Genomic DNA, 53,126 nt, shown 5'->3' on the forward strand with positions numbered 1-53,126 from the left:
GAGTTTGACACCCCTGGTTTAAAGGTGAAGTAAGTAGTTTATAGTGCCATCTAGAGGAGAGGCTGAAATTTACAACAAAGAACTGCTCCTCTGCTCACCCCCTCCCTTCCCTGAGCACTACGGTGTCTGCAGCCGGTCAAATGTCGTCCTCGTCGTCTTTCACCGTGTCAGCAGATGAGGTTCGTGAGTAAAGAGACGCTTGATTTGTTCTCTCGCGTTTGTCCTTACAGGCTCCGGTAGAAACATGGCGTCTCGCTGCTAACAGTGGCTACGCAACCGCGGCCCGCGACCATGTTATTTTACATGACTTTTGGAAACACTACGAAAATGAAACAAAAACTATTATACAGCGACTAGACAATGCAGGAGCACATAATATGTATAAAAAAGTGGATTTTGGGTTATATAAACCCATAAATACTACACAGTGTCCCTTTAAATCATGTAAGCTGAGGCATTTCATGCATTTATCTTCATCCTTTAATCCCCCTTTTCTTCCTGTTTTCACCATCTCCACCACCACCACCAGAGGACTGCGCCGCCCTGCTGCTCGCCTGCCTGTATTGCCGCTTCCACGAGTTAATGATCCTGCTGCCCGACACGGCGGCGAGGGCGGTGAGCCGCTGCTTCCCCTCCTGCAAGTACATCATGGCGTCCGGCGGCATGGACGAGCAGGGACTGAACTGCTGCCATCACCAGCTGGAGCTGGACTGCAACGTGTGCGGCGACTCCTGTCAGGACGTGGGGGAACTGGTGGAGCTGGCCATGGAGATGTCCGAGATGTGCTACCGCTGAAGGGCTCACCTCTGACCCGCGGGCCACGTTTTTTTCGAAATAAGCTGAATGTACACAGTATGCAGAGTTGGCTGTTTAAATAACGATCATAATAATAATAATAAACGGTTACAGTGTGTTTTTGGCCTTTTTTTCCGGCCTATTTATTGAATAAATATGACATCGAAGCACCTTTTAGATACACGACACTAGAAAATACATGTCTGGAAATTCAAGTAAAAATCTTCTACGGCTTTATCCTCCACGTGAAGGTCACAGGGGTCAATCCCAGCTGACATGGGGCGACAGATCACAGGCCATCACAGGGTCAACCATTCACACTCACATTCACACCTACGGTCAATTTAGAGTGTCTAAAGCAGGGGTCTGCAACCTGCGGCTCCAGAGCCTCATGTGGCTCTACAGCCCCTCTGCAGTGGCTCCTTGAAGTGTCTATTTTTATTTTAAATAGACACATTATAAAATCTCTGCAGGTAGAGCCCCAGAGCAAAAAGGGCTGGAAAACTTTTTCGTTTTTATTTTATTTTTTAAATTTTTGGTCCAACATTTAACAAAAACGTCATACTATACTATGTCGACCAAAATTTAAAAAAGAATTTGACAAAAAAATTATGGTCCAAAATTTGACAAAAACATCATACTATACTATGTCTTCCAAAATTTGAAAAAAAAAATTTGACCCAAAATTAAAAAAAAAAAATGACCCAAAATTTGAACAAAAATGTTAACCAAAATTTTGAAAAGAAATTGACCCAAAATTTGAAAAAAAAAATGTAAACAAAATTTTTGGTCCAACATTTGACAAAAACGTCATTCTATACTATGTCGTCCAAAATGTGAAAAAAAAAACATTACCCAAAATTTTTGGTCCAAAATTTGAAAAAAAACATTTGGTCCAAAATTAAAAAAAACAAATTTGGTCCAAAATTTGAAAAAACAAATTTGGTCCAAAATTTGAAAAAAAAAATTTGGTCCAAAATTTGAAAAAAAAAATTTGGTCCAAAATTTGAAAAAAAAATTTTGGTCCAAAATTTGAAAAAAAAAATTTGGTCCAAAATTTCAAAAAAAAATTTTGGTCCAAAATTTGAGAAAAAGTCGTCCAAAATTTACATTTTTGACAAATTGAGTATAACATGTCATAGCAACCTAAGGAAGTGATTTCAATGAAAACAAAGTGAGGACCGGCCAAAATGTCCTCACTCATTTTCCGACGTAACTGGCAACCCGTGGTTGCTCATCAGTTGAGACTCTACTGACTGTAACGATTGGTAGACGGCGGTAGGTGGCGCCACATGACGCCAAAACATGATTTCCAAACATAAACATGATTTGCGGTCCGCAAAATATTTTTTTCTATGTGAACATTTTGGCCGTACTGTTGTTGTTGTTGGTGAGTTCAGTTTGTTATATGAACATTATTCGCACTCACACAGCAGCTTTCCAGGCGAATTGAGATTGTTAAGATTGTTCCAAATGTCCCTCCTGCTGCCATTCACAGCAAAAACATGTTAAACCCGGTCCAAGTGAAGGGGAAACGGGTCAGAAAGAAGATGTGTTGTCAATGTGAAGTGATTCGTGTCGTGTATATTTGATTAAAATCTTCATTTAAGGCTGCAGTACGTCGAATGGTAAATGGACGCACACAAACATATTTAAAGTAATAATAATAATACTAATGTATTCACATTCATTTTTTTTTTTTTTTGCCAGGACGGCCTTATTGAGACCTCTTCCTCTTCCTGGCCAAGATAGCATGATAGGAAGTAGTTAAAGGAGATGCATAATAAAAGTAAAGTGCAGAAGTATGCAGGTCATATACCAACAAGATCTTTATCCAAACCCCTTAAAAAAAGGCTTTAAGGTCCCGCTTTTTTTGTTTTTCAGCTCATTCCATGTCCGTGTTAGTAGTGCAAGCAAGGTGAAAGCACTTTGATTGGATTGTGACTTCAACTCTCGGAACATTTTGGAAATACCGTTCTATTTTTAGGCCCGAGGTCACGACACGTGAGACATCACGCACCGCAGCGCCGTGACGGCAGCAGCAGCAGCAGCAGCAGCAGCAGCAGCAGCAGCAGCAGCAGCAGCAGCAGCAGCAAACTCCGCTTGTCGCACTTTCCCGATTCACTGCACAGAGGACTTCGTTCATGCGATCATGTGACATTTGTGTGCTTTTTATCTTGGCCTCTCAAAGTCCAACGACCTCAGGGGGGCCAGGGAGTTTCTAGTGTGGCCACTAGGGCGGCCGGTCAAGTCATGGAAAAGTAAATAAATCGAACTGTTTTGAGGGGCAAAAGCTACTGAATTTCAAAATAAAAGCGTCCGAGTTGTCGATATGGACACAATATAAAAGGTTGTTATGATGCAAAATTAACATGTTACTCAAAGTCAAGTCATAACTTAAATGAACCTCGGTTGTAAAAGGGCCCATTATTGTCCCATAGATGATCCCTGATGATGCACCTGAGAGCAACAACAGCGCTGAACATGAACATGAACATGAACATCGTGCTCCAGTGTCCACTCAAGTTGCCATGGAAACCATCCATGCTGCAGGAACTGGAACAAAACTATATCTATTTTTCCCAAATTATCGTATTTTTGAGGCACCAAACGTTGCTGGAAACGGACGGAAAACGGCCGTAGCATTTTATAAAATAAGGGAAATATGTAAAACTGGCAAAGTGACTCAGTAGCGCCCCCCAAAGGTGAAGCCCGGTCAGGAAACCTAACAAAAAAGTCTATTGGGACCATGGCTTCAACTCAACAGGAAGTCAGCCATTTTGAATTTGGTATCGGTCTTAGCAATTTGTAAAAAAGTTTTCGAAATGGACAAAGTTGTTTGAGCGCATTAATCGTACCAACATATATATATATATATATATTTTTTTGTCGATTTGTATTAGGCGCGTCGAAGATGAAGAGGGGGCGTGGCCACACCAACCGACGGTATTTCTGCCAAAACAGGAAGTGGCGTTTAACTTTGCCGTACATCTGATACGATCTGTTCGAAACGAGAGACTCGGCCAGGAAACATCACCACGTGAACACTGAGCCGAGAGCATAGCGCCACCTGCTGGGCAGAGCGGCAGCTGCGAGCGCAACCCGCGCAATTGCTGCTTACGGCTTTAATTTTGATTGATTTTTGTTTTCTCCGATTTGTCAGCTCTTTCCCGTGAAGAGATCACAGTCCCAATGAGACGTTATAAATAAATACGAAAAATAAGATGAAAGTAGATGAGAAAATATTTGTCCTTTTTTGGACTCGTGAGGTCGCGTCCACTGGGAATCAATGAAATATCAATAATTGTATCGTATGTGCCCGACATATAAAACATTCATGTTACATTAACAGATAAAATGTCTTTGAAAACCTATCAAACAACTACTTAACAGCTTTAAAAAACCTTTATTTCATGTTTCCATACACTGAGAAATAAAGGTGCTAAGAAGAACCATATAAGGTTCTTCAGCTTGTCCGCATAGGAGAACCCTTTTGGAGGGTTCCACCGAGAAGGGAAGGCGTTTTAAAGGGTTCTCTGGATCAAAATGGTTCTTATATGGAACCATTAGTGTTGCAAAGAACCCTTGAAAAACCCTTTCTTGGGGAAAAGGGTTTTTCAGAAGCAAATGGTTCCAGGTAGAACCTCAGCCCTTGTAGAAGGAACCCTTTTGGAAGCCTTATTTCTAAGAGTGTACTCGCTATACATACTTGATACTTGAAAATAGCATCAAGGAAGAAGGAAAAACACAATCTTCAGCGACATTGAAATAAAACCTTTTTAATATTTCTCACAACATAATTTGCACATCGAGTACCATGAGTTTGAGTGCGTACAGTAACATCTGCTACATTCGTCTCATATAAATTGAAAACATCATCATCAGGGAAACAGGGACGAGGACTGAGCCGACGTGGTTCTGCATTAGTGGTTTTTTACCCATAATGCACCAATAATATTGACAGTAAGGATATTCGTCGAGGAATCAGTCACTGCAATGACTTTTTATTAACGTAAAAGCTGGTGTTGAGTCTCTCCTGTCGCAGGTTAGACCACACATACACATACACATACACACAAACACGTCTGAATGTCAGCGTCCACTTTAGGAGGAGGAGGAGGAGGAGGAGGAGGAGGAGGAAGAGGAGGAAGAGGAGGAGGTTTTTTTTTCTCAAGGCACCGAGTTCATCATCAGACTCAGAGTGTTTTGCTCAGCGTCTGCTCCTGTTGTTTGGATGTGACACCAATCTGTCACGGCGCGACTGTGGAGCCACATTTAGGTGACGTGACGACAGGCGAGCATAAGAAACCATCTGCTGAAAAGCTCGGCAGAAAAATGAACAAGTGATTTTATGTGTGTGTGTGTTCAGTTTTTCAGAACTTTCTCAATGAATCAGTCATTTACTGTGTGACGCTGAAGGTGCCGAGAGGGATACTTTTAGATCATATAAACCTTTTGGCAGTCGTCACTATGAACTCCATTCATCACCAAATATCAAAGAAATTAATCCTGAAGATTCAGAACAACATCAGTGTTGGATTTGACCTTTGGAAGGACGTGACGCAGCGGTCTCAAACTCGCGGCCCCTCGGATTTTTGATATTTACAGATTCGTTTTGCACCATAAATTATGTTTTTACTTTGAAATGATGCCAAATATGGTCACAAATGTTGTTTGATTCGTGATATCACGTGATGGAATATTACATAGTCAATTTGAGCAAATATCTCCCTCAACAGTTGGGGCTTTTCTTCACTTGACTGCCCCCTACTGGCCAGACCTGAACCTCACGTGGCTCCCAGGTCATTTAAGTTTGAGACCCCTGATGTAAAAGGATACAAGGACAAAAAAAAAAAACAACCCAAAAACATAATGAGCACCAATGTTTTCTGTATAAATAAGGATATTTGGGATTAAATAAATAATCACATCATCACGTATGGGAGACTTTGATAAATTAGGTAATTGCAGGTTATTAAAAAAATAAATTCCCGTGAGAGATGAGACAACATTTCTTGGCAATCAAGCCAATAATTGTCACGTTAGATGTTTTAAATACGTGACAACTATGAGTCTGGGATTCAACGTGTGGGCAAAACCAACTCTGGAATAGAATTCCCTAGCAAATACGACTTCAACGGTGAATTTATAAATCTACGAAGAGTTGAATCATCATTCTTATTGTCATAACAAACGTTTTTCTTTTATTATTATTACATATCAAATAAAACAGACATTTGAAAACAAACGACAGAGCAAAAAAAAAAAAAAAGGCACTTTAAAATAAACATTTTAAACTTTACCGAAATAAAAACCAAAAATAAATAACTCTTCTGCTACGAGAATAAGAATGATTAAATAACTTATTATTATTATTATATTAATTATAGATTTCAGTCTATTTGCTTTTTTTTTAGGATTAATTAACTCAACGACGTCTTTAGTTTAATCTATTATTGCAAATCAAACACTTAGAAAAAGCTCATGTGATTCCTCTGGTGTGTGTGTGGCGTCTCTACAGTTATCTACAAATACAGTTACTACGACATCATGGTCGGGGGAAACAGAAACAACTGTAAGGCACTAGAATCAATCAATTTGAGACACAAAAAAAAAAATCACATGGAAAAAGCTTCAGCCATTGCATAGTTGAACAACATGGAGGCTGCGCTGTAACCGGGCTCTCCGTGTGATGTAATGGCGACAGTTCTTCAAAAAAATGTGCATAATGTGCTATGACTGTTTGGAAACAAACTAACTGCGACCACAAAGAAGAAGAAAAAAAACAAAAACCCTGACAATCTCGTACAATATTCGGAAAAAACGCCAAATACGACAGTTAGTTTACGTGTAGAAAACAAACAAAAACACGTGTCACTTCACAGAGGTCATTCCAGTGTTTTCTTTCTTTCTTTTTTGAACAATTAAAAATCCCAAAGCTGTCTCCTTATACTCGCAACGCTGCAGTCACAATGTTCACAGAGAAAGTAAACAAATAAACAGAGAATGGATGCGAGTGAAGGTGAAATGTCATTGTGTAAAAATATATATATATATATATATATATATATATATACATATACATATATACACATATATATACATACACACATATATATATACATACATGCATATACACATATATATACACACACATGCATGTATACACATATGCATGTATACACATATGCATGTATACACATATGCATGTATACACATATGCATGTATACACATATGCATGTATACACATATGTATGTATACACATGCATATACACATATATACACAAATGCATGTATACACATATATACATACACATATATATGTAATAAAAAAACATAATTTAGAAAATAAATGGACAATCATACAAAAACAAAGTGGTTTTTTGACACATTAATTCTGATCATACAGTGAATATAAAGTGATCGGATTCATCCTTCATACAATCAGTGACACGTCAAACATTTGCTGAATTATACAAACAACAAGCAAATGTTTCAGGGATCAAGTGTGAAATCAGAGCTACGAGTTTTGAGACCTTGTTGCATATTGATATTATTTGTTTTGTTGTTGTTGTTAAAGTGTTTCAGTGGTTTTGGCAGTGAGGAATGTACGGGCAATATAATAAATGATCTAAGGACACGCGGCGTTTCCTGTGCTGTAAGTGGATTGTTGTGCGTCGACAAAACGGACAAAAAAAAATTAGCAATAACTGATTTTGTTCATTTTAATGATCAAAAAGGAGACATCGTAGCTAAAAATTGCTTCTATTTGTTGTGCTTTTATTCATTAATCGCTGGCTCTTTTTTTTTTTCTTAAAAGCCTTGTTGTCATTATAAATAAATATTTAAGGGGAATGTGTACATAAGAGTCCTGTTTACAAAAAAAGATACATAAATAAGATTTAAAATCTACAAAGGATTAATATTTATATAAGATAGAAGAAAAGTTCAACTGGAAGACTGACGTGGACTCAGCTAACGGCCAACGACATGTGCATAGCAGTGACGACGTGGATGTGGACACATGTGAATAAGGCATTGGCACATTCAAGTTCAATCTAAGACACCAGAAGTGTAAAGCACTAGAGTAATAATAATAATAATAATAATAATAATAACAATAATAAATAGACTTTTTTCATTTTTCTGTGTTTTCATTCTTCTTCTATTATTGCTAGTGATTTAAAAAGCAGTGTTCTTCATCTCCACCACAAACACCTACACGTCTGACCATGATTTAGAACTTCCCTAGATTCTTTGGAATCAATCGAAATAAACACAATCTAGACTCTATCCAAAGATAAATACATATATTTATATATATGTTTGGTTTTTTTAAATATAAAAACTTCATTGTCATCAAAGTGTTGATTAAAGCAAACAGATGTTTTTTTTTTTTTCTTCTTTAAATCCAGTCTTTGAAATCAAGGTCAAGGGCTTAAAAAGACAAATATCTTATAAAAAACTAAACACAAACAGAGATTTGATGCATGTAAACTGGGGATAAAAAAAATAAACAACAAACAAAAAAAAAACAATTGACACAAAGAGGAGAGAGAGCTCCTTCAGCTGCAGGTGAAGGTGTCTCCCACTAGAGGGTGCTAACAGCCCTGTGACTCGTTCTCATCCATGCTCACGCTGCTCTTGCGGCTACTGTCCTTCGACGTGTCCGGGGACACGGACGAGAGCAGGGGGTCCACCCCCCTCACCGGCGATATGGTGTCTTCCATGAGGATGTCGTTGAGTTTGGAGCCCGGCTTGCCGCCGTGCACGCCGTACCCGTGGCTCTCCGGGTAGTTGGCGTGGCCGTCGCCGAGCTCCAGGGCGCCCGGTGGTTCAGGGGTGGTGCACGCCAGGTGGTGTTGTTGTTGTTGTTGTTGTTGTTGTTGTTGGTGGTGATGCTGCTGCTGCTGCTGCTGCTGCTGCTGCGGGTGGAACGCGTACAGGTCCTGATGGCAGTCCTCCAGCGCGGTCTCCTGCTTGATTCCCCGGGCTGCGAGCTCGGCGGAGCAGAGCGCCGAGGAGGTGATGGTCAGGCCGTGAGCGCGAGCCTGCATCTCTAACTCCTGAGATAGAAAGACACCAGTTAAGGTCCGAACAAGACATATACACTACCGTTCAAAGGTTTGGGGTCACCTATACACTTTTTTTTTTGGTGTTTTCCATTAAAAGTCACACTTTTATTCATCAGAAGAGTTGCAAAATGAAGAGAAAGTATAGTCAAGACATTGACAAGATTAGAAATAATGATTTTTCTTTCGTCAAAGAACCAGCAAAACTGTTTTCAGCTGTGCTAACATCATTGCACAAGGGTTTTCAAATCATCCAATAGTCTTCAAACGTGATTAGCAAACACAATGTACCATTAGAACACTGGAAATGAGCCTCTATACACCTATGTACATATTCCATTAAAAACCAGGCAATGTATAGAGTTTATTTATGATTCATTTATTGTTATATTCATGGAAAAAAAGTTATTTTCCTTAAAAAAACAAGGACATTTCTAAGTGACCCGGTAGCGTATAATGAATGACGTCGTTATTGTCTCTAGTGCTGAAATGACTAATCGATGACTAAATTACATGTCAAATATTTTGATTATTAATAATATATTTTGATAATATTTTTTCATCATTAAACAAAGTTTTCTGATTTTTTTTCTACTTCTTAAATGTGAATATTTTCTTTGTTTCTTTGCTTTTGTGGACAAAACAATAATTGATCATTTCCAGGTTTGAAAATCACTGATCAACATTTTTATGGACAAAATGATGACTTGATTAATGGAGAGAATAACTGATTATGAAAATAATCATTAATATTCTCACAGTTTGAAAACTTTTTTGTAGAGTACGTACAGGCGTTAACTCAGGGAAAAGTTCCACTGTCTGTGATAGCGATGGGACAATAACGATACGATATTATCACTTATCGGGGATTGAAAGCACTTACAGCGAGTTAATGGTGGTGAATCCCTGTTATCGTGCTCATCGTGAATGAAGAAAAACATCAATATAAATCCTCTCGAACTCACCAGCATACAGCAGTGACTTATTATTCTTCATTTGTTCATCATCTATGATCTTATTACATCATTTTTCACTGTCTATGTAAAATACCACGACAGAAGGCTGCACCACCTGATATGAAAACCACATTTTTTCTCCCCCAGTCACCGCAATAATCGCGTTGAAGCACAATTATTTTGGTCGGGATAATCGTGACGTAAACCTTTTAAATTGTCCCGTGCCTTGTGTGTAATAATTCGATTTTTACAGCTGACTTGTGATGCCATTTAGTTTTGCCCGGTTATCTTTTTAACCCCTTCATCTGACCAAATATCTCACTTTAATAAAGCACAATGAAAATTAATTCTATCACTTTAATAAAAGCAAAAAGTCATAACGGACTGAACTTTTTTTTACATTATTACATTAAAAAAAACAAACAGATTTTGACGACACGCTGCTCTAATTCATTAACTGCATAACAAACCAACAATGTGAGCCATCAATCAATGACCGCTGAGCTGATACAACACTAATCCCTGTAATGAATCGCTTACAGGATCACGGTCTGAGCCGACGTCCTGCTGAAATGCGCCGCTGTGTCAATTAGCGCCTCACGCTGCTCCCTTTTTCTCTGGAGGCTGACGAACCTCTTTATAAAGTGTAATCATTTTGGCCACATGTTCTTTTCTCTTCGTCCTTATCTCTCGTTCCATTTTAACTGGGATTTGTCACGGTCCGCCCCCCTGGACATCGTTACCATTGTTGTGTTTTTCCCTATTACGTTTTTTCGACTTCCTGTTGTGTTTGTACGCATTGTGAAGCTTGTGTTATTTCTCTCTCTCTTTCTGTTGTTGTTGTTGTTTTTATTCCTGTTTAAAGTCACTATCCTTGCATCTTTGGGTCTTTTTGCCACTTCAGCGATCGTCTGTCCCGCTCTGATGTGTTTTCACCTGCGTTCCATTATCCCCGCGTTCCCTCGTTGTCCTTTTAGTTTGGTCATTTGTTCGGCTCTGACTTTTATTTTCCTGTGCTCCAGCTTTGAATTTGGATTTTTGCTTTCCCACGTTCTGCTTTAACCCTTTAAACTCGTAAGCCTCAAAATGTCCACCTGGACTTTATGTTGTTGTTGTTGTTCTTTATTTTAACCATAAAAGACGCAGAACATTATCCTGTGGGGAAGTGCTTTTGCCAATTTTTCCAGAAAAACTTTCAATATCTGCCAGTTATTTACAATTTACTGCATGTTAAAGTAGTGTATTAATAATAGTGCTGGGCACTAGGTTAACAACGCGTGACGTCATGTTTACGTGCCGCGACACCGGAGTCCAGGCACCGTTTAGCTCCGTTAGCTGCATTAGCTCCTTTTAGCGCCTGTTAGCGCGCCTACAGGGGAACTGGAGCGGTCCGTTTATTAAACGAAAAAAGCAGTGCTTACAAATAACCAGCGTACCTGTGCACTGCGTATGTGTGCCTCTGTTTTTAAAAAGTTTAGCGTTACTTTAGAGACTAATTTTAACAACCGGGAGTCACGTAAACATGACGTCACGTGCATATTCTTCCAGTCAGATAACGCCCAGCACTAATGAATCATTTAAAACACTGTAGTTGTACGTGAACATCAGATTTTGCGTATCAAATTAGACATTTGAACGCGTATACGGGTATAAAACACATTTAAAAATAACATTTGTTTGAGTCTTGACAAAGACTCGCCTCATTCGCCGGCTTCCTGCAACGGCGTGAGTAAAGTTACCACAATAACAAAGCAAAGTGCGCTAGCGCAAACGCGTCGTCTGCGAAACGTTCGGTGTTAAAGGGTTAAGTAATGTGATAACTCAGAGTGGGAGTGAAGTATTGTTTTTCGGTGGCTCTGTGTGTGTCTGTCTGTCTGTGCTTCCGCACTAGCACTTGCCAATACGACCAACAGAGGCCGCCAGAGGCTTGTCGCGTGAACGGGGCGAAGTCTGCCATCTCCGATTGCCTTGTTCACCTACGCCAAGGAGGTATATGTTTTCGCCAGAGTTTGTTTGTTTGTTTGTTCGTTTGTCTGTCAGTTAGCGACATAACTCGAAAAGTCACGGACGGATTTGGATGAAATTTCCAGGCAAAGTCCGCAATGGGACCAGGAACAAGTGATTAAATTGTAGGCGTGATCCATAGACGCTATCACCGGTTACAACACACGATGTCTGACCCAGGCGCGCTGGCAGGGTGTATTTTGTAGGCACCGAGCCTCCTTGGGTCCTCACTGGCCGACACCATGACGGTCTCTACATTTAAAGACGCACGGTGAACTTCAGTCGTACCTGTATCCTCAACATCAGATGTCTGTTGGCGTGCTCCAGCTTCTTCTGGCGGTTCTCCAGCTCCTTTGCCCTCTGCTGCTCGCGCTGTAGCTTCCTGATATAATCCACTGACGCCTTCAGAATGGTACCTTTGTTCCAGCGCATGTCCCTGACAAGAAAAAAAAAGGAAAACACAGAGAGGGGCATTATTCTAACATCTTCATAAATGTCACCGTTTTATTGCCACGGCAGAAACGGTACAGGACGAGCTCATGCGCTACGAACGCGTCTATGTGGAACCGAGACGACCGACAACAAGGCGTCGTGTTAATGCGTCACTACGAGCACGAGCTGTAAAGAGAAATGTGCACCGCCAGCGTCGCACGAGCCAGAAGGAATCCACATGTCGGCCATGTTGCAGTGACCATGTGAGCTGTGTGGACGTATTTGCAGTCAAAGGAATGAAAAATGAGAAGAGACAGTTGTTTTGGAGGTTTAGATATTGGTATCGGAAATAAAAAAAAAAGTGGTATGGAGCCATTCCCTACTAGGATATGATTTGACCAAATATGGCTTTGGTGCAACTTAACTGCACGTAATGTGTCAGAACAGAAGACGTGGGTTTACATACAGCAAAAATGAGGCAGTATTTTGCATCTGCTGCTGATTTAAGTCAAGGTCAAACATTTCTGTCTAAATAGGACTGAAGAAACGGCTGCGTGGAGTGAAAATAAGCTGCAAGTCGTGTCAGATGACAGGGAAAGTTCCATATGTACCACACGTGCATGAACTTCAGATTATACTGGGATATAAAGTATGGGCCATGTCCCACAAACAATCAAATCACTAAGTTTGTTTTTCAAAATGCGGCCAAAAAAAAAAGGAGGTTTAACCAGAGGCCACATTAGAAATGTACACACACACACACACACACGCGCCGCAGCAGCAGCAGTCACTGAGGTCGTGAGCAGTCATAAGGATGACCCTTAGATCTCAGGAGGTTACGGATAATGCTCTGCAAAGGGGGAAAATTGATCTTTACTGGACTGAATGTGAAAAACTCTCCTCTCTGGAAACAAAGACTGGCCTGTCTCGCCGGCATCCTGCAACGGCGTGAGTAAAGTTACTGTAATAACAACACATTGACTTTGACGCAGAGTTATACCCTCTTTCCCCGGTGTCCTAATGAACATGTCTGTGACATGATGTGACGAAGCACCACAGCAGTTCAATCACTCTGCCAAAACAGCCCCGTTCAGAACGCTAGGTTTTTAAAAAAAGTTGGATTTTGTCTTTCGTTAAAAGCAGAGAACGGTTATAGCTTTTCATTCTAACAAAATATAATATAAAAAAATAAAGCAGCTTTGGAACTCGTGAAAACGCGGTTAATTACAAAAAAACATTTCCAGCGACAAACAGGAGCTAGCGGCAGTGATGCGATTCATAAAGTCATAAAGTGTGAATAGAAGCTGCTGCGTGTAAAAGCACTGGTGTTACTTTATTTATACAACGTATCTAAAAGAATCCTGCTTTCTGGACAATTATCAGCTCGACCTCAACGACGTCAACACAGTTGCATCTGCTTCTCTATCATCTGTCACCTCTTAAACTGCGTCACAAAACACGTCACGTCGTCATAAGCCCCGCCCCCATGCCTGTGCACACCTGTCACACTGTAACGCCGCATGCAAACACGTTCATAAGTAAAAAAAAAAGTGCTACATTATACAGAAAGTTGAAATCTTTACTTTCTTTCTGCTTTGTGACACTATAAAGTGGGTTAAGCTTCTTTTTTTGTCACCGTGCCTAATTATCTTAAGCAAAGAGTGATTATGAAAGGCAGTCACTGTAAGTGAGTATCAGTACGTACTGTAAAATATGCGTCATAGGGTTATAATCTCACCATAGAATGTTAATTAAGAGTAATGTGCATTTCCCTTGATTCACGTTTGAATACAAGATGTCCTCGGACAGTGATAATATGAATGCCTCAACCTCATATAATGATCATATTTTGTGGGGTCGGTGAATGTAACATAACTTATTTAAAAAGGAAAGCACTCGGAGAGCGCAGACCTCCGCCAAGGCAGTTCAGCCCCCCCACAAAATAGCGATAAAAATAGTGATAGCGTCTAAGGATCGCGCCCAAAATTTAATCACTCGTTCCTGGTCCAATTGCGGACATTTCATCCAAATCCGTACGTGACTTTTCAAGTTATGTCCCTAACAGACAAACAAACTCCGGCAAAAACATATACATGCACTCTTAGAAATAAGGGTTCTTCTACAAGGGCTGAGGTTCTACCTGGAACCATTTGCTGAAAAACCCTTTCCTGAAGAAAAGGGTTTTCAAGGGTTCTTGGTAACGCTAATGGTTCCAGTGAGAACCATTTTGATCCAGAGAACCCTTTATAAAAAGGTTTTAAAGGTTCTATGTGGAGCCAAAAAGGGTTCTCCTATGAGGACAAGCCGAAGAACCTTATATGGTTCTACTTGGCACTTTTGTTTCTAAGAGTGTATACCTTGGCAGAGGTCAATAAGAAATAAAGACAGTGGGTAACTTACGGATCGTTGGACTTTGGAATTAAAGTTCCCAATTCCTTGATCCGATCATTGATGTTAAACCGTCTTCTTCTCTCGACTGCACGGCAAAAAGACAAGTTCACGGTTAGATGATGAAACATGTTTGTGTGTTTCCATGGCAACCATAAAAAGCAATTAAAAAAGAGCAATTATTATTTTAGAAAACTCACTCAAATTGTGGTTGTCTTTCTTCTGCCTCTCCTTTGCCATTGCTCTTACCTCAGCTAGTGGGAAAAGACATTTTGATTAAGCAACGGACAGCGGAACAGCGAAAACCGTGCGAGTTCGCGCACAAAATAGTGTCAACGTTGTGTTGCGTTGAAGCAAAAATGAACCAGACGTACCCACAGGGAACCCGTCGGGCCTTTGATAGTCGTCAAATTTGCCACAGGATCCAGATTTATCCAGCATGTGCATGACAGCCGGGGACTGTGACACTGGGACATAAATCATGATGTTCTTTTAATAAAATTAAAAATGCAAATACACTGTAAAAAACAAAATAAACACACAGAAGGGTTGTAGCAATGACGCCGACTGTAGATAACGGGCTGCACAAAACTTTCCATGCTCTATTGAAGCCTTCATGTTACGATCACTGATCAAGAAGTACTTTTGTTTTTGATGACGGGATTCTTACCAGAATATTCCCTTTTGATGTTTGGCAGGTTAGCTGGGCAGGAGTTACTGATGGGTAGACATTGCTGGGACAAACCCTGATTACCATACATGTCCATGAGGTTAGGAGGCACAGGGATCTGAGGTGGGAGGGGGGGGGGTGGGGGAGAGGAACGACACAAAGCCAGGACGTCAACCACAGTGATCACACACACCCGCCCTTTTTCCTGTGTAAATGCTAATCGGCGTCACAGGACGAGCATGATGATGGGGACGAGTGGTGACCCACAACGGGGCCTTTTATCAAGCAAGAAATAATCAACACGTTTTATGATGCAAATACGTGCAATTTCACTTTTTTAAGGAACGGTAAGTAACGTTTATAAGAAGATCAATGTTGCGTTTATTTTATAAATGCCTCATACTTTAGCTTCGCTTTGCACAAATGCAGAAAAACAACTACTCGACACAATAACGCGCTTGATTCGTACCAAAAACTAAAACTTGTGGTTTTAATTAGGCTTATCTAATTTATGGCCAGCTGCAGTTATTTCAACAAGTTTCTGTTTTGTTTCGCTGAAGGGGGAAGTGTCCCATAAAAATGCTGTTTTTTTTAATCTTTGGTCACACAAACAACAAAATATAAATGTACTCCTTTTTACCCCTGAGGGAAAGTTTATGGAATCATTATTTGTGGTTTTGTGGCATGCATGAACAAATCTTATGAAATATATTAGGGGGACAACAATTATTAGATATACTGACTAATTCATCTGTCTTGAGTGTTCCTTTGCTCTATATGAGAGCAATAAGAAATCAATAAAAAACTGAATCATTTCCAGGTTCGGTAAACACTGATCAACATTTTTCAGACCAAAAAGCACTCGATTAAGAGGAAATAATCCTGAGCAGCAACCATCTGCTACATACTATTCTGTGATAACAGAACACTGGAGCTGAAGCAATCGATTCTACATCGATTACTAAATTAATCGTCCGCTATTTCGATAATCGATTAATCGGCTTGAAGCTTTTTTCATGATTAAAACAAGACTTCTTCTTAAATGTGAAGACTTTCTTCGTTTCTTTGCTCCACATAACAGAGAAATCATTCAAACTGAATGGTTTTGGTTAGTGGGCAAAACAAAGACATTCGAGGTTTCACGGACCCATCGAGAAAATAATCGACAGATTAATCGACGACGGAAATAATGGTTAGTTGCAGCGCTACACAGCACAGAGTCGTACCGTGTTAGCCATCTGAAGACCAGGGTCCATCAGATTGAGGATATCGTCGCTGTAACTGGACTCCAGGCTGATGATGTCATCGATGACATCATCCATCTGAAACAAACGGACAATCAAAACGCACAAGGTGAGATTACGACCGAAAAACGTCAGGAACCCCCCAAATCCTGGAGTGAACCGGTCACCTCTTTCTCGCAGTTGGAGTTCAGGGTCAGTAAGGCCATAGGGCTGTTGGGGGCGCTGTTGCCTGGCCCTGGCGGCATGCCCCCGTGGTCAGAGGTCTGGTTGTGACAGGGCAAGCTCAACACCTGAGAACCGAGCTTTCCCAGGTACTGCTTCACCTGCTGCTGCTGCGAGCGCTGGATGTGGTATTTGGTTGGGTTCTCCAGGTGAGTCTGCACCTGGAGGCGGGAGGAGGGAGGAGGAGGAGGAAGAGACAGGAAGAAGGCAAGAGGGTGTGTTATTAGAAACGCATCGATGGAGACGCATGGTTGGCCACGTCAATGAGATGCAAATAATGTCCACTATGTGTTTTCAGCACGTCTTTTGATACCCAGGCCAAGGAAGTAGGTCAAACTGGACTTTGTCCATCCAAATAAGTTTTGAACCTCCAATCATCCAGATGAAGGATGCACCCAAAAGGCTTGCAAAATTCCAGGAATTTTCAAAGATGGAAACTTTCCATGGGAATTAACAGGAATAAACTGAAATAAACAGGGAATTTTCAAAATTAAAAAGTTGGCTCTTCCTAGGGAACTTAAATATAGTTGGGGAAAGTTAATTTAACCATAATCTTGACTTGATATCTTCAAATACACTTCAGTATCCATGCCATTCCTCAATCACATCCACATAGCACACGGCTAGCTGCAAGGCTATTGGACCACACCCCCTACAGGCAAGCCCTGTGCGCACGTGTATGGATGATTTCTAGAAGACTCTGGACTACACTTTTGAGCCCAAAGCACAAGACTAAAGTGACATAAGTGTTGATGATATTATGGGGAAATATTAGATTAATTTCATGTTTAAATTGCAAATATCAAATACAAAAGTATTAATCTAGTACAGTGGTCCCCAAACTTTTTTGCGCCGTGGACCAGTTTCATGCAAGACATATCTTCAAGGACCAGCAAAATAAAATTATATGATTACATGATTACCCTATATTCCCAGTTAGTTCCCCTAAATTCACATTAAGTCCCATTATTCCCATGGAAAGCTTCCTATATGGAATAGGGCTGGACGATATATTGATATAAAAAATATATAGATATATATTTATGGTATATGGAATTAGACCATAATCGCATATATCGATATATAGTTCCTTACGGAGATTTAATTTCACGATTAATTGATATAAAAAATATATAGATATATATTTATGGTATATGGAATTAGACCATAATCGCATATATCGATATATAGTTCCTTACGGAGATTTAATTTCAAAAAAAGTTACTCCTGAGGATTTATTCATGAACCATTTATTCACATGATTTTCCAACTGTTCACCGAAATAGCCAGTTTCAATAAAACAACTTTTGGCTTATTTGGCTTTGACTGAACATTTCATTTCACAGCGCTCACTTTGCAGAAAAAAAATATCGGGATGTATATCCTTATATCGATATTCAGCCTAAATATATCGGGGATATGACTTTTTGTCCATATTGCTCAGCCCTAATATGGAGTATTTCCAAAATTCCCCAGCTAAACTTCCCATGGAAGTTTACTGTACATATTCCGTCCCTTTGCAAACCTAGCACCCACACATTCATATATACACATATACTGTATATCAGCAAAGCAGCACTGTGATCTATTTTCTTGCATTAAACTTTCTTAGTTTAACGCATTCATTAATGTCTGCAGCTTCCAGGTTTTTGGTTGCCACATAAGCACCAGCCCCGAAAGCTCATTCTGGCTTCTTTCCTCACATTTATTAAGCATTGTTAGACGCTGCATGTGTGAACGGCCGCTCAGGAATGTGTTGATGAATACACAGATGGGGCAAGCTTATTATAAAACGCATAAATTAATTGTGCATTTTTTGTCAAATCTGACAAACTACGTTGTACTTGTCAAGATTTTATTCGAGTTGTTTTGCATAAACAGTAAGCGCTCATAAATGCAGGCGCTTTTTTAATCCTTACAAGATTAAAAATAAAAATCTAAATATACCTCAAAGTCTTGCCTGCTCTTTTTTGTTTCTCCCCCAAAAGTACTGACTCAAAATATTAAATGAACCTGACACAGATTGAACGTGTGACGCACAACACTGTTATTCTGTCAAGTTGTGATCTCAAAAGAGTCTTGTTACATTTCCTTTTAGGCAAACGCTAACGAGAAGAGAATCCAGAGTTCGTTAAAAGTGAAAGAACGACTTAAAAAGTTACAATAAACAAGTGAAAAAGAAAAAGGGGGAAGAGAGTCGCTCAAACTCAAAGCTCTCAAACAACCGAAAAACCCTGCTTTGCTTTTCATGATTGCAAAAAAAAAAACCCCTCAGAGATGTTTCCTCTCTGCCACACAGACCCAAACTGAAAGAGGAGGAGGAATCAGGCACCTGCTTATATCAGGTAGGTTCATCAGCCTCAGCTGTGCTGCTCTCACTCAAAGCTGATCAGCCTCAGCTGTGGTCAACTGAACACAGGTGCAACCCAACAGAAAATGCCTTTGAATGCTTGTCATTTTTCGTTTTTTTCTAAAGCCATCGCAAAGTCTCACGAGCGAGAAAATAACACTCAAGAGTTCACACGGCAGAACAGAAAACCCGTGCACATTCTCCCCCGGTCGATTTCGCCGAGTTAAACAAACTCCAGACACGGTGAAACACATTTTTAACTGGAGCAGCACCTCTGAGTGTATTTTTAAACCTTCCTGTGTTTTGCCAGATTTCTCTTCTTCCTCCTTTTTTTGATGCATAAAAGACGCTCTGTGATTTGAAAACTATACGTGAATCAGCACTATTACTGACTTAGATGTGCAAATTTATAAAAAAAAAAGAACGATTATTAAACATACCTCATAATGGTGATATCCTTGAAGCATCTCAAACATCATTCGCCGTTTACTACGGTTTATAATAATGCCAAAAAAGGTTCTCACTTCCACTGTTATTCGACTGCCGTCTGAACTCTTAAGTGCTATAGCTGCTTCCCCGTCGGCCGCGTTTACAGACTAAGTTTTTGCGAGTACGAGGGCAAGACGCATGCAGCTGATCTTTTTAAAAAGGCAGGAAAAGTAATTAGTTATGCATGTCAAGGAATCACAGTCACAGTCAAGACAATGAGCCTTTTCAAAGCGTGTGTTGTTTTATGTAAAATCTGAATTTACTCCTTTATGCTGTATCACTTGACGTAAGGACATGCTTCTTACAATTAGCGCCTTTGTTCCGCACGGCCACCTCTTCCACTCAAACTTTGCTCGGGGCTGTTTCTTTAAAAAAAAAAAAAAAAAAAGAAATGCCTGAGGATTCTTACCATGTGTTCTGGCTCGACACATGCAGAACAAAGAATGAAGTCTGTCTCATTCTTGTTTGTCTGCAGCTCGCCTCCTCTCCTTGTGTCTTTAATTGACATTATTAATCAGAAACAACGGACATACTGCGCCGAAAAGCCCAATGAATAATTTGTTTTTAACTAGTGCGTCCGCTCTGGTAGCAAGAAGACCCGCGCTCTGTTCGAGAACCCGCTCGGAACTCGGGGCCTTGGAGTGCATGGAGTTAGCGTGTTCTCCGTGGGTGGGTATTCTACCGGGGTTCTCCTGTCCAGGGTGTTCCCCGCCATATCGTCCTATGTCACCCGAGCATAGCGCCCGCCGAAAACCCGCATGTGGAGGATAAAGCGGTAGAAGACGGATGATTGGATGATGTCTGTCAACCCAGTTGGTTACAAATGGGTTGACTTTGATGGTTATTGGTAACTGAGTTAACCAGAAAAAGTCAACCAAAAGCTTTGGTGGAGCACTGATAATGTGATATTTGAAACCTTTATTCAGGAAAGGGGTTTTAAAGGGTTCTCTGGATCAAAATGGTTCTTATTGGAACCATTAGTGTTACCAAGAACCCTTGAAAAACCCTTTTTTTTCCCCAGAAGCATATGGTTCCAGGTAGAACCTCAGCCCTTGTAGAAGGACCCTTTTGGGAACCCTTATTACTAAGAGTGTAGCACTTGTTTTATTCTTAAAAAAAAACTTTTAAATATTCACACGTCGGTTCAAACCATTGTCAAATGAGTTCACACAATGCTGACTATGTCTACCAGCTCCACACGACTCTCTGTGTTTCTCAGTATAGCGTAGTGTTTCGATCCTCGTGTCACCCGGACCCTGGAATTCCTACGCTGCACAAAGGACAGGTTGGAGACTGAAAACATGAAGATGCATCAACGTAAAGTTTCGGAAGTTAACTTTACTGCCAGTCATTCAGCAGTTACTGGAAATGCGATATACTTCTTGCCCGTGTTTATCCATGTGTTGCCGTTGTATACACGTGAACGCTCTGACCCTAACCCTAATTCTAACCCTAACCCTAACCCTAACTCTAACCCTAACTGCCATTAAAACAGTGTTTTTTTAATACAGACATACTAATTATGATACCCTTTTTGCAGAAGTGGGAATACTTGACGTGTTCTGTAAAATGTGAACAGGATTATGAATAATATTCTTTTAAAAATGGATTTAAACATACACTATATTGCCTGAGGAGATTTCCAGAATATCACTTTACCTGTAATGCAATCCCATACATGTTCATAACATGACATTTTCAGAGGATGTAATGATGCGATAACAATAATCCAAATACTGACCTTATTCTGAATAAGAAAATATTTCAAATATAATGTTTATGAGTTAATAATAGAATGTTACATTCATTTTCTCATTTAGAACTTAAGTCTTCATTAGGCCCACTACTTCCAATATGGTGTTATAATCTGATTTAAGCTCTGGTCTACGTGACGCAACAAAGATTGAAATACACTGAGTCAAGTTGTCAGAAAATGCAGTTTTCACGGCAGACTAATGTCTCAAAACAAAGCAGTTACCACATTTAAAGACGTAAACATTTCACACAAAGCCGACCCTGATTTACTTAGTGAAGGTTAATGTTGTTTGTTGTGTGTGTGTGTGTGTGTGTGTGTGTGTGGGGGGGGGGGGGTAATCACGTGACCCCATCTTATCCTGCAGGTATGACTGAGATCACCATAGGCTGTAAATCATCACTACAGGGTCGTAAAAAGCTGAAGCCAGTGAAGAGGAGCATATTCTGCAGCACAACAATGACTCATTAAGAACCATGAGCTGTGCTTTGTGTGAATGAATGAGTTCACTATAGGGTTGTTCACTAATGGAGTCACTTTTAGTGACATTTTTTTACGTTTATTAGTTTCTGTCAACGGCTTTAGTTACCGTTACCCCTGATCTTGAGGATCACTGAGCATGTTGTCCTTCAGATGCCATGACAGATTTACAGCCATGGCATGATCGACACTAAAAGAACAGCTATTACTCAAAGAGGACATGCTATGTTAATATGGATATATATATGTAGGTGTTTTGTGAATGTAAAAAGAGCTCTCTCTCGCTATCAATCGCTAATTTTTTTCTCCGAAAACGGCCGGTCAGCTTTCAGACTGTTGCTTCCATAAGGTAGTGACATCACAATGTCACAGTGGAAGTTTGAGATATCTAAATGGATGAGATTCTGACTATCTGAAACTTAATTCAAGATATCTAAAAGGGACAATGTAGATATCTTTAACTGAGGATAATTAAAAGATAGCTTGAACTTGAATTATGACCTGTCATAATGATGTTGATGTTGATACAGATGTTATATCTGAAACTAGAATTATGGATCCACACCTATGGCAAGCCGTTTTTCTTCTTCCTATCCACAATTGTCATTTAAGATATCGACAATAACATTCTTCCTATAGGACAAATTACATCCCTTTAGCCATTCATGTGTATTGGGCTTTCAATTTCAGATATCCACAATTAAATTCTGGATATCTAGAATGAACATTCTGGATATCTGCAATAGAATTCTTACTAGGAGAAACTCCCCTTTCAGATATCTTCACTCCAATTGTTACTAGTCATAATAACATTCACGGTAATTGTAATGAAACCGCAACTGAAGTGAGGTCATTTGTCCTAGGAAGAATGTCATTGTGGATAGGAAGAATGTCATTGTGGATAGGAAGAATGACATTGTGGATAGGAAGAATGACATTGTGGATAGGAAGAATGTCATTGTGGATAGGAAGAATGACATTGTGGATAGGAAGAATGACATTGTGGATAGGAAGAATGACATTGTGGATAGGAAGAATGACATTGTGGATAGGAAGAATGTCATTGTGGATAGGAAGAATGTCATTGTGGATAGGAAGAATGACATTGTGGATAGGAAGAATGACATTGTGGATAGGAAGAATGACATTGTGGATAGGAAGAATGTCATTGTGGATAGGAAGAATGACATTGTGGATAGGAAGAATGTCATTGTGGATAGGAAGAATTGAATTACAGATATCTGTAATCCACATGCAGTCCAGCTATTAAATGATAAAACGGGTTGCCATATGCACCTGAATTACAGGTACCTTTAATGACAATGGCAAATGTGACATCATTCTGACTAGTAAAACTGAATTGTAGATATCAATAACTGTAGTAAGAATGATGCAGATATCGGTAGTCAATCAATCCTTTCCCCAGTTGGATATCGGTTAGGGAGCTATGAACTGTTATTAAATGACAAAGACAAGTTGAAAAAGCCAGTTGTTTAAATACATATTTGTCAGTATACGTCAACAATACCCAAACCTGTTCATGTGTTCACAGCATTACATCGAGATTTGCTCCATAAACAGCTCGTAATTGCTGTTGGATTTTCTGGATTTGTGTGGCCAAATAGGATATACCGAGGATTTGGGACCACAATGTCAATGTATGTCTACTTTTCCCAAAAATTATCAAAGTTGTGACAATCTCAAAATACTGAGAAGTTGTAAGCTACGGAGGGGTAGTATATCAGTAACCTGCCGTATAATATGTTGGTACTGATGGGGCCTAGCGTTAGCTACTAAAGCCTGACAGTCGCTGCCACTGGACCAGGCACTAGCAGTCAGTTGTTTATCTCGTTGACCTGTCTGCTTTACAAATGCTAGCACAAATGATCCTGCTTTTTATGTCTTGGAGGCAACGAACGCAAGCTGAATAGCGTCCATTGTTGACGTAGTTTACTGGTCTGCACTAAAAAATGTCAGTATCTGATATCCATTCACGGTCGATGGGCATGAGACTTCCTACACACGTGCTGGAAGCATGTGGCGGAAGCAGTGTGCAAACATTCGCGGTGACAAAAGACACTGGAGCACAGGGTTGGCAACCGTTTTGTAAAAAAATACTAATAATACACGTGTTTATTACAGATTAGTCCACTAGAGAAGACTGCACGAGGGAAAATAAAAATCCTCTGCCTACTCTCAGGCCCCTCTTTATCTGTGATTACATTACTATAACAGAAAATGGGCTCTTTTAATCGATTGTCTGATACACTGTGAGTCCTGTGTATCATAGCGAGATGTAAAGGTAAAATGGCGGCATGAGGATACATACGATTGCAAAAATATAATAAAATACCAAACCCAAACCCTAAGTTACAGACATAGAAATACTATTACAAAACAGCAAACATTTACATTTTACTCAACTGTGAAAGTGTGTAGTGCGTGGGGGTAATGTAGCATAATATTATGTAAAGTGCAGTATATCAGGTACAAGGTGGGAAGGGGGGGTGCAAATATGTGTAAAGTGCAATACGTTAACAGTAGAACTGATAAAGAATGGGATTTTATTCATTCATTGATTCAATCTGTCCTTATTTTCTTATCAGGAAGTTGGCAAACCTACTGGAGCAATAGCCAGTTACATGTCAACATGTAATCCTTTTCAAGTAGTGAGTAAATACCTTAATATAAGTGTAGATTAAGAACCCTTTAAGTCCCGCAAGGGGAAATTTAATTCTGCAGTGAGTTAGTGAACACACACAGCACACACAGTGAGGTGGAGAACATGCTAACCCAGCGCAGTGAGCTGCCATGCCAGTGAGCGGCGCTCGGGGAGCAGTGAAGGGGTTAAGTGCCTTGCTCAACAGCACTTCAGCTGCGGACTGGTCAGGGATTGAACCGGCTCGAAGTTTAGCTTCGAAGCCCTAACCACTAGGCCACAGCTGCCCATATTTTTTATTCACTCAGTTGCTTTGTGGTTAATCTAATTTTTCCTGCCTCGTGATATTTTTTTTTTAATCACGTAATTGCTAAGCCTTAACCGGTGAATTAGACATAATCATGACAAAGTTTTACACATGTTTTTGCAGTTTTTGTCAAAATATAAGCTACACGTAGATGTCCAGATATATGATGGAAGACTTCCACACCAATGGGATGGCCTGACATTACAATATAATGTATATGTAGTAATATTGGGCCAGTAAATGCTGCAAGAAGCAGTGGAAAGTGGCTAAGCACATCTCCTCTAATGACTTCCAGATACATATGACAGCTGCTCCATCAAAAGGTGATTTCAGCAGGTGGGTAAAGGTAAAAGAAAGGTCAAAATATTAAATATTTCTTAAAAAGTTCGAAAGAAGTTTTAATTTTTCCTCTCCTAATAACCAACCGTGTATTACAAAGTTACGCACTACAGTTTAAAATCAATGATCTTGGTCCTTTTCTTGCCATTGACTCTGCATTATGACATTGCCATATAGTGGTTAGCGCTGTTTCCTTGCAGCAAAATCCTGCTGCCAGAAAAACTGCATGGAATTTGCATTCTCTCTGTCTTTGTGTGTGTTTTCTCTGGTTTCCTCCCACAGTCCAAAAAAACTAAAATAAATGTCACCTTATGTCAGCTGGGATTGGCACCGGCAACCCTGCACACCCATGTGGAAGATAGAGCGGTACACTCTTAGAAATAAAAGTGATAAGTAGAACCATATAAGGTTCTTCGTCTTGTCCTCATAGGAGAACCTTTTTTTGGTTCCTTAGTGTTACCAAGAACCCTTTATTCAGGAAAGGGGTTTTAAAGTGTTCTCTGGATCAAAATGGTTCTTACTGGAACCATAAGTGTTACCAAGAACCCTTGGTAACACAAATGGTTCTAGGTAGAACCTCAGCCCCTGTAGAAGAACACTTTTGGAACCCTTATGTGTACACTCTAGAGGGGTGCTATGCCTGTCTCTGCTGACATAGGGCGATAGGCGGCGTACGCCCTGGACAGTTCGCCAGTCCATCGCAGGGCCACACGTAGAGACAATCCACCCTTCACTATCACACCTATGGTCAATTTAGAGTGACCAATTCACCTAATCCCCAAATCTGCATGTTTTAGGACTGTGGGAAGAAGCCGGAGAACCCGGAGAAAACCCACGCACACACAGGGAGAACATGCAAACATGCCATGCAGAAAGGCCATTGTTCCAACCAGGGCTCAAACCCCTGGTCTACTCGCTGCAAAGTCAAGAGCGCTAACCACTACGTCGCCAACCGTGTGGCCCCTAATCTGTTCATGTTTTATCCAAATTGTTTTGTCAGATGAAATCAAAATTCCTTCAGGGTGTTACTGACACATGATGTTTACCAGAGAGAGGAGGTCACTTGGACACTTTAAAGTCACCCTCCCTTCCAAGTGTAAACTCCCTCCGAATGCCTGAGATGTCACATTCCCAGGACCAAAGAAGCCTTCTGAAGCTTCATCAAACTTCACCTTTGATCTCAAAAATCGAATCACTTCATCCTCGAGTTCAGGTGAACGTTTGTACCAAACGAAAAGGAGGTTCTCTCCAGGCGTGCACAATACATTCAAGAGAACCGGACAGATGACGACTAGAAAACAAAATGCCTCAGGCGAAGTCTGCAAAAAAAAGGGATTACTATAGGAGCTCCACTCAACTGTCCGTCTCCACTCGTCCTGAACTAAGAATAGAAACAACGAGGTCAGCGAGTGCATTATGTGCACATGACAACGTCAGAGGTCACCCATTAAAGAAAACAACTACAGAGGCAACAGTTGGTCTTCACAAGTCCTGAAGTCATCTCACCACTGATGACCTTAGCATAGCAATGGAAAATGTGTGTGTGTGGGTCATACACTCTTAGAAATAAAGGTATTAAGTATAACCATATAAGGTTCTTCGGATTGTCCTCATAGGAGAACCCTTTTTGGCTCCAGGTAGAACCTTTTCCACCAAGAACCCTTTTAAAGCGTTCTCTGGATCAAAATGGTTCTTACTGGAACCATTAGTGTTACCAAGAGCCCTTGAAAAACCCTTTCTTCAGGAAAGGGTTTTTCAGAAGCAAATGGTTCCAGGTAGAACCTCAGCCCTTGTAGAAGGAGTTTTTTGGAACCCTTATTTCTAAGAGTGTACGGGATGATGAATTTCAACTTCACATAGTTATTATCACTTTTGATTCACTCACATTGTTATGTGGCATTATTTCACTGAAGGTAGTTTTCAGTGATTATCATTACACCCCCCCCCCCCCCCCCCCCCGGTTAAATATAGGTCAAATAAAAATAGCATGTTTTTATATCATTTGCTTCCAATTCTTACTGTTAAATGTTTGTTTTATATAAAGCACATTGAGTTGCCATTGTAAATGAACTGCGCTATATAAATAAAGCTGCCTTGCCTAAAGCTGCCTATTCCATAAAATAATTTATCTAATCTGGCAATTAACTGAGTATCTTTTAGTTTGGAACAATTTGTCAGAGAAAACAATAATGTAGCATGCATAAAGTGCAGTATACCAGGTACATGGGGGGAAGGCAGGTGATGACTAACCCTAACCCTAACCCAATATAAATGGCAAAAGGCAACTGTAGGACTGATCAGTGATGGAAACCATAAGCTGCTTCCCCCTAAACGGATTTTTTGTTCATCATTTGTTTGTAATAATCTTGTCAAAACCATTCATCACAGTTTTGTGACATTTCGTAGCCCGAACAATTTAATACTAAAGGGAGGAAATATCAGTTGACAAAAAATTATAATCAAGCATCAAGTCACAGCTTCAAACTGTAAAACTGTTAGTTCCAGCTTGTTTATGTCCTCAGGGTTTTCCTAAATTATCACACATAATAGGATTATCTTGCTGGTCAGTTGGACGATTTTTGGCCTTATGATGTTATGATGAACTGGTCTGATAGTCAAAGTATCTGATTGTAAATATAGGAAATGAATTAGCCTTTATAAAACTTTATAGCTCAATGTCACAAAAATGTTTTCTTTCCAAAAAACACTCAAACAGATGACGCAGACACTGAAGGAGAATGCGAGACGAGAGCTGAGTGACAAACGCCGATGTGTATTTTTTTCAGTTTTTTTAAACTTGTGTGTGCTCGAGGCGCTCCATCGTGGTCCTAACCAGGATGCATGAACAAGAATGCCCCCATTAGCTCTGCGGACGAGAAGAATGGGCCACTTTGTCTCACGGTTTAAGCTGTTAACGTGCACAAACGAGGGACTCGGACGCGACAACTGTAACGCTAATGCGAGCGGGCTACATCAGAGGGAGTGTGCGGTCTTCTCGTCACTGACAAAATGATCGTCCCGTTGTTATTACGCACGAGTTTGACAAATAACCGCCAGAATGCAAACGTTATGTTATAGCTGTTGATGATGACACGTTGCGCTGATGGATTTACGACACAGCCAACTCAGAAACACAATGCCCCGACGACTGCATTGAAGACATTTACAGCCCTCACTCTTGGTCACATGATGGTCATGGTGGACCATCTTTCTTTATAACATGCTGCCTGTGCTAAGTGAAGCATTTGCATCACAGTTGCTTTTTTTTCTTGCAAATAACCAATCCAATGATTTGGCGTTTTTTCTCTATTGGAGTTTGCAGTTTCCTGCTGCTTTAATAGCAAAAAGAAACCAATCACATATTCCTGGAACGGGAATTATTCTCCCTTATTGGCCTGCGTTGACAGAATTATAACGCCGCGCCGTGCAAACTAAACGGTTTTTGCACAAGATTTCGCTCCAAATTACAGATCGAATTTGAAATAAATGACCCGTGTGGCATCCTTGTACTTTCTGATAGTCACAAGCTTGCATTTTGTGCAAGGTTGAAGAGTAATTTGCTCTTTTCATGGCACTGTAAATCCTTTGAGGGGGGGGGGAAGAGAGCGAGAGAAGAAAAACCCTTTTAGGAAGTTATCCTACATAAATTTTCAAAGCAGTGTTTTTTTGCCATGGAATGAAAGCAGTGGGGGCTAATTACGAGCATTCTTCACTGAATTAGCGATCGGTGTGTGGTAAGGCTGTGCTTGCCTTTGTCTTGATCCCTAAACTGATCCTTTACTTATTCCCCAGAAGGTCAGAGGTCACTTGGTTAATTAAGGGCCCAATCAGTCTTTAGATAAACTCATCTGAGCTTAATGTTTGCACTTTTTGAGGTCCAGCAGCTCTGCCTGGTACCCGTGAGCTTTGTGTGGACCGTGCTAATCTACCCACAGACAGGCGAGCTGGTTAACCCAGCTCAACAGCGCCAAGGCTGGAATGGCCTTTTCATTTGAGGACTTCAGTCAATGAAGAATGTCTGTAAGCTCTCGCCAAAGTCGAGAAACTCCTCTCACTTGATGTATTGTACATCGGTTGAGGGTGGTGGGGGCGTCGTGAACCTCTCAAAGAGCAGCAGATTACGGAGAGTATAAGTAATGTTTACGCTGGATGAGGCGGGCCAGAGTTTTCAAGGGATATACACTGTCCACGGCACACATGGTCCAGTGTGATGAAAGTGTGGCTGAGCAAGTGACCATGAAATCCATGAATGTGGATTTAGTTTCGACGAAAAATGACTAAAAATGGCTCCGCACTAAAACTTTGATGTGTTGCCTGATTGTTTCCAATGAGGCGTCTGAACACACATGGCTCTGTATGATACGCGCACAGACTCTTTGGAGCTGTGAAATGTACTGAGATGACTCTCTAAATATGTACTAGGTCTGAACGCGACGGGCGATATCAGAGGGAATGGTCATTTTTACCTAATTATTCTAATTTTGTTTTTGAATAGTTTAAATGATTGCTGTGTGATATTTGCACAGATCTGTGATGTTTTCTTCAGTCTGTAGAATATGATGTGTGTACACTCTTAGAAATAAAAGTGCTAAGTAGAACCATATAAGGTTCTTCGGCTTGTCCTCGTAGGAGAACCCTTTTTGGCTCCAGGTAGAACCTTTTTATAAAGGTTCCACCTTTTGGAGGGTTCCACCAAGAACCCTTTTAAAACCCTTTATTCAGGAAAGGCGTTTTAAAGGGTTCTCTGGATCAAAATGGTTCTTACTGGAACCATTAGTGTTACCAAGAACCCATGAAAAACCATTTCAGAAGCAAATGGTTCCAGGTAGAACCTCAGCCCTTGTAGAAGGACCCTTTTGGAACCCTTATTTCTAAGAGTGAAGGACAGGACAAAAGTTTATCTAAAATGGTAATTTGACACACATTTTGGCTTTAAGAAATATTGCACCTCCAATTGATTGTTCGATTAATTAATAATAATTAATTAATACGTACAAAGATTTCTCCTTTTTTTTTGAGCACCAAGTGCTTAAAGGTATCATTAATCAGTCGTCACCAATATCATATGTGTATAAAAGATTTTCTAAAGTTCACTTTTTTGATAATAAAGTCAATCACAAAGAAATAAAAAAGTGTAGAAAGAGTGTATCGCTTCCTTAGATAAAATAACAACAAATGCTCAAAAACATGAAAATGCAAGTATGACCAATAAGCATTTTTCCACGTACACTACGGCAACTTTGTAAAATATTACGTAAAAGTTACATTTTCCGTTCCTCAAAAATGACATAACTGAAATGGAAGAATCTCAAAAGCTTTAAAAAAAATCCTTATAAAAAAGTTCCTTTATGCTGAAAATCCAACAGTCGAAGTAAATCATACAAAGAAAAGAACAACACTAAGTTCCACATCACACATCAGCGAGCTCAGTGCCGCACAACTCGACACATTTCTGTTGCCACTTCGTTCAAAATGAACACGTTTTCATGCAGAAGACAAACACCGGGAATAAAAAAAAAAACTCACCAGACGAGTGCGTCGTTTAAAATGCGTCTTCATATACAGTCTCTCTACTCCTGCTACAGAAAACAGTCCCTTAACAGTCTCCTGTCCTTTTGGACTGCCAGGGAGTCAAAGCTATGAAGAGATGTGAATGTAGCTGTGCAAATAGGATTAAAGATGGCTAAATCCAAATGGCTGGAAGCACAGCATGCATTAAAGAGGAATTCTCTCAGGAAACATAATCCCCATATACGCAGTTTAACACACTTCACTCACTCCTGTGCTTTTTTTTTTTTTTTCTTTTACACACACACAGTCGTAGAAAAGCTTGATTGCTGTGTCTGTGCACGCATGAGTCAATAGAATCTATGAATATAGCTCAGCCTGGATCATTTAGTCCACTGCTGCTGCTGCTGCTGCAGTGGTGACACATGCAACTTCTAATTTTAAGAGCTGGAAACTTTACACACTTTACAAAAAAAAAAAAAAAAAAAAAAAAAAAAGGTTTAACATCCTGATAACACAATCTCTGTTCTTTCCCTTTGCCAACTACGGAAAACACAAAACACCGTTGCTTACCTTCAGCACCTCCATCGGCACCTGTGCGGCAGGCGCCAAGCTGACGGGGACAGTGACGTTGATGGCGGGGGTCTGGGACGCTGGGGTTTGTGGGTAGTGGGCGGCCTGCTGTCTCTGCCGCTCCCGCCGCTCCTGCTCCTGGAGCTGCTCCCGCATCAGCTGTTGCCGCAGCAGGATGCGTGATGTCATGGCGGAGGAGCTCAGCGGGGGCTTGGAGGAGCCGTGCTGGTCCGACGGGCTGCAGCCGAGATGAGAGAGAGAGATGCCACATGAATGAGCAGAGATAGAGAGAGAGAGAGAGAGAGAGTGAGTGAGGGGGGTGTCAAAGGAGATTTGGAGAGGTAAAAAAGAAGCAGCGATAGCCGAGAGAGGGCAGAGACAGGTCAGACGAGGAAAGAGAGGTCAAGCAAGAGAGACAAGAAAAAGGGTAGAGGAGGATGGAGGGAGAGCAGGTTAATATGATGAAAGGAAAGTGGATGATCAAAAGGAACATCTTAACTGTTGCTAATTTACAAACTGATTTCATTTCTTCTCAAATAAAATGTTTTTCTGTTGTGTTTAAAACCATCATTTGTTCAACTTTTACCCAGGAGCAAAATCATGTCCAGTGAGTGATTTCTTCTGCACCTTTTTCCAAGATAACTTTCACTTTCTTCCTGCAGACGTCCTGAGGGCTCAAAGCTCTATTTCTCTGCTTTCCAGTAGATTTTGAATTTTTAAGCTATTAAAAAAATGGTCTAGGAGTTAGGGTAATGAGAAGCACACACACGGCAAAATTCTGCCGGTGACTTCATTTGTGATCGTAATTTAAATTTGACAATTTTTTTTTTGAATGACAAAAAAATGACAGAAAAGAAAAATTTGACAATTGACAAAAATTTGACAATTGACAAAAAATTGACAATTGACAAAAAAATGACAATTTTCAAAAAAAAGAAAAAAAAATTGGACAATTTTTTTTTGAATGACAAAAAAATGACAGAAAATAAAAATTTGACAATTGACAAAAAATTGACAATTTTCCCCAAAAAAAAAAAAATTTGACTATTTTTTTTTGATTGACAAAAAAATTACAGAAAAGAAAAATTTGACAATTGACAAAAATTTGACAATTGACAAAAAATTGACAATTTTCAAAAAAAAGAAAAAAAAAAGTTTTACAATTTTTTTTTGATTGACAAAAAAATTACAGAAAAGAAAAATTTGACAATTGACAAAAAATTGACAATTTTCAAAAAAAACTAAAAAAATTGACAATTTTTTTCTCATAATTTTTCTGAAACTCAAGATCTCGACTTTCAAACTGAAGATCTCAAGTTTCAAAAAAATATGTAAAAAAAAATTTCTGTCATTTTTTTGAAAGTCGAGATCTCGAGTTTCAAACTCAAGATGTCAAATTTCATTTCAATAATTTATTTTTATTTTTTTATAATCATGTCACCTCGGGGGCCCCGTAATTTTCCTTTTTAATCCATGTGATAAAATATAACTGTTTAATGATAACAAATATTACATAAAATTGCTTAACTTCAGTAAGCTGTTATTGAACAACAACACCTGCGTTCTGACTCCAACCTGCATTTAAAATGTCTGCAATGCAATTAAATACTTAAAACAGGCCATCAACAAAACCTAAAACAAAAACCTAAAAACTTTTGTGACTTCTATCAAGTTTTTTTGGGGAAAAAAGCATAACTTGCAATAATTAGCCGATTAATGAATAATAATCAGCCAATGCTGGTTATTAAAAAACAATGTTTGCCTCTATAGTTAATATTACTTTGGACAATAGACGCACAAAAAGAGCAGCACACAGCTGCTGTATTTGCAGCTTTTTTACACACACACACACACACACAAACTGAAAGAGGAACATTTTTCATAAAATGGTTGCGTCAGTTTTCCCACTCTCTTAAATTTAGACGGCTTCTCCCCAGACAGAGCGCGCTGCATGCACTAACCCTAAAATAGAGAGACTCTGCTGAAGCAGAAGTTGTCGGGACGAAGCCCTCGTCGAGCGACTGATCCTTTTGATAAAACTCGGCAAAACGTCTGGCCAATCCAGCTGTGCGGTAATCGCACTAATTAGCCCCGCCAGGTCCAACACAGCGATGGTCTACAGCGTTTTTTTCGGCGAGGCGCTGAGCCCTCGACATACCATTAACCTCCCAAAGTACGGCAGAGAATTCCATTGTCCACACCCGTTGAACCCTGCACAAGAGCAAAAAAAAAACTATGCAACCATATGTAATGAGATGAAATTCCATCATTCTATTACTTTTCTTTTACTTTCTCGAGATGAATATAAAGAGTTCCCGAAGACAGCGCTGCAGAAAAACTGCTGACTGGTGCTGCTGCGTAGATAAATAGTAGATTCAATGACTGCAGAACAAAGGCTACGTTTTGTTCGACTGCAGCAGTTTTTTTTTTTATTATTATTTGCTTAGGTTTCTCCACCAAGTACATGCAGTAACATTTAATGAAGGGTAAGGGTTACCTAAGGGTAAATCCCAGAAATGTCAAAAATGGCAATGGATATAACGCTACACAATCTTTTTTTCTAAAGAAATAAACATTTCATAAGCAGAGTTTTTGATATCTCTTTTCTCCTTTAATCTCTGTTCCAGTTTGAAGAAAACAACAGTTGAATTTCATTTCCCCTTTTTTTTTTTCTCCAGTCACAAAAATGTTTTAGCTGCAGGCAAAATGACAATGAAAGAGGAGCTGAAACAATTTCCCTTAGTGACTGGAATTTTTAGGCACACCTAAGTCACTGGCGAAAAGTCACTGTTCAGTTCCGAATATTTGCAGATCTTTATAGTACACTGAAAATATTTAGGTCTTTATTAGCTATATATATAGTATATATACATATTCAGGATATAGTATATGTTTTGGTGAGAGAAACAGAATATAACTGCATAAGTTATTAGCTTTGTGTCAAAAAAACCAAAAACATCCACCCTACTATTTTAAGTGTATCTGCACACGCACATTATTTACTTACAGAATGTTAAAGCGATGAATGATAGTGTCGTAAAAATGTGGCCGACAGATTAGAGCGGGGACCCGACGGTATCCAGCGGGTCAGGTCGGATTCGGGAAGAAAATCCAGAAATGGTTGGGTTAAGTTCAATCACTAAGTACCTTTAGTGGTATTTAAGTTACAATGCGAAATGATCACGATATTTAAGTCACAATACGAAACGATCACGATATTTTAGTCACAATGCGATACGATCACGATATTTAAGTCACAATACAAAATTATCACGATATTAAAGTAACAATACGAAATGATCACGATATTTAAGTCACAATACAAAATTATCACGATATTTAAGTCACAATACGAAATTATCACAATATTTTTACGTCACAATACGATATTATCACGATATTTAAGTCACAATACGAAATGATCACGATATTTAAGTCACAATACAGAATTATCACAATATTTTTATGTCACAATACGATATTATCACAATATTTAAGTCACAATATGATATCACGATATTTAAGTCACAATATGATATCACGATATTTAAGTCACAATACAAAATTATCACGATATTTAAGTCACCATACGAAATTATCACAATATTTTTATGTCACAATACGATATTATCACGATATTTAAGTCACAATATGATATCACAATATTTAAGTCACAATATGATATCACGATATTTAAGTCACAATACAAAATTATCACGATATTTAAGTCACCATACGAAATTATCACAATATTTTTACGTCACAATACGATATTATCACAATATTTAAGTCACAATACGATATCACGATATTTAAGTCACAATGCGAAATGATCACGATATTTAAGTCACAATGCGATACGATCACGATATCGCAACGACGTACTCGCACAACAGCTCGAGTAAGAGTGAGCACTTGGCGCCATCTAGTGGACTGAAACGTCAATTAATTACCACGAGTAGACACTGATAAGTGGTTGACCTTGTGTCTGAGAATAACTGTGTGAATGTTGTTAATGTGAGTCTGAATTTGCATTATACTCATAAGTGCTGTTGATAACTCATACAAGGTGACTTGACCTGTGAATGTGTTTGTGTGTATATAACATATATATATACATCGTAAATGTTAGACAATGAGAATTCATTGAACGGTGTTTTTAAATGAGTTACTGTGATCACAACGACTGCCCTTTGTAATCGCCAAACGGCTTGGAATTCTTAAATTGTTCATTTATTTTGATTTATTGTTTGTCGTCTGTATTTTTTTTTAACTTGCATTTATTATGACGCGTGTTGTTGACCTCTTGGCCAGGATCTGGACCTCAGTGGGTCTTTCCCTGGTTAAATAAAGGTTAAATAAATAAATAAATAAATGACGCATGTCAAGTTTGGGTCAGGTTCAGTCAATATACTCTCGGGCTCAGTCAGGTTGGCACAGAAAAAACTCTACTACAGATACAGATCTGTTTCCTTAGACCACACACAGATATATAAAGTCACCACATCTATTTGTTTCACAGTAAATTGCTGTAAAAAGCCAATTATTTGAGAGTCCAATGTCACTTAAAGATACAATATTAGAGCTGCAACTAACGACTATTTTCGCAATCGATAATTTGACGGTTATTTTCACGATTAATAGTTTGGTCCATAAAATTCTAAAAAATGTAGATCAGTGTTTGTCAAACCTTCTTGTTTCTTTGTTATATGGAGCAAAGATATCAGAGAATATTCACATTTAAGAAGCTGAAACAATCAGAAATCTAGTTTTAATCATGAAACACCTTCAAACCGATTAATCGATTATCAACATAGTTGCCGATTAAATTAGTAATTGATTAATAATCGATTCATCGATTAATTGTTTCAGCTCTGTGCAATACATACATTTTAAAGTTCTCTTTAAAGTAAATATTCAGCTGAAGCTTGACTTGATTTATATACATATACAACAACATATATGACAGTGATTCTAGCATTGGTGTCAATAATGTCAAATAAAAGTAAATTAAAAAATACTTGGAAAAATATCAAACCCATCGAAGGCCCAAGAGTTCAATAGTCATATCACCTATATTCCCAAATATTACACTTTGTGTGTGTGTGTGTGTATGTGAGTGATCAGAAACCTTTCAACAAACAAAGCAGAGCTCAACCACTTTCTTTGTTTGGTCTTTTTCAAAATGTCCTGTTGCCTTTTGCCAAACAAACCACTGAGACGCATAAAAAGCCCTTTTGTCCCTTTTAACTTTTTTCTCTGTGCGTGTGTGTGTTTGTGTCCATCTGTTTGTGTGTGTACACACACACACACACACACACACACACACACACACACACACCTCCCCTCATACTTGTGCGTATCCCGAAAAGGAAAAAAAAAACAAGAAACAGAAAATCACAATGGCCGTACAGTCTTGAAGAGTCCCACCCACCCCACTCATGATTCCTCAGAATCTGCTCACTACTCAACTCCATCATCCTCTATTATTAGTCAGGGGGCGAAGTCTTTTCATGCAGGTTTTACTGACTGATAGAGACGCAACAAGGGGGGAAAAAAATGAAGGCGCTTTGCATCCAGAGAGAAGCAAAGGTAAGAAACGACTGGAGCAAAGAAGCTAAATAGTCTGTAATACAGCGTCACCAGGAAGTACGATACCGGTGATCCATTCTGATAACACTTTACTGCCCTAATGGACAATAACGCTGCAACAACAACCTCAAAGAAGAAAGTTTTTGTTTAATCTGCAACTTCAAACAGAAACCTTTGACTCTTTTTGTGATAACTTTGCAGCAAACTTATCACAAAGCGCACACACACAAGCTGAAGCCCGGCTCTATGAACACCGTACCCACACAAATTACGCCCCTCAAAGCATCACAGACGCCATACTCACTGACAGTCGAAGGAGCAGGGTCTGTACACTTGCACTCCTACGGCCTCCATGTTTGTTTGTTTTTTTCTGAAGGTGCACCACCCGCCCTTGGAGAGCGGTGAAAGTCATGCTGGCGCTGCATCGCGCAGAATGTGTCAGAGGGGGAGGCTCCGGGGGCCCGGCCTGGAATCTCCAATCGCCACACAGTTCCAGGCAGAGGACCAACCACGTCCAGAGCAACAGCAGAGCAGAGCACAGCAGAGCGCAGGGGGGAAACAAGTGGCCCGACTGACATACACCATTCATCAACATGCTGCTTAAAACCTCATAGATACTATTTCACTTTTGAGACGCGTGTCGCCGACACGGAGTGGACACCACAGCAGCGCGGGTTTACACTCTGTGCTGACGTGAAATCAACAGATTAGGGTTAGGGTTTCATTTTCAACTCTGTGAAAATGCACCTTTCAGAACATACAGCGAGATTTTAAAGGAATACCGCAGTAGTAAAAAAGTACATTTTCTATCCATCCACTTTCTACTGCTTTATCCTCCACAAGAGGGTTGAGGGGTGCGGTGCCATTCTTAGCTGACATAGGGCGATAAGCGAGGTACTCCCCGGACAGTTGGCCAGTCCATCACAGGGCCACATATAGGGCTTTCGTCAGTTTCGCTCCTTCTTCTGGTTCTCGAACCTAATTCGAAAAAAAATAACATGTTCGGAAACGGAAATGTTGGTTCTCGACGGAAACCAAGAAATTACATTCTGGATATTCCGGGTTATGAAGCCCTGGAAAGTAGAGGAAGTATTGAGATTTTGGCCGCGTTGTGTTTACTTCCGCCCTGAGTAACGCGGATTAACGTCCTCCCACTTTGGTTCCACTTAAACGGGTGTGAACACGGGGGGTGGTTCGCTAGAGGGCACCAAGGTTCCGAGGCCCCGGAACGGCACCAGAGACAGAACTCAGAAGTCTGACCGTGCCTGTCTGAAAGCACTAATAGACACATAACTAAAAGACAAATAACCATTCACTCTCACACTTTAAAGTGTCCAATTTACCTAATCTCCATATTGCAATCGAAGAACCAGTAGAAAACACACATGCAAACTCCATGCAGAAAGGCCCTAGTTCCGAGTGGGTCTTGCTGCAAACCACTCGTCATGGTATCAAAACTACTAAAATCTTCTGTTATACCATGCCTAAGATAGGAAGTTGGCGCATCAGTCAGTCGTCTGGGTATTTCGGACTGTATGAATGAAGGAAGTGCCATTTCAGAGCTGTAATCGCAAAATAGTAATATTGTGATACCATGATATTTTTTGCTTGACTGTATATCTTCTATATCTCACTATGTCCCATACCTAGCAATGTAGGTCAACGTGAAACTAAGGCCTGGGTCGTTCTGTGCCAAATTGTTTTGCATTTCCGCACGTACGTGGCCATGGTTCCATCCATTCATACTAAAATCCATGGTCCATCCATGTTAGTCCAGCGTTCCACATTCCAAGTACTCGCCAGGATTTCACCCCGATTTGCCGTCAATATGCCTGTCCTTGCATTCTCATAGTAAAGGGTTGTTCATGTGTGGACTTCCTCTCAAAGTGTCCAGGGACACCTGCATTGTCTCTTCTCTGATCACCCACCGGGCTGGAATGTGTTTGTGGTGCAGAGAGCATGTGCAGTATGTGCAGTCAGAGGGGTTGTTGTGCACACCGCCAACGACATGGATGAATTCCAACATTTGTATCACACCAAAGCAGACCTCTTACACGGAAAGAATGACCCAGACCTTGGTAATACCTAAAAAAAAGTACCAATTGCTATAAAAGTGAGGGACTTCCGTCAAGAGTCATCTCATCTGAAAGCACCTTTTCTCCTAAGATTACAAAACACCCATTCCAAACATGCCAAACTAAGCAATTCTGACTCTACCTGTCACTTTGTCTTAACGCCCAAAAACAGTCCTTCGAACGTCACGAACGCACCTTTCCGCAAAATCAGCATCATGAGTAACACAACGGCGTCGGTGTCTGTCGTCCCTCCAGACCGAGATCTTGCCGAGAAGAACGTCAGAGAGCACACGGCGACGTACGAACATCACATAGCTATAACGGGAGCGCGGCGCAAGAACGGCGAGAAAGTTGGTGAGAAGTCGAAAGTAACATCGCTGAGAAACTGTGCCGCCGCTGCTGCTGCAAACTAAGCTTCCTGTGATGAGCCTGTCTCCTATGGCCGTGTCTCTGTCAGGACGCAGGTGTTCACGGATCTGTCCTGACAGATTGCATAACCTCTCTGCTGGAGTACAACCCGGCGTGACAGTGCGTTGATATACATGGACGACCCCCTGATGAGCACAGAAATCCCAGTGTGCTACAGCTGGCTTCACTCCCCCCCAATATCAGCCACAAACAACTCAAATCTGTGATAAAGAAGCATCTTTATGCAGTCTTTTTTGAATAAAAGGCAGTCAAGAAATCAAGAAGCAGTGAGAAGGAAACCGTTCCATCGACTAAAGACTCGGCATTTACATAGATATGACTAGTTCAACACAGACTTGAAGCCAGACAAAGCCAACACTGCGTGTTTACGGCATCAACCACAGGAAACGCCACAATCAATAAATGACAGGACAAACCAGTTTAGCTTTTATATCAGATCCAAGACAATTTCTCCACATTCTGAGACGGGAATTTATCAGCAACTATTTTTGCCTAAAAAAAATAAAAAACAAAAAAAAACTCTAAAAAATTTTAATTACATCACAAATAAAATAATTTGATGATTTTCTTCAATTTTGAAGTGGATTTCTAAGAATTTGTTTTACCCTTTTGTGGCACAAATAAGACGTGTCATTCATTTTAATCAGAGGTTCAAAAACACTTCATAATTAAAACAAAACTGTGAGCTGCAGCCTTATAATATTATTACACCATCTTTTTAACTGTGTGTCTTTTAGGGATGGGATGATACCACTTTTTGTGTCCAATACCGATATCACAAACTTGAGTACTTACTGATTTTTGACCATTTATTAACTATGAAGATGTTAATAACACATTTGTGCTGAAGGACATAATTCTGCCGTGTAACAAAACATTGTTCTCCCCAAAAAGAAGAAATGAACGGTCCAAACATGACTCAGCTAAAAATGCTTTTGATGATTTGTATTTACATTTTAAAAAGTCTGTGCATCGTGAAGCATGTGATATAAAGGATCTTCGGACATGTATCGGATTTGAAATTTTTTTGTGTGTTTCGATGGACCGATACCGACCGATATCGATTCTCACCCGGAACGTCTTCCTTATTAGTTGCTTCAGTTTAAAATTAATTAACGTTAAGCTATATTAATGTGTCAAAAACGTCAGGATGGATTTTGGGGATACCGTTACAGAAATTCAATTTTCTGCAGTATTTATTCTGTGAAATAAGAGTTTTCTTATTGACACAAATCGGCAAATGGAAAAACTAACATCTATCTATCTGTATATCGACCCATTTGTTGGTCAGTCTCCGGTGGTGTATTTAACTGCCTCGTGTCTAAAATAACTAAACACGTAAACCCAGACGTCTTGGATTTCCTTTTGTAAACAAGTCATTGCCACTCAGATCTACACTTGTGCCGCTGCTTGTCCATAAAAGAAAATATGATAACAAAAGCTATAAAACCTGCCATATACAGTTTGTAAACCGTGCAAATCAACACTGCTGCTTTTAAGTTTCCAGCGAGGCTGCACCGAATTAAACTTGCCAGGTTTTATCTCTTGAATTAGATTCACATCAGTTGTTTTTGAGCCTGCTCTTGCACCTTCTCCTCGACTGTGTGCTTCAAAAAAAAAGAAGGGAAAAGAGCATCCAAGGACACTTGCACAAGGACACAGTGGATTACAGTGAAGAAAGAAGGTGATGTTTACTTACAGACAGCACATTGTCAAGGAACTATGGCGATGATTTATGGCTGAAAAATTAGGAACAATCCTTAATTTCAACTGGTCTTAAGACAAAAAAAGAAGCTGCTGTAAAGAGTTAGAGTACTGGAGGGAAAGCTATTTTCTTAAACAGTAACAGTAAAACTCAAAGAGCTGTGAAAAAGCAAAAAGACGACTGCTTGTATGGATTTGCAATTAAGGCCCAGACCTTAAAATAAAGATAAATATAAGTTGTCCCACTGTGAGATCAGTTGAAGACAAAGTTGAGGTGTCCTTTTAAACAGTTTTGCAGTTCCTACTGGTCACCAACAGAGGTCGACAGAGCTCACCATTAATCACAGCTCATGCAGCAGAGCAGAAATATCCAGAGTTTGTGAGGATTTTCCACAGTAGAAAAAAAAAATGCACAGCAGACATGTGCTTCAAGAGGCAGCAGAATGAGTGATCATGCACCGTATATAAGGAGCGACCGTGGCTGCAGACCAAGTCATGTTCTAACAATATTTTTACTGACAGCACAACACCTGTCTGTGTCATTTTAGCTCACCCCCCCCCCCCCCCATCCTTCTTAGATCATGGATGCAACTCTTCGGCATGTTCGGCATCTGTCTGGGACTCCCCACGAGAACAAGCTGCTCCTAACAGCGACTCTCAGAACTGTTAACCTCTGACTCAGCGCCGGCTCTCTCTGACTTTCATTAGACATATTAAAATAGACTTATTCTTCACAACATTGTTAACAACAAAATATATTCGAAACGTGACGATTTAAGGTAAACAAGAGTTATAAAACACTATGCGGCTTTATTTGCTCCACATTTGATCTGTATTTTAAAAAGAATAGAGATCTTAAGTCAAAAGGATCATGCAGAGGACGTTATTTAAGTTGGTCATTTTAATTATAACCTTATACTTGATGTTATCTACCCTAAAATCAGAATTCTGTTCACTTTAAATGCTATATTTTAAGAAAAAAACATTATTACTCGCACCATTATACATTTGCACCATTTCTTCCACATATGTGCATTTAAACATCTCAGTAAAAGTAGAAAACTGTGCTTTTTCCATGATACCGGTCTACAATAAGACATATTATAGGGGTGGGGGGGGGGGGGAATCGATTCACATAAGAATCGTGATTCTAATCAAACCACACAAAACACCAGTTTGTGTTATTTGTGTACAGTTTATGTTTTGTAACTTCTGGGAGAAAAAGGCAGCTAGTCTTTGCATGAGCTTTTACTTATGCAAGTTATTTTTTTGTACATTAAGTAAGTTTTTATTTGTTTTGAATGAATAACTTAGCTTTTGTCCTAAGTTTGCCTTTGTGTGATTACATCATTGGAATCAGTGTATTTAAGAATCACATTATCTTATACAAACTGTATTGTTTTGATGCCATAATTTGCCTTAACAAACTATGCATTGTATACATTCGAATCAAATCGTGAGACACCCAAAGATTCACATCCCTAACATATTATATCTATGTCGAGACATCCTTAATAATTTTGACATTTTTACAGTCTTCTTTTGACTTCAAACCTGTAACAATGTCACTTTTTGTCACCTCTTCTGTTGTTGCTGCTGCATAACAAGTCAATTTCCCCAGCACGGGAAAGCGATAAAGTCTTAACTAATCTTATTTCATCTCAACTTGGCTCAGCTTATCTTATTTTAATTGTAAAATCTGGCTTATATCCACACGAAAAAGTTTTTATTTTAATAAGCTACATGTGAAAAATCATAAGCCTCTGTTCAGCATAAGTCTCTAAGAGATTCAGGCCTCAGTGTGACTTTTGCCTAAATATCAAAATATGATTTAAGTACGACTTCAAAAAAGAACCCCCCCCCCACCCCACACACACACACCCCCAAACAACTCTTGCGTTGCAGATATAACACATCCACGGCTATATTTATACAGCTTATTTACACTGCATAGAAGACCAACTTCACTGCCAGTCTCACGTCTATATTAGGCACAAAACGTCTGGCACATCGTCTGCAGCAGCCCGAGTGCACTCGCTGTCGAGCTGATGTGGAGGAAACGGCGAGATGAAAAAAAAAAAAAAAAAGAAGATCTGTGAAACCTATAGGATCACACTTAAGATTTGACACCTCGAAACAGTGCGCGCGCGCGTGTGTGTGTGTGTGTGTGTGTGTGTGTGTGTAGCTGTGACGAGACAACGCACAAATCAGTGATCGGTTTGACTAATAATAACCATTCAGTGAAACACTGCGTCACAACACAGTCATTGTGACTAGAATTATTATTATTTTTATTATTATGCTGGGTCATCCTCATGTGATTGGGAAGGGGGAAGTGGGACAATTGCAAGAAGCGCGCGCTCGCGCACACACACACACACACACAGGCACGCACACACACACACACACTCGTCACATATTCCCTTCAGGATATAATGTTAAACAAAATAATGTGTGATTCTGCAGGAACACAGTGCCGGGGACTCCTCAGCGGCACAACACAACTCCAATTCAGCAGCTGTGTGCAACAGTGTAATAGCATCTTCGCTAATGAAGAAATTAGTTTAAAAAATGCAGAAGTGGGTTAAAGGTCGGGGCTGTTTGAGTCTTCGAGATGACAGTTTTTTCCTCCTGACCTCGTGGTTTTTGGATGATTTTTTTTTTTTTTTGGAGAAACAGAGATAAACTGCAACATGTCAAGAACCAGAAAATGGGGGGTGGGGTTGGGGGGGGGGGGGGATAATAAGTGAAGTCTATCAGACGTCGCAAATAAGAGCTCTGTGCGAGGACACTGGTGTACTGTCCTCTGTGTGTGTCTCCCTGGCAACCAGACCAGTGTATTTCTAACCCCAAACAAAATAACAGACACAAAATACACACACACATAGATCATTCTGCAGATAGATGCACTGGGAGTTATTGTGACTCCGAGTGCGTCTCCAGGACATTTCTGTACCCCCTCCAAAACAAAAACAGTCTGGTCCATGACCCCGTCATAACTCGACAGCTTTTTGTTTTTGTGCAGATTTAGAGAATACGATCGGAGAGAGCAAGACTAACCTTTTCACCTCGACTCACAGCGATGCTAAGCTAACCATGTAGCTTCTTTTATTTAGCTTACATATGCTATTGTGTCTGTGCCTATAAAAAACCCACCTTCACCTTAAAATGCTCACCTACAAAGCTATTTAAGCATATTTTAAAGCTGAAAAAATTAATCGATTATGAATCGATTATTAAATGAATCGTCAACTATTCCGATTTTGGCAGATTCATCGGTTTGAAGCTTTTTTTCATGATTACAACAAGATTTCTGATTGTTTTCGCTTCTTAAATGTGAACATTTTCTTCGTTGCTTTGCTCCACAGAACAAAGAAATCATTAAAACTGACTCGTTTTGGTTTGTGGACAAAAAACGAGACGTTCAAGAACATCGTCATTTCCAGGTTTGACAAACACTGATCAACATGTTCTGATATTTTATTCGCTAAACGATTAATCGAGAAAATAATCGACAGATTAATCGGTTACGAAAAGAATCGTTAGTTGCAGCTCTAGCTTATTTTCATGACAACAAGGAACTCATTATTTAACAAAAAAAGTAAAAATAAACTTAATTCGGAGATGCACGATATTTGCCGATATCCGATATATCGGGAGTGCTTGGGCCGGTTATTTAGTCTCTTCTGTCGTCAAAACTAACATCCTATTTTTCATACTCATGTCTCAGCAGATGTAGAAATACATTTTTTTCGTAAAAAATATAATAATTGTAGAGGGCGCCCACATAGAAGTCGAGGAGTTAGCGGCGTATCTAGCGTACTGTTGTAGCGCGTCTATATATCGGCAGATCCTGGTGCGTTTCTGCCGATAGCCGATATTACATTTTAAAGTCAATATCTGCCGATAAGGATATCGTGCCAATAATATTGTGCATCCCTAACTGTGATCATCATATTGCCACTGAAATACAGACTTTATAATATTGGGTTGGTGCCCCATTTTGCAGCTATAACAACTTCTACTGTTCTTGGAATACTTCAAGATTTTGGAAGTGTTTCTATGTGAATTTGTGCTCATTCGTTCTATAGAGCATCTACGAGGTAAAGCACTGATGTTGGACGAAAAGGCCTGGCTCGATGGGGTTGAGGTCAGTTGCCAAAGTTAATCCAAAGTATCTTGGTTTGCTTTAGTGTTAAGATCGTCCTTCTTTGGAGAGTAGGGTCCTAGCCCAAAGCCTGGGCATTCAATACTTTTGACTTAATAGTCTATTTTACATGGACAGTTAAAAATAAAGGTATTGTGTTCCATTCTATTCTATCACGGTTTTGATATCATCCGTAAAAGGCAAGAATTATCATTTTCTTATCAATATTATCTGTCATTTTCATTTTCAACAAACAAAAACACATTTTCATAACTCCAACCTGAAGGCAAGTCACAGAATGTCACCATAATGGTGTTTTTTTGTTTTTGTCTTTCAATTTGGATACTGCACATTGGTCATTGCGATTAACGAATGAAACCACTCTGGGAGATAACGGGAGCGTCTGAATTTTAAAGTCAGCTCACACACACACATATCAGAGACACACAAACACACACACACACACACACACACACACACACGCACACACACACTGTGCAGCTCTTCCAGAAAAGAGGTCAAGGGTCAAATCAAACCACTCAGACCTGACTGCAGGTCACTGCTGATTGTTTGGAGAGGCCTCAACGTGCCAACGCTGAAAATAGCTTTCTAATACCTCAGTACTGTACTGGTGTTTGTGTCCAGATGCCACAGAAACTGATTACTGATGCCTCTTTGTTTTTTTTTTTTACACAAATTAAGCTAAATACAAGAGGCTCTGGTGGATTTTAACTACAGACTTCTTCATGCCATGAATTAAAGCTGTATAATTAAGTTTCAGCAACATATCTGTACAGTTTGCAGAGAAGTTTATATTGTAATGGTTGTATAGCACAGTGCATATTGAAATAAAGGTTGATTATATATATATATATATATATATGTATATATGAGAAATTAAATCAACATGATCATTTGTTTTTGATAATCCAGACTAAAAACAAGTCTTCCATCTGTCATCTTCACTGAGCAGCAGCATCATCACCTCAGACTCTGACCGGTCTGCTTGTCTGCGAGCTAATATTTGAAGTTGGATGTTGACAACACCCAAGTGTTGCATAACTCCATGACAGCAGCGGGAATAACATCATGACAGACGGGAGAGAGAGAGAGAGTTTACAGTCCCACTCCCGGAGCTCGGTAGCGGCCGGGGGGGAGGGGGGTGGGGGACTCAGCTCCCCGTCCACAAATCACCCAAAAAGAAAACTGCCTCATTATCACCTGAACACAAAAACTGCTCCAGCGTGGGAAATAACTGTCCACGGCACAGAGTGAGCGAACTGACCTGCTTTTCAGGGGCTGACTCTTCAGTTCGTAGTACGTCTTCGGTTCCTCCTGAAAGTCATCCCCCACCTCGAAGTCGGGGACGATCCCGGATTCTGCCTGCATGCTTCCGGAATGTCAACTTTACGCTAAACCTGGTCAAAACGCTCACTCATGTACACATACTGAGCACCAGACAGACGGTGTGAGTGCGCCGCAAGCCGCCGTACTTCGCTCCTCCGTGCCCTGCCGCCGCCGCCGCCGCCGCTGTCAGCGTCGCCGCCTCAACGCCAGGACCCGGGGGTTGTGTAGTCCTCCGCGAGCTGCGAGCTCAGGCACCGTGGACGAGCAGCCGGCGCCGCGCGGAATACAACTACCGGCATGCACCGCGGCTGTCAATGTCAGCATGCTTTTCATTGGCCACAACCACCCGATGGGGATTTTTTTTTTTTTGCATCTGTGCACACCGTGGACGTGTTAGCCATAAAGCTACACGAGCCTTATAAAGTTTAATATTTGATCATAAATATCAGGATATTAAAATTGAGTTTTTGAATTTCAGTCTTTGATGATTTGTAGTGGCTAATATATATATAAAAATAGATTTAAACACAGCGAAAACCGAGGGCGGAACCTTCAGGGAACGAACCAAACATTGTTAGCTAGGAATGCAGTAAAAATAATGGAAATATTGTTTTCACTATAAATGGCAAGAATTTCGTTTTTAAGTAATATATTAGTGTTCTATACACTGTAAATCACAAAACATATTTTTTATCTATCTATCTATCTATCTATCTATCTATCTATCTATCTATCTATCTATCTATCTATCTATCTATCTATCTATCTATCTACCTATCTATCTATCTATCTATCTATCTATCTATCTATCTATCTATCTATCATTTTTTATTATTGCACCACATTAAAAACATATTATATGATTATTAATATGGTACAATACATACTGTATTATAACTCTATAGTTGCAAAGACAAATATTATCAAAATCACTACATGTGCTCAGAATAAATATAAATATAATATAAATCTACTACTAATGACTTTATGTTCAATAATAATAATAATAATAATAATAATAATAATAATAATACATGCATCACTCTATTAAGTCGTTAGAACATTCATATTCACGTTCACAATCGCTGGGCAGCAAATGTTAGACTATAATGATGATGATGATGATGATGATGATGATGATTTACAGCCTAAATCCCCACAGTTGTGTCATTCTGTGAGCAGGGGTTTGATGCACTGATCATAAAGGTAAATCCTAACAAATCTGGAGACTCCTGACTCCTGTAATCTCCTTCAACCCCAACAGTGTCTCTGTTGGACCACTTGGGGGCAGTATAGAGCTAAAAACAACAATAACAAAGAGAGAGAGAGACAGAGAAGGAAAAAATAAATAAAAAAAAACTCCCTCCCTGACAAAATAGAAATTCAAGTTCAATATTTGCATTCGTCTCCCATCCTGTTGAACAGGTTTAAGTCTGTATTTTAACTATGTAAATAATATGCAAATGCTGGGGAACACACAGTCCAAGACTCCCGCGAATACAGCTTTTCATGATGATAATCATTTATCATCATCCCGAAAGTTTAAATTAATACAATGTACAGTGTAATTCCTCAAGAGGCTACAGTACATGAATCAAAATAAATCAAGCTGATATAAAACCGCAAACAAAGCACAGCCAAATTTGAGTGCATGCAATTTTATGGACGTGTGGATCATTTGGTCTTACTGTACATGAAACATTTTTAAAATGATTTGACTGAATAATTATGGTAATTATGGCACATGTAATGTAGGACAGTATGTAAACTATTAAATCCACCCAATTGGAACAACAACAAAAAACAGCTGTACTGTAACTTTTGTAACTTATTGTTTTGGCCAGAGTTTGTTTGTTTGTTAATTAGCAACATAACTCGAAAAGTCACGGAAAAATTTGGATGAAATGTCCACAATGGGACCAGGAAAAGGTTATTAAATTTTTGGCGTGATCCGGCGGTGGGGGGCTGAGCTGCCTTGGCGGAGGTCTGCGCTCTCCCAGTGCTTTTCTAGTTGTTAATACTACGTATGTTTATATAATTTCTGACTGTCCGATGTAAATCATGTGTGTATAATTTATCTTTGCATGCTTCGGCCAGTGAATTTTATGACACTTTTACACTCATTTTAAGTTGTTTTGTAAAATTGGGTCACACAAATATCCATGTTTTAACTTGGCTAATCACTTTTGGGTGAAAATGTTTGCGTTTATTTGCTTGAATAGAGCTTCCTCAAATTCATTGTTTCTTATTGTATAGTAACGTAAATGTGGAGTAACGTATGTTATTATTGCACGTAACGCCACTCCGACTGTGCATTTGATAGATTTAGCAGTATAATTGATAACCGATGAGTGTCCTCACATGCACAGAGCTCATAATCTAAGCATTAACGCTGCAGTGCATGTAAGATAATGACAGTAAATGACACTGGCCATGTGAGAAGCGATAAATGAACACACGGACACATTCGCGGCAGTTAAAACACTGTCATTACCGCGGTGTTGTATAATAAAGGCACAGAGTGTGAACTCAAAAGTAGGTCAACAACCCAGAGAGAGAGACATCTGAGGTGTGAGCAAACACTCACTACTGTTGACAATGGTTGTGTTCACTCCTCTTGGCTCGGTCATCAGCGACTTGCAGCCGTTAGCTGGAGTAACTTCCTTAAGCTGGAGTCAAAACATCCTGGTGTGAGCCAAAGGTCGTTGTGAAGGCTCACACTGATGCATTATCACTCACTGTCGTTCATTATATCCTGCAAAGAAAAGAAGAATGTAGTCAACATATTGTTTGTTTTTCTTATAATATAGTATAAAAGTCTAAATCATCATCATGTCCTTTCAGAAATGTGGCGACATGAAAGTCTTTGCATGTTGATAACAGTAGTTTATTCACAAGAAAAATTGTCTTTTGTAGTTCAATGTTATTGTTCAGCTCTTTTCCATTTCAGTTATGCTGATTTGACGTGAATTTGCATGGAAGGAGCTCTGCAGAGCATCTGCCAACCAACTGCTGAATGTGCTTTAAAAAATGGAGACCGGGAGATAATTGCACACAGTGGATTATGCACAAGAAGAAAAAACACAAATAGATATTTGCATAATAAGTGCATAATTATTGTGCATCCAGCAGCTACAGTGAATTATTAAAAAAAAAAAAAAATGTCATAATGATGACTGATGTATTTTTTCTGCATTTTAATAAATAATTTGTAACTGTGTGGACCAACTGGTTATGGATTTTCAAAATAAAATGATGTACTTTGTTCTTTGTATTTCATAAAGTGATTTACAAAATAAAAGCACACAGCGTTAAAAACACATGGTTTAAAAAAAAAAAAAATAATTTAAAAAAATCATGAAACTTAGCCAAAACAAATAATTTATTTATGAAATAAGCCAAAGCAAACAAACAAAAAAAGAATAAAAGAGTGAAATTAAAACAACAGATCCTATCGGGTTCAGAGCTTTTATTCTGAAAAAATATGAACTGATTCAATTAGATTCTGATGTTAGAATTTACAGTTAACTTAACAAAAAAAACTAAAAACACTGCTGTTGTCATGGAGACAGCCAGGTTTGGGGAGTAAATGTCCGTAAAATAACTACTTACATACTTAAAATTCAATTGATGCACAATAAATATTAACAGTAAGTACATGTCTCATACGCCTTTGTCTATAATTGTTAGCTTATGGCAGCAAACGTGGATTTTTGTTTGTGATTAAGAATGTTTTACGGCACTTTTTCCCCAAGATACAATATCTTGGGGCAAAAATTCAATTGCTTCCAAAAGTACAGTGTGCAAAACATAGCTGTGCATTTGGCAGAAATTGAATATAAAACTTCAATTAATATTCATTATCAGGGAGCAGGGTCAGCTCTACAGAGGCGGCCATTTTGGTCCACCATGTTTTTACAAATGCCCACAAAGGACAATGGGTGAGATGACGGATGAGGGACCTTCAGCTGCAACATGTGACTCCAAACTGTATCTTTAAAAAGGTTGTGTAAAAGGAAATGTTTACGTGGGTTAAGAGTGGTGAAAGTTTTCACACAATTAGTTATTACAAAAAAAATAAAGAAAACAATCAGTCTGATTATTCTAATCTCAGCGTAGTGAGACGTATGACGTGCACGGCACAAGGAGAGGGTAATGAGGGAATCCTATTCTTTTGTTTTCCTGTAAAGCGGGGACTCACTGGACAGATGGGTTTGGGAGATCTTAATGAGATATTTATTCATGTCTGATGTCAGAAATCCAAGTCTGGGGAGGGAGGGAGGGTGTGTGTGTGTGTGTGTGTGTGTGTGTGTGGAATGGGAGGGGCTTGTTCTGCTGTTTGGTCGTGTGCAGCAGCAACAGTGCAGATTTCAACTGCAACATGTATTTTGTCACTTTACATATACTACGAATGTGTTTGAAGATCTGTATTCGTGAAACGCGATATGAACGGTATCTTTGCAGCGGGGAATTAGAGTAAAGGCAGTCGATGAATATTTCAGGAGAGGTGACACTCCTGAGCAGGAGTGAATAAATATCACATGTGAAACACACACCGGTAATCTGGTTTCAGCTCACCCAACTTGTGTCTTTGTGATTTGCGTGTGTGTGTGTGTAAAAAGAAAGCATATTCACAGCCATGGCCCAAACAGAAAAGAATACTAAACGTTTGCAAAGCGTGTGTTGAATTTCTCGTGAAAAACGGTGCGAAAAAGTGTTGACTCTGACTCTGTGTTTGTTTTAGGTCAACTTGTTATACAGGTTCGGGGGTTCCTTTAAATATGGTGTGTTGTTGTTTCTTTGGTTATCAACTTTAAGTCTGATAATAAAATGTCACTGTGTTTCGACTCGCTCGTGCAACAGAAAAACACCCCGTTCGTTCACTTTGTATCGTTTAAATCCTGTTAATTTGAAGATATATAGATATAAGAGCACATGCAGTGCTTCACAAATGTATTAGACCGTCACCCAAAGCCACAGCTGCCCCTTTATTTGTTTCTCTAATGGTTAATACACCAGTCTGTAGAAACTCTTTAACCAAAATGATAGTTATAATGCTAAAATATCATTATTTATGTTATTTTAAAATGTACTGTTTTACAAAAAAATAGTAAAGCACATAATTAATTCTTGATCTAGGTGTCAAATTATACTTATTTACTTGCAGTTGAATGTTACGCTTAATATCTGACTCTGTATAAATAGGTGAATTCTGTTTGTTTTTGCAATACAATTTTTAGGTAATTTTTAGGTCGAAACAAGTGCTTGATTTCTATATATTATATTTATATTTTCTCGTTGTTATGACACATAGTCTAATACATTAGTAAAGGCCGTATGATGCCCTGTGAAAGAAAGATGCCATTGGGCAAATATGTTGCACCCACACACAGGTTAAAAACATATCATATCTTTAGTGATATCCCTTAAAACTGGACTACAGTTCCTGAAGTGTTAAGGGAAACATTTTAAAATGTAAAAGCGACTTCTAAAAAGCAAATAAAGTGACTCATTTTAAGTGCAAACACACGCAATAGCCAACTCATTATTTCACTTTCTCACTATATGTGACTCTGCACATACAAGATAAAACGCTTTATCTTTGTATTTATTTATGTCTTTATTTATATTGCATGTGATGCTTGGTTTTCATCACCTTGACACTGTTTTACTTCAGAGTGAAGCATAATGGTGAGTCCTCGTTGTCATGGCAACAAGCAATGAGAATCCAAATACTATAGAATTATGTTATTTTTTTTGTGATGATACAGTGAGACTTTCATCAAGTGATATGACAGATTATTATTATTATTATTATTATTATTTGGAGTGGGTGCTAACTTATATCTCTATAATAAGCAGGTTAATCAACACTTTCAATGCTTTGAATTGGCTGAAAACACCGTGTTGTAACTGTAATCTGGCGGATGACGGCAAACATTGTGGAGCTAATTTAAAGCGTAGATGAACAGTCTCCAGGCCGGCACACTTCATTATTACCGGGAGTGATTCAGGGAGTGTGAACCATGCGGGGCCGGCCGGCAGCTGCTGGATGAGAGGGAGGGATGAGGGAGGAGGGAGGAGGGAGGGGCAGAGAGGGAGGAGGAGGGAGGGGGAGGGAGGCGATGCGGGGCTTGTTCACATAATAGCCGGCGGCTGAAGGCGTGGTGAGTGAAGGCGAGTGTGTGTGTGTGTGTGTGTGTGTGAGCTACAGTATAGTACCGGAGGATGAGCATGGACAGCGGCTCCTCTCCTCCTCCTCCTCCTCCTCCTTCTCCTCCGTCTCTTCCCTGTCAAAAGCAGCCGGGGAGAAAGCTGAAGACGCGGCTGCCTCATCATTGACACCTGGAGCTGGGAATAAAAGCGAGCAACGTGTGTGAAGGTAAGGGCGATGAAACATTGATGCAGGATCTTCTTCTTCTTCTTCTTCTTCTTCACACCCATGAATGAATGAATGAATGAGCTCAGCTGTGATCAGAGAGCAGACAAAGTAGACCCAGCATGTGTTTTATATATATATATAGCAAATATATAATATGTTGATGTGTGATGTGTTTTCTGTGTAAAACAAGCAGCATCAGCATCCGTG

The 53,126-nt window shown here is 39.6% G+C and overlaps 1 protein-coding gene across 1 annotated transcript; it reads right to left on the bottom strand.

Moving 5' to 3' along the window:
• Positions 1-8,288: 8,288 nt before the first annotated feature.
• LOC310932338 (microphthalmia-associated transcription factor-like) lies at positions 8,289-46,632 on the bottom strand. The gene is made up of 10 exons (XM_083895642.1): positions 46,476-46,632; positions 31,244-31,481; positions 16,731-16,946; positions 16,546-16,641; positions 15,320-15,437; positions 15,024-15,116; positions 14,850-14,903; positions 14,662-14,737; positions 12,118-12,265; positions 8,289-8,863 (listed from the first exon to the last, which is right to left on the bottom strand). The coding sequence occupies exons 1-10, from the start codon at positions 46,577-46,579 to the stop codon at positions 8,399-8,401; spliced, it is 1,608 nt and encodes a 535-aa protein (XP_083751768.1). The 5' UTR covers positions 46,580-46,632; the 3' UTR covers positions 8,289-8,398.
• Between the last annotated feature and the right edge of the window lie 6,494 nt (positions 46,633-53,126).

Source organism: Microchirus variegatus (assembly GCF_963457635.1).
Source record: "Microchirus variegatus genome assembly, chromosome: 9".
Taxonomy (NCBI): Eukaryota; Metazoa; Chordata; class Actinopteri; order Pleuronectiformes; family Soleidae; genus Microchirus; species Microchirus variegatus.

Excerpts from the sequence above, each read along its gene's own strand:
- LOC310932338 (XM_083895642.1), bottom strand. The coding sequence starts at position 46,579 with ATGCAGGCAGAATCCGGGATCGTCCCCGACTTCGAGGTGGGGGATGAC. Across the intron at positions 15,438-16,545 it reads GTCTTCAGATGGCTAACACG|ATCCCTGTGCCTCCTAACCT; the intron begins GTACGACTCTGT and ends CTCCCACCTCAG. Across the intron at positions 14,738-14,849 it reads GAAAGACAACCACAATTTGA|TCGAGAGAAGAAGACGGTTT; the intron begins GTGAGTTTTCTA and ends TTTGCCGTGCAG.